Source organism: Oncorhynchus nerka, unplaced genomic scaffold (assembly GCF_034236695.1).
Source record: "Oncorhynchus nerka isolate Pitt River unplaced genomic scaffold, Oner_Uvic_2.0 unplaced_scaffold_869, whole genome shotgun sequence".
Classification (NCBI taxonomy): Eukaryota; Metazoa; Chordata; class Actinopteri; order Salmoniformes; family Salmonidae; genus Oncorhynchus; species Oncorhynchus nerka.
The window spans coordinates 160,353-232,441 of record NW_027040417.1 but is presented as its reverse complement, the minus strand read 5'-3'; the positions used below and the strand labels follow the sequence as shown (position 1 = coordinate 232,441).

At 40.8% G+C, this 72,089-nt stretch overlaps 1 protein-coding gene across 1 annotated transcript; it reads left to right on the top strand.

Moving 5' to 3' along the window:
• The first annotated feature begins 23,324 nt into the window (after positions 1 to 23,324).
• LOC135570973 (NACHT, LRR and PYD domains-containing protein 12-like) lies at positions 23,325 to 70,969 on the top strand. Its single transcript, XM_065016796.1, has 14 exons — positions 23,325 to 23,432; positions 27,941 to 28,084; positions 45,608 to 45,724; positions 47,779 to 47,895; positions 48,149 to 48,233; positions 48,363 to 48,585; positions 51,759 to 53,523; positions 53,809 to 53,982; positions 57,430 to 57,603; positions 65,918 to 66,091; positions 68,793 to 68,966; positions 69,436 to 69,609; positions 69,934 to 69,980; positions 70,383 to 70,969. The coding sequence occupies exons 2-14, from the start codon at positions 27,957 to 27,959 to the stop codon at positions 70,967 to 70,969; spliced, it is 3,939 nt and encodes a 1,312-aa protein (XP_064872868.1). The 5' UTR covers positions 23,325 to 23,432; positions 27,941 to 27,956.
• The last annotated feature ends 1,120 nt before the right edge of the window (positions 70,970 to 72,089 follow it).

The window sequence follows — 72,089 nt, the reverse complement described above, 5'->3', positions numbered from 1 at the left end:
AACTATTCTCTGGGGTAGTGGGTATCAATACCATAACTATTCTCTGGGGAAGTTGGTATTAATACCATAACTATTCTCTGGGAAGTTGGTATCAATACCATAACTATTCTCTGGGGAAGTTGGTATCAATACCATAACTATTCTCTGGGGAAGTTGGTATCAATACCATAACTATTCTCTGGGGAAGTTGGTATCAATACCATAACTATTCTCTGGGGAAGTGGGTATCAATACCATAACTATTCTCTGGGGAAGTGGGTCAATCAAACTATTCTCTGAGGAAGTAAATACCATAACTTTCTCTGGGGAAGTGGGTATCAATACCATAACTATTCTCTGGGGAAGTTGGTATCAATACCATAACTATTCTCTGGGGAAGTTGGTATCAATACCATAACTATTCTCTGGGGAAGTGGGTATCAATACCATAACTATTCTCTGGGGAAGTGGGTATCAATACCATAACTATTCTCTGGGGAAGTGGGTATAAATACCATAACTATTCTCTGGGGAAGTGGGTATCAATACCATAACTATTCTCTGGGGAAGTGGGTATCAATACCATAACTATTCTCTGGGGAAGTGGGTATCAATACCATAACTATTCTCTGGGAAGTGGGTATCAATACCATAACTATTCTCTGGGGAAGTGGGTATCAATACCATAACTATTCTCTGGGAAGTGGGTATCAATACCATAACTATTCTCTGGGGAAGTGGGTATCAATACCATAACTATTCTCTGGGGTAGTGGGTATCAATACCATAACTATTCTCTGGGGAAGTTGGTATCAATACCATAACTATTCTCTGGGGAAGTTGGTATCAATACCATAACTATTCTCTGGGGAAGTTGGTATCAATACCATAACTATTCTCTGGGGAAGTTGGTATCAATACCATAACTATTCTCTGGGGAAGTGGGTATCAATACCATAACTATTCTCTGGGGAAGTTGGTATCAATACCATAACTATTCTCTGGGGAAGTTGGTATCAATACCATAACTATTCTCTGGGGAAGTTGGTATCAATACCATAACTATTCTCTGGGGAAGTGGGTATCAATACCATAACTATTCTCTGGGGAAGTGGGTATCAATACCATAACTATTCTCTGAGGAAGTGGGTATCAATACCATAACTATTCTCTGGGGAAGTTGGTATCAATACCATAACTATTCTCTGGGGAAGTTGGTATCAATACCATAACTATTCTCTGGGGAAGTGGGTATCAATACCATAACTATTCTCTGGGGAAGTGGGTATCAATACCATAACTATTCTCTGGGGAAGTGGGTATAAATACCATAACTATTCTCTGGGGAAGTGGGTTTCAATACCATAACTATTCTCTGGGGAAGTGGGTATCAATACCATAACTATTCTCTGGGGAAGTGGGTATCAATACCATAACTATTCTCTGAGGAAGTGGGTATCAATACCATAACTATTCTCTGGGGAAGTGGGTATTAATACCATAACTATTCTCTGGGGAAGTGGGTATCAATACCATAACTATTCTCTGGGGAAGTTGGTATCAATACCATAACTATTCTCTGGGGAAGTGGGTATCAATACCATAACTATTATCTGGGGAAGTGGGTATCAATACCATAACTATTCTCTGGGGTAGTGGGTATCAATACCATAACTATTCTCTGGGGAAGTTGGTATCAATACCATAACTATTCTCTGGGGAAGTTGGTATCAATACCATAACTATTCTCTGGGGAAGTTGGTATCAATACCATAACTATTCTCTGGGGAAGTTGGTATCAATACCATAACTATTCTCTGGGGAAGTGGGTATCAATACCATAACTATTCTCTGGGGAAGTGGGTATCAATACCATAACTATTCTCTGGGGAAGTGGGTATAAATACCATAACTATTCTCTGGGGAAGTGGGTTTCAATACCATAACTATTCCCTGGGAAGTGGGTATCAATACCATAACTATTCTCTGGGGAAGTGGGTATCAATACCATAACTATTCTCTGAGGAAGTGGGTATCAATACCATAACTATTCTCTGGGGAAGTGGGTATTAATACCATAACTATTCTCTGGGAAGTTGGTATCAATACCATAACTATTCTCTGGGGAAGTTGGTATCAATACCATAACTATTCTCTGGGGAAGTTGGTATCAATACCATAACTATTATCTGGGAAGTGGGTATCAATACCATAACTATTCTCTGGGGAAGTTGGTATCAATACCATAACTATTCTCTGGGGAAGTGGGTATCAATACCATAACTATTCTCTGGGGAAGTGGGTATCAATACCATAACTATTCTCTGGGGAAGTGGGTATCAATACCATAACTATTCTCTGGGGAAGTGGGTATCAATACCATAACTATTCTCTGGGGAAGTTGGTATCAATACCATAACTATTCTCTGGGGAAGTGGGTATCAATACCATAACTATTCTCTGGGGTAGTGGGTATCAATACCATAACTATTCTCTGGGGAAGTTGATATCAATACCATAACTATTCTCTGGGGAAGTTGGTATCAATACCATAACTATTCTCTGGGGAAGTTGGTATCAATACCATAACTATTCTCTGGGGAAGTTGGTATCAATACCATAACTATTCTCTGGGGAAGTTGGTATCAATACCATAACTATTCTCTGGGGAAGTGGGTATCAATACCATAACTATTCTCTGGGGAAGTGGGTATCAATACCATAACTATTCTCTGAGGAAGTGGGTATCAATACCATAACTATTCTCTGGGGAAGTTGGTATCAATACCATAACTATTCTCTGGGAAGTTGGTATCAATACCATAACTATTCTCTGGGGAAGTGGGTATCAATACCATAACTATTCTCTGGGGAAGTGGGTATCAATACCATAACTATTCTCTGGGGAAGTGGGTATAAATACCATAACTATTCTCTGGGGAAGTGGGTTTCAATACCATAACTATTCTCTGGGGAAGTGGGTATCAATACCATAACTATTCTCTGGGGAAGTGGGTATCAATACCATAACTATTCTCTGAGGAAGTGGGTATCAATACCATAACTATTCTCTGGGGAAGTGGGTATTAATACCATAACTATTCTCTGGGGAAGTTGGTATCAATACCATAACTATTCTCTGGGGAAGTTGGTATCAATACCATAACTATTCTCTGGGGAAGTTGGTATCAATACCATAACTATTATCTGGGGAAGTGGGTATCAATACCATAACTATTCTCTGGGGAAGTTGGTATCAATACCATAACTATTCTCTGGGGAAGTGGGTATCAATACCATAACTATTCTCTGGGGAAGTGGGTATCAATACCATAACTATTCTCTGGGGAAGTGGGTATCAATACCATAACTATTCTCTGGGGAAGTGGGTATCAATACCATAACTATTCTCTGGGGAAGTGGGTATCAATACCATAACTATTCTCTGAGGAAGTGGGTATCAATACCATAACTATTCTCTGGGGAAGTGGGTATCAATACCATAACTATTCTCTGAGGAAGTGGGTATCAATACCATAACTATTCTCTGGGGAAGTGGGTATCAATACCATAACTATTCTCTGGGGAAGTGGGTATCAATACCATAAATATTCTCTGGGGAAGTGGGTATCAATACCATAACTATTCTCTGGGGAAGTGGGTATCAATACCATAACTATTCTCTGGGGAAGTTGGTATCAATACCATAACTATTCTCTGGGGAAGTGGGTATTGTTTCAGGAATTATATTCCTCTGTTTTAATACCCAATTAAAATTAAACACTCTGTCAATTTATAAGGATTTGTAAGACCCTTATTCTATAATAATGGACAGAGCCCAGTCTTAGGGTCAAACAGCAGATTTTATTCACGAGAGTACTGCTCCTTACACATTTTACCACAGGTTATAAACTTAAAATGATGTCATTAGTTTCAGTACCAATCCGTGCCATCTCTGTTCCAGTACAAAGGCTGTATGGTTCTCACATCGTCTCTCCCTATTAAGATAATATATGACCGAGCCAAGGACATGCTTGTGAAGATAAGCCTTCTAGCCAGACTGGCGATATAGTTCATTCATTTCTACCAAGGAACAGACAGTCATTGTTCTAATTCTTGATTATATTTACACACATTATATTCAGTACTAGGATTAAAAATCAAATTGATACATATACAGTAACATAATAGTATTCTGATTAGTACATATACAGTAACATAAAAGTATTCTGATTGGTCAGTCCTGATTGAAATGTATACATAATTAGTCATCATTGATAAAAATTCCCTAACATATCCACCCTTTGATGAAATATTATACATCCAATCACACATGTAGTTATATTGTAATATTAAAAAGCCTATTTCTATTTTTATTAGAAATATTTATTGTCATCGAAACATCACCTAAACATAACCCACTACTTGCCTTCGCACTGACTGTTTCTTAGGCCTACATCAGAATCATAACTCTTCATATCAGGATTTTTGTTACAATCTTCATTAAAAAAACAGTCTAATATTGAAACAAGATACAACCTAACCTCCCTAAACATCAACAATGGTCTCGTTAAATATAAATTCCTCACAAATGAAGGATCCAGATTCGTCCACTTGTTCTGTAGACATGCATTCAGCACTCCACGGGTCAGAACCTGGAATCGGCCCGTACCTCACCATCTGTTGTGTCATCGACTTCTCCATAGTCCTGGAAATAAGGCCTCTTACACGGGGAATTAGACAACAGCCACATAAAATGAATACAGTCACACAGGTGAATGAAGCCCATAACACAGTGATCATAACATTTTTCCATTTTCCAAACATACTTTTCCAAACCAATTAGTCAGAGAAGTATCCACCCCAGAGTTTTCTGCCAACTCGTGAGCTTGGGTGGTCAAACCAGCTAAGGCTTTGGTCACTGATCCATCCAGAGTTGTGTTATTTGGGATGAAAGTACAACACATGTTCCCGAAGATCACGCATACTCCTCCCTTTTCAGCCAATAAAATATCTAATGCAATTCTATTCTGCCAAGCCATCAGGCTGGTTGTTTCAGTCTGTTCTGCCAAACCTTTAATAGCATCTCTGGTATAATTGATAAAGCGCTGTTGATTATAATAAATATAATTAATCCAGTCATATGACCTGACTCCATGAATTACACAGTGATTTACACAAACACTTCCCATAGAGACCCATGGTTCTAGACTGCCAAGGAGTGAATGACCCCATTTGGTCTACATAAAATTCGACTGAGATATCCTCACCCAATTCCACTCTCACTTCCTTACTGTTTTGTTTCAGTGATCTTTTGAGATGCTTTGGTAATATCAAAGTTCCCTCGTCTAGCACATGCGTCAAGTTACCCCCTTTGGCCTTCTCCGGGGGATCATGGTGGATCAGGACTATGGCCCCTACAATTAAACAGCTCAGGACGGTCAACACACATGTGAAGCCCCACCCTCTTCCAGAGAACACATCATTAACAAGAGCCAGACACACTTTCACTTCTATGAACAAAAACAGGGATGAAATGACTGAAAGGAGATCTTCATTCGAGAGATGGCCCCCGGAATTCTGTTAATTCCAGTTCTCCTCTAAAACACTGTTATTGTTCGACAGTGTTGGTGTGTCTTACCCTCCCGCCGTGTGATATGAATCCGGGTAGTTCTTTCTGCTAGCTGTCACCAGGAGTCCTTGGTATGGTCCCCACAACAAGCCTCAGGGACTGGATTGAGTGTCTTCACCTGTAATTAATCTGTAATGCATAAAATCCTGGACATACAGGCTTGGTTAACAAACAGTTTCTCATATGTTTTATCTGATTATATCTCTAACTTCTATGCCTATTTGTTGGCTAAAATTTTTATTTTTTATTTTTTTATTATTAGTTTATTATCCAATAGGCCACTAAGTGTCCTATCCTAGACCACAAACTTCCCTATCCCCCTTTTGATACCTGGCTCTGCCCAAGTAACAACCTTATCTACCCTAAATAATGACTTAGGTAAGATTAGTAAATTATCCTTATGTTCTGACATTATCATGTATGTGCAATTCTCCCTTTGGCGTCCATTCACATTTATCCTGTACCAATTCTCTGTCAAGAGTCTTATCTACTTTTAAGAGGTATCATGTCTATGGTGTCCATTTCTAAAGTCCTTATATAGGTTAATTAAGGTTCTCGATCCTATCACTAATCCTGAATCTCCACAGATGTCATATATCCCTGTCAAACTTTAATACTACTTAAATAAAAATGTTCTAAATGTTTAATTAAAACGAATGCTAAACATATTCTCATATTCTCTCTCTCTTTACTGTGTTAATGAAATCTCTCCTTCGGGAATCCACTGTATTTTTTCTAAAAATAACAGGGTTAACCTTAAAAATCAGTCACATCAATAATTTAATATATGTTTCATAGTTTGAGATACCTTATCTACCGTAATTAACCACCCCTAAGAACTGAAACTTATTTTTCTATGTAATTTCTTGCCCTTTTGGCTTAATATATCTCCTATCCAAACCTTAATGAATCTTATCTCCCCCTATTTATTCTCAATGATGAATAGGATTTTTTTTTCTGTTGTAATAACAAATCAATAATAGCCAATTCAAAAACTTCACAGCTAATGTTGTAAAATATCCTGAAACACTTTCTCATCTGCAGTTCAAACAAAAATTCTAACCCAAAACTATAACTCCATTATAATTAATTTACCTTATAACTAGTAACCCAAATGACCACAAATTCATTATACAAATGGCTCTCCCCTGAGGCTGATCAGACCCCAAGAGAGAGCCATGATAAGGTCAAAGGTCACACCACCCCTTTACATTCGTGTTCATCACCATATAAGACATATTAAAGAACCCTTTATCTTTAACCATTTTCATTCACTTGTCTAATTAAAACTCAGAAAATAAAACTCCTAATATTCCATACCTTAATGGAACATTTTGACATTTGCTGTATGGTTAGTGAGAAAGTCCATATTGCAAATGTACGGTCCCTTACTAGACGTCCGAAAACGTTTCTAAAATTCACGGACGGCGCCGGGCCGAGCGGCAGGGCCGGACCTACCGGGAAGTCAGAACTTTCTCGGACATTCGGTTTCCGTTTTATAAAATAATCCAATTTTGGTCATTTTTCCGCTGTTCCGGAAAATCCCACAAGAGGGCATAAGCAATCATATTGCAATTGTACAAAACATCACGAATCACGACGTGGCCTTATCTCCAAAATGGAAAATATTTCAAAGCCGAAACTTGGTGAGCGTAGGTTTGGCATAATGGGCAGTTGGCCCCGAACAAGATGGCGTCTAGGCCTCAACGGTTTTTGAGTTATGGCCATTTCTCTGGGAATAAAGGTCCAAAATGAAAATAGAGAAATAGTCAAGGAGCCTCCGGTGTCAATAAAAAAAGAACCAGCCATTTATCTATCGTCATTTAAGAGAAATCGTACAATGACAAATTGGTGATGTTCAAAGATAGGTGTTTTTTTGAAACAGTTACAGATCCAGTTGCAGGGTGTTCATACGAATGTTTTTAAAGTGTGCTGCGGAGCTCTGCGAGATTTCTCTGATTTTCTATGATTTTCTGAAATAGCACACACTCACTAAACCCTCTGTAAATAACTCAGTGCTTAACGTAAAGATTTAAAACTCAGGATTCTATAAAGGCATACCCCAATCAGGATATGAGTTTATTTATAGCTTCCTGTGCCAACCGGAAGTGCCTTAAATGGTGTCATAGTGGCTGTTTCCAAGGGTGAAAAAGGTCAGATCTTTTCAAAACTTCATATGTGTGATTAGGCAACCCCCATGCACTGTAAGTCAGTCATTACTCCGAACAGATGTCAAAGAAAAGCTCTCACACACACACACAGCAAGGATGGAGTGACAAAGTGCGGTGTTTAAAGACACAGAGAGCAGGCAATGGCATTACCATAATCCCTAGGCCATGCCGAGTTCAACGAGATATCCCGCTTGACCGTAGCTCGCTCGGTCTAAGCGCAGCGACCATTAGAAAAGTAGGCCCAAAATCAAGCCTGCCCCACAATTTAATTTGCTTTTGGGTGACAGTGAGAGAACCGTTAGGGTGAGAAGCACAATTCGACCTCAGGTACTTTCCTAAGGTCCTCCCGATCCGTGTAAGCCTAACCTTGACCGTGTGGCATTAAACTCAGGATTCTGTAAAAGCATACCCCAATGAGGATATGTGTTGACTTATAGCTTCCTGTGCCAACCGGAAGTGCCATAATTGGTGTCTCAGGGGCTGTTTCGAGGGGTTAAAAAAGTCTGATCTTTCCAAAACTTCATATGTGTGATTAGGCAACCCCCATGAACTGTAAATCAGTCATTTTTCCCATAAAATTTCAAAGGAAAACTAAATAACACACACACAGCTTGGAAGGAGGGGCCCATTGGGGTGCGTAGAGACATACACTGCCTGCATTAGTTAACCTTGTTGGAACTTTTAAAGAACCGTCAGACCTAGAGTTCTGAAATTTAGAATCCTGTTCTAGACCTCAGGTCGATAGTGCGTGGTGAGTTACGTGGCTCTAGAAGGTTCTCGGACCGAGAAACAGCCTCGTACATTTGCAATGACTTCATTTCATTTTTGCATCACGAAAATGATGACATTTAGAAAAGTATCCTAGAAACAAGACTAGGTGCATTGCGACCGTCTCGGCCCATATAGACGAACCCCAACGTTTCTGTCCGATAGCTCATTCAAGGACGCCGTAGCAAGTCATGGAAAAAAGTGGATTTTCAGCACCAATTAGGGTCTTGCTCGGGCACCAAATGACCTATCGAGCCGAAACTTGGAATTCGGGGTCGCCTCGGCTAGGCCTACACATGACATCAGAAATGGACCCGCAGCTAGAACGTAACTACGTGTTTTACGTTTTTGTTATGGTTTGAACCAAAGGCGTTGTGAATTTTGGGCCAGCTCTGAAGTATGTGATAGTTGGCTACTAAACGAGTTGGAAAAAGTGGGTTTGGAGTCAGTTTGCTGTCAGAATGATCTCTAATTGACTGATGGACGGTGACTTGCTGGTGACTCTTGTCCATTTGCAATATGTTTAAACAGTGAGGTACCATCACCAAAGTGACATTCTGAAATTAACCCTAACGAGCGATTGAGATGAACCAGAATCACTGCCCAGCCATCCCGAGTTCATCGGGCCAGTCAATTTCACATTCCTGCAGGATTTTTATAGCATGACAAATTCGTGATGGTAAATGCCCATTGAACTATATTGCAAATGCACAGTGACGTTGCAAAAGTGAGAAAACATAAACAAATGGATATAATGAAATCAACACAACGAGCGATGGAGAAGACCCACTATCAATGCCCGGCCATCCTGTGTTCATCAGGCCAGTCAATTTTGCATTTTTGCAGGATTTTTGAGCATGACAAATTCGTGATGGTACATGCCCATTGAAACATATTGCAAATGTACGTGCATTTGCAATATGATTCAACAGTGAAAAAACATCACCAAATGGACATGATGAAGTCAACACAACGAGCGATGGAAAGGAGCAACTATCACTGCCAGGCCATCCTGTGTTCATCAGGAGAGTCAATTTTGCATTTCTGCAGGATTTTTGACCATGCCAAATACGTGATGGTACATGCCCATTGAAACATATTGCAAATGCTCGTGAACTTGCAATATGATTCTATAGTGAAAAAAACATCACCAAATGGACATGATGAAATCAACACAACAAGTGATGGAAAGGAACAACTATCACTGCCCGGCCATGCTGTTCATCAGGTCAGTCAATTTTGCAATTCTGCAGTATTTTTGAGCATGTCAAATTTCTTTTGGCATTTGGCCCCCAAAAAATTGACTTTGACTTTGACTTTTGACTTCCTATGAAATCCTATTGCAAATGGACAAAACATATGCCTTATGCACAAGTAAAAAAATAAAGAAAATGATAATAAAACATGACTAAAGTATGTTGATACAGTTCTTATACGTGTGTAATTGACACAAAAATCGAAAGAATTTCGAAAAACGGTCCAGAAAGCACTTTTTTAAGGGTGTGTGAAGTTTTTTATAAAATGTTGGTCTTTTTGTCTTTTGACTTTTGACTTCCTATGAAATCATATTGCAAATGTACAAAACATATTCCTTATGCGCAAGTAAAATAAAAAAATAAAAAATTATGATAATAAAATTGGACAAAAGTATATTCATACAGTTCTTACACATGTGTAATTGACCAAAAAAATCGAAAGAACGCCACATTGGGTGGTATTGGACACCGTGTATATGGTTTGTCCAGTGCCAATGACTTCCCATTCATTTTTGTCCATTTCAGTGGGGTAATTCCCTTACATATGTGAGTGTACCCCTTTAAGATATATTATCTCTGGGAACAGGGAAATCCCCTTAACCCAAACGTTTACTACAACAACAAAACCTAATAATTATGATAATGCCCTCAAACCATTCGTTTTACATTTCCTCTATGTTTCATGTAACTCATTCAGTCTATCTCCAAATTGTCGCCCCAAAATATTTGATACCCCACCATACACTCAAACCACTGTGATAAACGTGCACTGTCCCTTTAAGATAAGACATTCCTAGCCAGCCATACCCTATTGTAGACATTTCATTGTTCCCCGTAATGAAAACAGATCATGTATAGATTACGTTAACTTCTTGTTCGATTTCACTGGCGTTACCTAACCACAACTTTTTACGATTCAACTATTCTTACCTACCTATATTATAGCCAAATATAGCCCAATGGAACGCCAAGCAATTCTGTTGCTGTAGCATCTTCTCAGACTATCCTTATGATATTCAGCTCATTTTTTAAAAATGTATTTGGAACTTTTAGCCACTTTTGAAAAGTAACTCAAAGCTATAATGCATGCATTTTCCCTCTAAATGCCACAACACATTTTCTCTGTAATAATTTGAGGAACGTTGTTGTGTAGTCAATGTAAAATGACGCAGTTTTACCTTCAAGTCAGCCTGCCTCTGTAAAATATATATTCCCTATTCAGATTGAGTTCTGCTTTAAATTCTATCGACAAAGTAAAACCAACCCAACTTCTCAACTTTCTATACCCTAACATTTAAACGTACCATGTTCTGTGCTAAATTTATCGTATGTCAGTCGATTCATAAAAAAATATATCATCCTGGTTGCACAAAACTGTATTGTATCTCTCCGTTATTCCCTAAAATTAATCAGGTTTAGGTGACGTTCTCTTCCATGATACATTTATTTAAACATGACTCCCATCTCAATACATTATTCTAGCAGATCATTTTGGGCGAAATAGCGTTTAACATCGAAATTGTCTCGCCATTATTTTGAATGAATTCTTCTTTCAAGTCAACCTAAACAACATATTAAATGTTCAGTTCATATCTTATACAAACACTAGCGACCATTATTTTTCAGGCAATTCTTCAGGCAAAACATACAAATAGATGAATTACAATCTAAATTCAATTTTAGTCTATCGGTTTCAAAGCTGAGATAAGAACCTAAGTGTCCCGCTATTGAAATGATTGAGTTTCCCCGCCAATAATTAAATTATTATTATAATTGTCTGTAGTCGCAAACTCAGGCACCGGGAATTCCCAGGAAATAGTCCTAATTTAAACCCTTCCTTACTGATTTTAGTAGTATCAGCTTCTATTCAGGGTCTTTGTCCGAGTGAGATTTTGGACGCCTCCCTTCCTTTTCCTTTGTTCTCAGCTCCCTTCCTGGCCTCGGCTAACCATATCCTAGCTGTATTTAGCCACTCTGCACGTTGTTTATCTGTCTTTTCTCCACTGACCCTATTTATTTGTTTAATCATTGATTAATAACCCCTCTGGCTTCAAAACCCTGTGGGAATAGCAAAGATCCCATTATTGATGAATTAAAAAAAATTTAGAACATCAATCAAAGAACTCAAATCCCCCCAGAATCGAGAATATAGGCTACTGACCTTGCCGCCAAGGGTCCGGGTGGGCGTCTGTCCATGGTGGCGGCTCCGGCGCGGGACGTGGACCCCACTCAGTCAATGTCTTAGTCCCCTCTCCTCGCGTCCCTGGATAGTCCACCCTCGCCGCCGACCATGGCCTAGTAGTCCTCACCCAGAAACCCACTGGACTGAAGAGCAGATCGGGACTGAGGCAGCTCGGGACTGAGGGAAAGCTCGGGACTGAGAGAAAGCTCGGGAGTGAGAGAAAGCTCGGGAGTGAGAGAAAGCTCGGGAGTGAGAGAAAGCTCGGGCGTGAGAGGAAGCTCAGGCGTGAGATGAAGCTCAGGAGTGAGATGAAGCTCAGGAGTGAGAGGAAGCTCAGGCAGGTTCATGGATCTACCAGATCCTGGCTGGCTGGTGGTTCCAGCAGATCCTGGCTGACTGGCAGATCCTGGCTGACTGGCGGATCCTGGCTGACTAGCGGATCTGGCAGATCCTGGCTGACTGGCGGATCCTGGCTGACTGGTGGATCCTGGCTGACTGGCGGATCCTGGCCGACTGGAAGTTCTGGCGGATCCTGGCTGACTGGCGGATCCTGGCTGACTGGCGGATCCTGGCCGACTGGCAGATCCTGGCCGACTGGCAGATCCTGGCCAACTGGCACTTCTGGCGGATCCTGGCTGACTGGCACTTCTGGCGGATCCTGGCAGACTGGTGGATCCTGGCTGACTGGTGGATCTAACTGATCCTGACAGACTGGCGACGCTGGGCAGACTGGCGGCGCTGGGCAGACTGGCGGCGCTGGGCAGACTGGCGGCGCTGGGCAGACTGGGAGCACTGGCGGCGCTGGGCAGACTGGGGGCACTGGCGGCGCTGGGCAGACTGGCAGCTCCTTGCAGACTGGCAGCTCCTTGCAGACTGACAGATCTGGCTGCTTCATGCAGACTGACAGCTCTGACTGCTCCATGCAGACTGGCAGCTCTGGCTGCTCCATGCAGTCTGGCAGCACCTTGCAGACTGGCAGCTCCTTGCAGACTGGCAGCTCCTTGCAGACTGGCAGCTCCTTGCAGACTGACAGCTCTGGCTGCTCCATGCAGACTGACAGCTCTGGCTGCTCCATGTAGACTGACAGCTCTGGCTGCTCCATGCAGGCTGGCAGCTCTGGCTGCTCCATGCAGGCTGGCAGCTCTGGCTGCTCCATGCAGGCTGGCAGCTCTGGCTGCTCCATGCAGGCTGACAGCTCTGGCTGCGCTGAACAGACAGGAGACTCCAGCAGCGCTGTAGAGGAAGAAGGCTCTAGCTGCGCTGAACAGGCGGGAGACTCCGGTAGCGCAGGAAAGGAGAAAGGCTCTGGCTGCGCTGAACAGGCAGGAGACTCCGGCAGCGCTGGAGAGGAGGAAGGCTCTGATAGCGCTAGAGAGGCGGGAGACTACGACAGTGCTGGAGAGGCGAGGCGCACTGTAGGCCTTTTTAGATTTGCTAACTTCTTAGTAATGACTCGGGACGTCGGTTTTGATAAGAAAACTTCTTTTAGTAAGAATACTTGTTTACGTTACATTTAACAACAATGGTTTTGGTACAGAGCAATGCAGGTAAGATGCTGTCGGAAAGTCAGCCACAATCACCCCTAACACCTCCACATAATTGGCGCGTTATCACTCATTCCTTTCACAAGGCATTCTGGGACTTGTAGTCAAAAAACGTAATTCAACACAACCCAATACAATTACATATGCAAATAAATCTAAAGAAATATCTTTACAAATACAGCTCAAAGAATTAACTTAAACATGAACTCAAACACATTAAAGTTACAACATCCTCCCCCCCGATGAACAATTATGTTCATCTAGATCTCTAGGCAGTATATCAACTGAATAGGTCTCCTCAACAAAGTCCCTGAAGCAGTACGAACTGAACATGATCTAACTAAGCCATCTCGGCCTGGAAACAGTTCCTCAATCTTTCTAGTTTCCAGGTTTGTCTGGGTGTGTTATCTTCTCCAATGAGTACAACGTCACCCGCCTTCAGTGGGGTGGGCTGTGGTGTGTCACAGCGGTGTGCTGACTTTAGATCCAGCAAGTAGTCTCTTCGCCAACTGTTCCAGAAACTGGTCACAAGTCTCTGCCTGTACTTCCATCTGCGTGTCATTTCCCCCTTGTTTAACGTTGGGTGCTGAGTGTCAGCTGGAAATGGCCTTGGAGGCAAAGAGGTCAGTCTTTTACCCACCAGGAAGTGTGCTGGGGTCAGGGGTTGTGGTTCATCCACCTCATTGTGCACGAAGGTCAGAGGCCTAGAATTTAGGATAGCTTCAACCTCTGTCAGGACTGTGCACATCTCTTCAAAATTAAGTGAAGCTCTCCCAAGAACCTTTCGCAGGCATGTTTTTACTGACCTGACGAGTCTTTCCCAGAATCCGCCCCACCAGGCTGCTCGCTCTGCGATGAACCTCCAGGTGATGCCCCTTTCTGAGAAGAACGCCAAGAGTTGGGGCTCTTCGATTGCCTTCCACAGCTCTTTCAAGTCCTGATCAGCTCTCTTGAACGTTTTTGCATTATCTGAGTAGATTACCTTGCATAATCCTCTCCTTGAGATGAATCTTTTTAGAGCTAACAGGAATGTCTCTGTTGACTGATCGGAGACCAGTTCCAAATGCACAGCTCTGGTTATAGCACAAGTGAACAGTGCAATGTACGACTTCTTCACAGAACCATTTTCTTTCACATAGAGCGGTCCTGCAAAATCCACACCTGTGACTTCGAATGGTGGGGATTCAGTTATTCTGTCTTTTGGTAAAGGCGCAGTGACCTGCTGTCCGGCCCTTGCCTTGAATCTCTTGCACACTATACATCTTGCCACTGTGCTCTTGACTAGCTGCCTAGCACTCAAGATCCAGTATCGCTCTCTGATTTGAACTAGAGTGTCTCTTGCTCCAGAATGCATCACCTTCTCATGATGGTACTGTATCAGCATTTCTGAGTATCTGGACTTATTGGGCAGAACCCATGGGTGCTGCTCTCTGAATGTGAAGTTGGACTGTTGCAGTCTTCCTCCTACACTGAGTAGTTCGTGTTCGTCCAGGAAAGGTTTCAGTTCTCTGATTTTACAGTCATTGTTTAGGCTTTTTCCTGCCTTCAGTAGTTTGATCTCCTGTCCGAAAGAAACCAAGAGGGTCGAAGATACGTGCAGACGACTGCAGAACACTTCTCTTTGTGTTTTCCTTTTGCCTTAGAATGTTCAGTAGTGGCCTGAGGTCAAACACAAAGTCATCCGTTTCCGGCCTCCATACTAAACCTAAAACCTTCAGCACTAATCCTTGTGTTTGTAACGTCAACGGGTGGTCAGTTGTCGTACTCTCCTCCCATTTCGTTTTCAATTCAGGAGAATTGGTCATCCATTTGCAGAGGTCCATGCCTGCAATCGACAGCATTCGCGTTGCAGTTGTTGTCACAAGGTAAGCCTCTTCAACATTGCGTGAACTTGCAATGAAGTCATCTACATAGAGTGACTCTCTCAGTATCTCTACAACTTCTGGTTGTTCTGTTTCATATTGTTTCAGGTGCTTCCTGATTGTAGCTGCCAGCAAAAATGGACTTGGGGAAGCTCAAAATACCACTCTTTTCATCCTCAGCACACGCAGCTCCTCTTCATTTTCTCCCCTTGGTGGGCCAGTGAGCCATAGAAATCTCACGGCGTCTCTGTCTCTCTCTGCTAGGGATATCTGCAGGAAAGCTTTCTTGATGTCTGCCATGAATGCGATCTCATGTAGTCTGAACTTTATCAGAACGCTGAGCAGATCCGGATTCAGGTTCGGTCCTGTGAGTAGACAGTCATTTAGAGATGGACAGCCATCTTCATGGGACGAGGCATCAAACACCACTCTCAGTTTTGTTGTCACCTTATCTTCTCGGAGTACTGCATGGTGAGGTAAGTAGTATTTTACGTTGTCTGCACTTGATGCGTTGTCCTTGGGCACGTCCTCTGCCATATCTTGTTGTAAGAAGTCTTCTACTACTTCATTGTATCTGCTGTACAACGTCACATCCTTCTTCAGTCTTTTCTTCAGACCTTCAAACCGTTTCTTGGCGATTCTATAGTTGTTTTGGAGTTCAGGCATTTCTCGTTTCCATGGCAACTCCACATGGTATCGCCCATCTTTGAAGGTGGTTGTTTCCTCGAACCTTTGAAGAGCCTCGTTTTCCTCTGAGTTCTGTGTCTTCTCGCTTAGAATACCCAGCGACTCAAGCTCCCAGAATGCATGCAGTTGCTTGGAGACTAATGTGTCTTCATCAAGTGGGATGAACATGCAGGTTGCCTCGGCGACACTTGACATGGACACGGGTCCCTGCACCGACCATCCAAAGGTGCTCTCTAAAGCAACTAGCGTGTCTGTCAGTCGCTCCACTCTGCCTGATACTATCTGCCAGTAGTAGTCTGCTCCTATCAGGACAGAGAGTTCAGGATCATTGTCATCTCCTGGAAAGTCTGCGAGCTGCAGTCCCCTTTTACTGAGCTCATACTGAATCCGTTCACCAGGAACCTTCATCACAGCTGTGCACACTTGTGGGGTTTCAATTGCCTCTATCTCTATTCTCTGCTGTTTGTCCCAGACATTCTCCAAGATGACTTTCACTGTGTTGCGTTGGGACGTTGCTGGGGCAGAGGAGCCAAACGTGTGAAGAGTGAGTGCCTCTTGTCTGATGGTAGCTTCAAGCCCTTCACAAGGTTTTCATGTATGAAGCTTCTCTGACTGCCTCCATCTAGTAAACAACGAGCTATCTTTCTGCCCGATGGGCCTTCTACCCATGCCTTTGCCGTTTGTAGCAACACAGTGTTCTGTCCATCTGGTTTCATCTTCACTGAATGGGGAATAACTGAGGAAACGACAGCGTCTACAAAAACAGTAGGGGGTTGCACCTCACTCCTCTTACTGGTACACACCTCAATGTGATGTCTGCTTCCACATGTTGCACATGACACATCTTTGACTTTACAGAATTTTGCTATGTGTCTCTGTCCTAAACATACAAAGCATCTTCCCATGTTCTTTAGTTTCTCTTTGCGTGTAGCAATATTGTAGTCAGGGCAGTTTTCTGATTTGTGGTCTGCACTATCACAAAATAGACACGTTTGCTGTTCCTTCTGGCTGGCTGTATGCAGTGCTGCAGCAGAGGGCATGTTGGGTCTTCTTGGTTTCATTTCATTGGAGAAGCATGACTTGTTCCATGGTTTGCTCTCTTTCTGTTGGTTGTATGATCTTGTCATTTGTAGCGCTCTCTCCCTGCTCTGAACCTCTTTCTGTAGGAAGCTGATAATCTCAGACACTTACCATTCATCATCTACTCCCCTCTGACGACTATAGTCAAGAGCTATGTCCTCTGGAATCATCTGCAGTAAGATTGGGAATAGTAGGCTTCCATAGGATTCTGACACCACACCCAGTGATTCCAAGCTCCTAATCTGAATTTCACATTCATCATATAGCTGCCTCAATGCATTTAGATCAGAGGATTTCTTCACAGGTGTGAGATTCAGCAGCTTTGACATATGAGTACTAATCACAAGGTCTTTCCTTCCAAATCTGCTCTTGAGTAGAGTGATTGCATTATCATAGTTACTGTCTGTTAACATCAGTCCTGTTACTGCCTTTGCAGCTGGTCCAGTGAGATATGTTTTCAGATAGATAAACTTCTCTTTTTTACACAGTGAATCATTGTTGTGAATAGCAGTCTCATACTGGCTCCAAAACTCCTGCCACATACTGACATCTCCATAGAATTTCTCAATAATCAACTTCGGAAGCCTGACTGATTGTCTCTGTGATATGTTTGAGTTAGCGTCACTCACCCGGGCTGGTAGTGGATTGACGTCCTGTTTCTTCGTTATCACTCTTTGTGCACGACTCTTCAGCATGATAATGCGTTCTTTATAATCCTCCGTGCATGCAATCTCTGCCTCCAATCTTTCCAATGGCGTTTACTGTTCAATTCCACGATCGAGTTCAAACAAACTGTCCTCCTTAGCTGAAAACAATTCCAACAATGTACTCAAGTGATCGGTATCCGGATTTGACTGGGATATTTCCACGTCAATCTGATTCAAAATCCGCATTGTTGCTACGTTCCTCCTCAGCCATTTCAGCCACTTCTTCGTCGCAGCTCATATCCCGGGTTTTGGTACCAAATTTTAGATTAACTAACTTCTTAGTAATGACTCGGGACGTCGGTTTTGATACAAAAGCTTCTTTTAGTAAGAATACTTGTTTACGTTACATTTAACAACAATTGTTTTGGTACAGAGCAATGCAGGTAAGATGCTGTCGGAAAGTCAGCTACAATCACTCGCACCTGCACATAATTGGCGCGTTATCACTCATTCCTCTCGCAAGGCATTCTGGGACTTGCAGTCAAAAAGCATAATTCAACACAACCCAATACAATTACATATGCAAATAAATCTAAAGAAATATCTTTACAGATACAGCTCAAAGAATAAACTTAAACATTAACTCTAACACATTAAAGTTACAACATATGTCTGATATCCTACATCCTCAGGGATATAACACCTAGATGCTGTGTCATATGAAAACCTATAGACAGTATTCACTGTCTGATATCCTACATCCTCAGGGATATAGCACCTAGATGCTGTGTCATATGTAAACCTATAGACCGAGACAGTATTCACTGTCTGATATCCTACATCCTCAGGGATATAACACCTAGATGCTGTGTCATATGTAAACCTATAGACAGTATTCACTGTCTGATATCCTACATCCTCAGGGATATAGCACCTAGTTGCTGTGTCATATGTAAACCTATAGACAGTATTCACTGTCTGATATCCTACATCCTCAGGGATATAACACCTAGATGCTGTGTCATATGTAAACCTATAGACAGTATTCACTGTCTGATATCCTACATCCTCAGGGATATAACACCTAGATGCTGTGTCATATGTAAACCTATAGACAGTATTCACTGTCTGATATCCTACATCCTCAGGGATATAACACCTAGATGCTGTGTCATATGTAAACCTATAGACAATATTCACTGTCTGATATCCTACATCCTCAGGGATATAACACCTAGATGCTGTGTCATATGTAAACCTATAGACAGTATTCACAGTCTGATATCCTACATCCTCAGGGATATAGCACCTAGATGCTGTGTCATATGTAAACCTATAGATCGAGACAGTATTCACTGTCTGATATCCTACATCCTCAGGGATATAACACCTAGATGCTGTGTCATATGTAAACCTATAGACCGAGACAGTATTCACTGTCTGATATCCTACATCCTTAGGGATATAACACCTAGATGCTGTGTCATATGTAAACCTATAGACATTATTCACTGTCTGATATCCTACATCCTCAGGGATATAACACCTAGATGCTGTGTCATATGTAAACCTATAGACAGTATTCACTGTCTGATATCCTACATCCTCAGGGATATAACACCTAGATGCTGTGTCATATGTAAACCTATAGACAGTATTCACTGTCTGATATCCTACATCCTCAGGGATATAACACCTAGATGCTGTGTCATATGTAAACCTATAGACCGAGACAGTATTCACTGTCTGATATCCTACATCCTCAGGGATATAACACCTAGATGCTGTGGCATATGTAAACCTATAGACAGTATTCACTGTCTGATATCCTACATCCTCAGGGATATAGCACCTAGATGCTGTGTCATATGTAAACCTATAGACAGTATTCACTGTCTGATATCCTACATCCTCAGGGATATAACACCTAGATGCTGTGTCATATGTAAACCTATAGACAGTATTCACTGTCTGATATCCTACATCCTCAGGGATAGAACACCTAGATGCTGTGTCATATGTAAACCTATAGACAGTATTCACTGTCTGATATCCTACATCCTCAGGGATATAACACCTAGATGCTGTGTCATATGTAAACCTATAGACAGTATTCACCGTCTGATATCCTACATCCTCAGGGATATAACCCCTAGATGCTGTGTCATATGTAAACCTATAGACAGTATTCACCGTCTGATATCCTACATCCTCAGGGATATAGCACCTAGATGCTGTGTCATATGTAAACCTATAGACCGAGACAGTATTCACTGTCTGATATCCTACATCCTCAGGGATATAACACCTAGATGCTGTGTCATATGTAAACCTATAGACAGTATTCACTGTCTGATATCCTACATCCTCAGGGATATAACACCTAGATGCTGTGTCATATGTAAACCTATAGACAGTATTCACTGTCTGATATCCTACATCCTCAGGGATATAACACCTAGATGCTGTGTCATATGTAAACCTATAGACAGTATTCACTGTCTGATATCCTACATCCTCAGGGATATAACACCTAGATGCTGTGTCATATGTTAAGACACTGACGGATTCTCGGCCCTCACTAGCATGAAAACGAAATACAGGCACAGACTGTGGAAAATGAGACTCTCTCCAATACAACCCAACATTGCATAGTTATGTGCATCATTTCATGCACAGCTTTCTCATTAACCTGTGGTGAGTTATTCACAATTTTCGATGAACTAATTAGATGTTGTATGAAAGATGGTTAAATAAAGAGCAACATTATTGATTATTATGATATTATTATTTGTGCCCTGGTCCTATAAGAGCTCTTTGTCACTTCCCACAAACCGGGTTGTGACAAACTCACACTCATTGTTATGTTTAATAAATGTATCATATAGTGTGTGTATGTGTGGCAGGCTTACAATGATGGCAAAAGACAACATTTGAGAGTGTTGGTCACCCTGGTGCTAGAGGGGGTACAGGGTACGCAGCTGCAGGTTCAATGTCCCAAAAGACAACATTTGAGAGTGTTGGTCACCCTGGTGCTAGAGGGGGTACAGGGTACGCAGCTGCAGGTTCAATGTCCCAAAAGACAACATTTGAGAGTGTTGGTCACCCTGGTGCTAGAGGGGGTACAGGGTACGCAGCTGCAGGTTGAATGTCCCAAAAGACAACATTTGAGAGTGTTGGTCACCCTGGTGCTAGAGGGGGTACAGGGTACGCAGCTGCGGGTTGAATGTCCCAAAAAAGTTTGGGAACCACTGCCATAGACAAAAGGATTAATTTTGACTATTAAAACGGCAAGGATGAACCAAGCTAGCATACAGGCAAAGACTTAGAAGGGAGGATTTGTCACGCCCTGACCTTAGAGAGCCTTTTTATGTCTCTATTTGGTTTGGTCAGGGGGGGATTTGGGTTCATTCTATGTTTTGGCCGGGTTCTCAGTCAGGGACAGCTGTCTATCATTGTCTCATACTTAGGTAGCCCTTTTTCCCTCCTTTGGTTGTGGGTAGTTGACTTTTGTTAGTGGCACTTAGCCCTGTGAGCCTCACGGTCGTTTTGTATCGTTTCTTGTTGATGTTGGCGACATTTTAATAGAAAGGAATATGTACGCTCACCACGCTGCACTTTGGTCCACTTCCTTTAACGACGGCCGTGACAGGATTAAAGTTCCCTAACACGTAATTATATCAAGAAGACTTTATAACTGCCCTGATAGGCTCTTTACCTATAACTCTAATAGGACAATTATATCAAGAAGACTTTATAACTGCCCTGATTGGCTCTTTATTGACAACTCTAATAGGACAATTATATCAAGAAGACTATAACTGCCCTGATAGGCTCTTTATTGACAACTCTAATAGGACAATTATATCAAGAAGACTTTATAACTGCCCTGATAGGCTCTTTATTGACAACTCTAATAGGACAATTATATCAAGAAGACTTTATAACTGCCCTGATAGGCTCTTTACTGACAACTCTAATAGGACAATTATATCAAGAAGACTTTATAACTGTCCTGATAGGCTCTTTACTGACAACTCTAACAGGACAATTTGGGTCGACATGGAAGAAGAACTTAATGCCCCATTTGGAGCATCATATTATCTGAGTCAACACTTAAATGTGGGACTGCAGAATCCCATAATGTCCCAAACCAAGAAATATGGAGTCAGATAAATAAGAGACAGACATCTTCACCTTTCCTGACAAGCTCTGCTTCGTTATGGAACAACCATGAATACTAATTAGGAGGAAAGGTGGTTGTCTGGAGAGAGTGGGATAGGTTTTGTTTTAGCCTCAACACTAATACATTTCACTTCTGCTTTTAGTGTCAACTTGAATTAGAGTGTGGCTGTGGAAAACTGGTCCCTTGATGATGTCTGCAAGTGTCTGAGTACCAATGATCTCCATGATTCCGTCCCATCATTCCAAGGTTCACAATCTTTCTGAAGAATGCCAACTCTATTCAATTGTCCACTTTGCCACGAGCAAACTTTCTCTGTGTCCAGACTACTCACACATATTGGCCTCTACCACCAGCATGAACCACATGTTCTAACTACCTGTGGAGTTAATGGGTGTGGGAAAACAAATAGATGTTTCAGCGTCTATCGGTCACACATCTACCAAAACCACACAGAGCTTTTAAGAGCCAACTTAGATGAGAATTGCCCTCATGATGAATTTGAGACTGGGACTGATCCCATTGAAGATGACATGAGACTGTTACTGATCCCATTGAAGATGACATGAGACTGGGACTGATCCCATTGAAGATGACATGAGACTGGGACTGATCCCATTGAAGATGACATGAGACTGGGACTGATCCCATTGAAGATGACATGAGACTGGGACTGATCCCATTGAAGATGACATGAGACTGGGACTGATCCCATTGAAGATGACATGAGACTGGGACTGATCCCATTGAAGATGACATGAGCGATGTAGAGAGTCTGCCAGAGGCTGAATATGTTCAAGACACAGAGATCAACACTGAGCAGCTAATTGAACGTCTCAATATCTGTCTTGTTATTTAGTAAACCAGGAAAGAACACTGCATCCCAGCTACGGTACAGAATAACATTGTTGAGGACCTCAGAACCATGTTGATGCATTATGACCCACTACAGTCCCCTCAGGTTTCATCTGACAAATAAACTAATACATGTGGTTGAACAGGACGATCTCAGGGACAGGGGGAGCTGATCCTAGATGATAATGAATCAGATTACATGGAGAGGTGGACCTGATCCTAGATTATAATGAATCAGATTAGATGGAGAGGGGGAGCTGATCCTAGATCATAATGAATCAGATTACATGGAGAGGGGGGACCTGATCCTATATCATAATGAATCAGATTACATGGAGAGGGGGAACTGATCCTAGAGCAACGCTCCTCCTCTGGGACACTGCCTGTATGAAACAGAACACAGAGTTGTAAAGTCTAGTTACAGCAGGTGTTTACTGCCATCTAGTGGAAGATACCAATACAACACTTTATTATCAGGGTGGGGAGGCGGCTGAGCTGAAACAGAAAGTAAAGTTGTTCTTTTGTTCAGGATCCATTTTGAGACGACAGAGCAGAAAAGACTATATGGAGATTATTGAAAAATAAAGTAAGTATTTCTGAACAATAATCTATTCTAATGGACAGAGTACGTGCATGAATACCTGGAATGAGATATTACTAGTTAGTAGAACTGCTACTTGAGCTGAGTTGCTGACAGACAGCAGTTTTCAAAGTGTAAACTAATCAGTAGACCTACATGTTATCAGTAAAACGTCTGGTAAAGATGGTGGAGGAGCTTTTCAATGATATGGTTTTATGTTTATCTCAGGGTTTCTCCATCCTTTTGTTCTTACCAGCACTTACACACCTGATTCAACTAATCATCACATATTTTGTGAACCGACCTGAACATGTTTAGACTGGTCATCTATGATATATAGGCTATAGACCTTTATCTGCATATCACTAACAAACTGCTATTATACATTATAACCTAGCCTACTTTACATAATATAACATCTACATATCACAAACAACCCACTACTATACATTATAACCTAGTCTACTTTACATAATATAACATCTACATATCACTAACAACCCACTACTATACATTATAACCTAGACTATTTTACATAATATAACATCTACATATCACTAACAACCCACTACTATACATTATAACCTAGTCTACTTTACATAATATAACATCTACATATCACTAACAACCCACTACTATACATTATAACCTAGTCTACTTTACATAATATAACATCTACATATCACTAACAACCCACTACTATACATTATAACCTAGTCTACTTTACATAATATAACATCTACATATCACTAACAACCCACTACTATACATTATAAACTAGTCTACTTTACATAATATAACATATCACTAACAACCCACTACTATACATTATAAACTAGTCTACTTTACATAATATAACATCTACATATCACTAACAACCCACTACTATACATTATAACCTAGTCTACTTTACATAATATAACATCTACATATCACTAACAACCCACTACTATACATTATAACCTAGTCTACTTTACATAATATAACATATCACTAACAACCCACTACTATACATTATAACCTAGTCTACTTTACATAATATAACATCTGCATATCACTAACAACCCACTACTATACATTATAACCTAGTCTACTTTACATAATATAACATATCACTAACAACCCACTACTATACATTATAAACTAGTCTACTTTACATAATATAACATCTACATATCACTAACAACCCACTACTATACATTATAACCTAGTCTACTTTACATAATATAACATATCACTAACAACCCACTACTATACATTATAACCTAGTCTACTTTACATAATATAACATCTACATATCACTAACAACCCACTACTATACATTATAACCTAGTCTACTTTACATAATATAACATATCACTAACAACCCACTACTATACATTATAACCTAGTCTACTTTACATAATATAACATCTACATATCACTAACAACCCACTACTATACATTATAACCTAGTCTACTTTACATAATATAACATCTACATATCACTAACAACCCACTACTATACATTATAACCTAGTCTACTTTACATAATATAACATCTACATATCACTAACAACCCACTACTATACATTATAACCTAGTCTACTTTACATAATATAACATCTACATATCACTAACAACCCACTACTATACATTATAACCTAGTCTACTTTACATAATATAACATCTACATATCACTAACAACCGACTACTATACATTATAACCTAGTCTACTTTACATAATATAACATATCACTAACAACCGACTACTATACATTATAACCTAGTCTACTTTACATAATATAACATATCACTAACAACCGACTACTATACATTATAACCTCGTCTACTTTACATAATATAACATCTACATATCACTAACAACCCACTACTATACATTATAACCTCGTCTACTTTACATAATATAACATCTACATATCACTAACAACCCACTACTATACATTATAACCTAGTCTACTTTACATAATATAACATATCACTAACAACCGACTACTATACATTATAACCTAGTCTACTTTACATAATATAACATATCACTAACAACCCACTACTATACATTATAACCTAGTCTACTTTACATAATATAACATCTATATATCACTAACCACCCACTACTATACATTATAACCTAGTCTACTTTACATAATATAACATATCACTAACAACCCACTACTATACATTATAACCTAGTCTACTTTACATAATATAACATCTACATATCACTAACAACCCACTATTATACATTATTCTGTCTACATTTTCTTTAAACCTTTATTTAACTCGGCAAGTCAGTTAAGAACAAATTCTTATTTTCATTGACGGCCTAGGAACAGTGGGTTAACTGCCTGTTAAGGGGCAGAACGACAGATTTGTACCTTGTCAGCTCGGGGATTTGAACTTGCAACCTTCCGGTTACTAGTCCAACGCTCTAAACACTAGGCTACCCTGCTACTACTCCTACTCTACATTCAAAGTATGAGACATGGCCTTGTGTTGCTGTACTGTCTATAACTACCTTAACAAACAGTGACTTATTATTATTATTATTGTTGCTGTACTGTCTAGAACTACCTTAACAAACAGAGACTTATTATTATTATTATTATTGTTGTTGCTGTACTGTCTATAACTACCTTAACAAACAGTGACTTATTATTATTATTATTATTATTATTATTATTATTGTTGCTGTACTGTCTATAACTACCTTAACAAACAGTGACTTATTATTATTATTATTATTATTATTATTATTATTATTGCTGTACTGTCTATAACTACCTTAACAAACAGTGACTTATTATTATTATTATTATTATTGTTGCTGTACTGTCTATAACTACCTTAACAAACAGAGACTTATTATTATTATTATTATTATTATTATTGTTGTTGTACTGTCTATAACTACCTTAACAAACAGTGACTTATTATTATTATTGTTGCTGTACTGTCTATAACTACCTTAACAAACAGTGACTTATTATTATTATTATTGTTGCTGTACTGTCTATAACTACCTTAACAAACAGTGACTTATTATTATTATTATTATTATTATTATTATTATTATTGTTGCTGTACTGTCTATAACTACCTTAACAAACAGTGACTTATTATTATTATTATTGTTGCTGTACTGTCTATAACTACCTTAACAAACAGTGACTTATTATTATTATTATTGTTGCTGTACTGTCTATAACTACCTGTAATAACTAAACAAACAGTGACTTATTATTATTATTATTATTATTGTTGCTGTACTGTCTATAACTACCTTAACAAACAGTGACTTATTATTATTATTGTTGCTGTACTGTCTATAACTACCTTAACAAACAGTGACTTATTATTATTATTGTTGCTGTACTGTCTATAACTACCTTAACAAACAGTGACTTATTATTATTATTGTTGCTGTACTGTCTATAACTACCTTAACAAACAGTGACTTATTATTATTATTATTATTATTATTATTATTGTTGCTGTACTGTCTATAACTACCTTAACAAACAGTGACTTATTATTATTATTATTATTATTATTATTGTTATTGTTGCTGTACTGTCTATAACTACCTTAACAAACAGTGACTTATTATTATTACAGACAGTTACCATGGAGACGAAATGTCACAACTCCGTTTTCATGTGATTGCATTAAATCATCTGATTGTTTCTATGTCTGTTAATAAATGTTTTATAAGATAAAATTAATAAATGATAACAATTGACATTAAATAATTACTGTGTTAACCACAAACAACATTTTGGATCTCTGTTTAGTTGTCACTGTGTTAACCACAACCAACATGCTGGATCTCTGTTTAGTTGTCACTGTGTTAACCACAACCAACATGTTGGATCTCTGTTTAGTTGTCACTGTGTTAACCACAACCAACATGTTGGATCTCTGTTTAGTTGTCACTGTGTTAACCACAACCAACATTTTGGATCTCTGTTTAGTTGTCACTGTGTTAACCACAATCAACATGCTGGATCTCTGTTTAGTTGTCACTGTGTTAACCACAACCAACATGTTGGATCTCTGTTTAGTTGTCACTGTGTTAACCACAACCAACATGTTGGATCTCTGTTTAGTTGTCACTGTGTTAACCACAACCAACATGTTGGATCTCTGTTTAGTTGTCACTGTGTTAACCACAACCAACATGTTGGATCTCTGTTTAGTTGTCACTGTGTTAACCACAACCAACATGCTGGATCTCTGTTTAGTTGTTACTGTGTTAACCACAACCAACATGTTGGATCTCTGTTTAGTTGTCACTGTGTTAACCACAACCACCATGTTGGATCTCTGTTTAGTTGTCACTGTGTTGACCACAACCAACATGTTGGATCTCTGTTTAGTTGTCACTGTGTTAACCACAACCAACATGTTGGATCTCTGTTTAGTTGTCACTGTGTTAACCACAACCAACATGTTGGATCTCTGTTTAGTTGTCACTGTGTTAACCACAACCAACATTTTGGATCTCTGTTTAGGGGTCAGTGCTCTAAAATGAGTCTCTCTGGGGAGAGAAAGGAGGGTGGCCCTGCCTCTAAAATGAGACACTCTGAGGAGAGAGAGGAGGGGGGCCCTGCCTCTAAAATGAGTCTCTCTGGGGAACATGACACCAAAGCTAAGAGGTGAGATGACAATTTTTGATAACATAAAATGTTTCCAAAATGTTCACATTTGTTTTTTAGTCAGAAATGGTTGTTATGGGTACCTTCAATAATACTGTTCTCAGATTTTTAACTAATATAGGGTTCTCAATCCGGGGTCTGTGGAGGTACTGCAGGGAAAACATTTTCTGGTCATGGTTAACCATATTTGTTTTCAGAAAAAGAAAACTAAAACACCTAACTAAAACGCATGTCCCTGTTCTCTTTTTCAAGACGTGGCCGATTTAAACAGCCAGAAGACATTTTTGTGTTTTAAATTCAGAAACAACACTTTGTTTTGATGACTTGTTGTTTCTAAATGGCTGCTGGGTAAATTGAAACGCATCAAAATGTTCGTTCGTAGGCATCGGATTGAGTGAATGCTGCGCAGTTTCACTGAGTTAGAAAACAAATGGACAGGACAGATTTGTAGATCTGAAGCAGTTGCTACTTCAGATTATGAGCCTATCAGGTGTCGTGAATGAGTTATGTAGTACCCACAGAAGGCCACAGGGAGGAGCAAGAGACCTATAAACCCATACTGTTTTTTACCTTAAAATCCCTGAACCTAACAATCAATCAAATGCATTTTTAAACCCCTTTTTACATCAGCATCTATCCCTACGTATTACCTATTTTAGCATTAACCTTAACCCTAATTATTTTAGAAACTGTTTTAGTAATAATATTATGTTAGTAAATACCATTATAGTACTAAATAGCACTGATTATTTTGTTAATCAAAACCTGTCTCAGCATTTTGCTGTTTTTGTTTTGTTATTTTATTATATATATTATTGCAAGGCAGAACACTTGATCAACAAGTCACATGTGTTTTATTTTTCAAATGTAGTTTGAACTGGGTGACCTGGTAACCTCTATGTGAAAGTTCAGCAACTGGAATGGGATAGGTAGGGCAGGTTAGAGACTGATCTAAGGAATTCGAAAAATACACTTTATTTCTCAGCTGCCTCACCAATATCTGTATGTGAATTAATAACTTTGAATTGCTAAATATTTATTGAAAATATAGAGCCAAATGGTGGTGTATCCAGGGAGAAAACTATCGTGGTGATTTGTGTTCTTATGCTGCCATCTACTGGAATTAGACAACTAATGTCGTTTGTGGAATTATGCTGAACTTTTTAGAAACTGCAATACTACTGAAAAATGTGTAATTCCTTACTAAAGTAGTAGAATTAGTAGAAGAATTAGAATAATTAGTAGAATTGTAAAATACAAAATGTTCTGGTTCATTTGACCACTTACAACCATTAAATAACCATTTATAGTGTAACAAACATTGAAACTGACATAAACCATAAACACCATACAGTTAAATAGAGTTAAAGAGTTAAATGTATTAAAAATTATTTATTTAGATGGGTGACATTATCTGCCAAAGTAGCAGCCCTGTAGACAGAGAAGAGCTCTCCAGTAGGTACCAAAACATTCAAAGGACATTTTCTCAAAGTTTATCATCTTTCAAAACATAATTACTTTCCCATTGTTCCTCAACTGTAGTGTATGATATTTAGTTTTCTAACACTGAGTCTGTACTTTTATCCAATTAAAAACACAATTTCAAGTTTTGCCACATAAGACAACATTCAGCCGGTTGGTCACATTTGAGAGTGAGGCAGATGAATAGCATTTTGTGGGAAAAAACATTATTATTTGTCCCTCTGAAATGAAACCATCAAGTGATTTTAAACAAATGCATGTTTGTCATTGAACAATCCCATGCCTTGATTAGAGAATGAAAAAACCCACCAAGCTCTTTAACTTCTTATGGGAGGTGGGAGGCTAGTGCCAAATTGCAGAGCGCCAAATTGAAAATACAGAAATACTCAGGTTACAAGTTAATCAACGTTCAAAGCAGAATTTTTCATTTAGTTTAGACTTATAAACTTTAGAGAGGGAGACTTTTCTACTGAACAAAGGTAAGAAGAACTCATGGGTCCTGGTCAGTGAGTTAAACAACACTGTCTCTAGTCATTTCTCCTCCCATTTTCCCATTTATTGTTGTTGTTTTCATAATCCATATGCTAATCCTTTTGTCCATTTGCATAGTCCTAAAACAATATTAAACAAACACAACATTCAACCCCTGTGTGTTTGTGTGTGTGTTTGTGTGTGTGTGTGTGGATGAGGTGTGTGTGTGTGATGTAATGGATGAGGAGATGTAATCCTGATTGCCTACTCACTTTTACCCCTACCTACATGTACATATTACCTCAACTACCTCAACTACCTGGTACCCTGCTCATTGACTCAGTACTGGTACTCCTTATAGTCTCATTATTACCTCAACTACCTGGTACCCTGCACATTGACTCAGTACTGGTACTCCTTATAGTCTCATTATTACCTCAACTACCTGGTACCCTGCACATTGACTCAGTACTGGTTCTCCTTATAGTCTCATTATTACCTCAACTACCTGGTACCCTGCACATTGACTCAGTACTGGTACTCCTTATAGTCTCATTATTACCTCAACTACCTGGTACCCTGCACATTGACTCAGTACTGGTTCTCCTTATAGTCTCATTATTACCTCAACTACCTGGTACCCTGCACATTGACTCAGTACTGGTTCTCCTTATAGTCTCATTATTACCTCAACTACCTGGTACCCTGCACATTGACTCAGTACTGGTTCTCCTTATAGTCTCATTATTACCTCAACTACCTGGTACCCTGCACATTGACTCAGTACTGGTACTCCTTATAGTCTCATTATTACCTCAACTACCTGGTACCCTGCACATTGACTCAGTACTGGTTCTCCTTATAGTCTCATTATTACCTCAACTACCTGGTACCCTGCACATTGACTCAGTACTGGTACTCCTTATAGTCTCATTATTACCTCAACTACCTGGTACCCTGCACATTGACTCAGTACTGGTACTCCTTATAGTCTCATTATTACCTCAACTACCTGGTACCCTGCACATTGACTCAGTACTGATACTCCTTATAGTCTCATTATTACCTCAACTACCTGGTACCCTGCACATTGACTCAGTACTGGTACTCCTTATAGTCTCATTATTACCTCAACTACCTGGTACCCTGCACATTGACTCAGTACTGGTTCTCCTAATAGCCTCATTATTACCTCAACTACCTGGTACCCTGCACATTGACTCAGTACTGATACTCCTTATAGTCTCATTATTACCTCAACTACCTGGTACCCTGCACATTGACTCAGTACTGGTACTCCTTATAGCCTCATTATTACCTCAACTACCTGGTACCCTGCACATTGACTCAGTACTGGTACACATTTTCGTAATTTTAACTGCATTGTTGGGATAGTCTCATTATTACACACGGTGTGAGAAATACAATTTGATCTCATGCTGAAGAGATCATGTTAGGATGTTGAAGCACGGTGGCTAGAAAAACTCCCTAGAAAGTTACGAACCTAGGAAGAAACCTAGAGAGGAACCAGGCTCTGAGGGGTGACCAGTCCTCTTCTGTCTGTACTGGGGAGAGAGGAACCAGGCTCTGAGGGGTGACCAGTCCTCTTCTGTCTGTACTGGGGAGAGATTATAAGAGAACATGGCCATTAAGTTCAAATCATTCTTCAAGATGTTCAAATGTTCATACACTACTAGCAGGGTCAAACAATACTCACAGTGGTTATAGAGGGTGCAATTGGTCAGTACCTCAGGAGTAAACCTGCCTCACCCAATGTGATACGGAATCGCTATTATTTTTAATTTTAGAACACATTCAAGAAGCACCAGAAGCTAACCAGCTAATTAGCTACAAGCTATTTAGTCATTGGTAGCCACTGCTAGCGGCATTTACCTTCTGCACAGATACCAGCCCTGTTTTTAGCCTGGATAATACTCGCCAGTCTACCAGTATCGGACTGTCTCTCCACTACAACACCGGATTTGTAATCCCAGGACCACTTCTTCTGATCTTCACAGCTAGCTTGTGCCCACCTTGGAACCCAGTATCGAAGCTATCCCTGAGGCCCACCTCCCGGCCTACTCAGCTGTTCACCCGAACCTCAGAATTCTAGCTTAGGAAGGACAAAAAAAATTCAGAGATTTCCATACCCAACTATAGCATTTTCCGTCAAGATAGAACTGCCAAAGGGGAGGAGTTGCATTCTACTGCAGAGATAGCCTGCAAAGTAATGTCATACTTTCCAGGTCCATATCCAGACAGTTCGAACTTCTAATTTTAAAAATTAATCTCTCCAGAAATAAGTCTCTCACTGTTGCCGCCCGTTACCGACCCCCCTCAGCTCCCAGCTGTGCCCTGGACACCATTTGTGAATTGATCGCCCCCATCTAGTTTCTGTTAGGTGACCTAAACTGGGATATGCTTAACACACCGGCAGTCCTACAATCTAAGCTAGATGTCCTCAATCTCAGACAAATCATCAAGGAACCCACGAGCTACAACCCTAAATCTGTAAACATGGGCACCCTCATAGACATTATTCTGACCAACTGGCTCTCCAAATACACCTCCGCTGTCTTCAATCAGGATCTCAATGATCACTTCCTCATTGCCTGTATCCGCTACGGGTCCGCGGTCAAACAACCACCCTCATCACTGTCAAACGCTCCCTAAAACACTTCTGCGAGCAGGCCTTTCTTATCGACCTGGCCCGGGTATCCTGGAAGGATATTGACCTCATCCTGTCAGTTGAGGATGCCGGGTCATTCTTTAAAAGTAACTTCCTCACCATCTTAGATAAGCATGCTCCGTTCAAAAATGCAGAACTAAGAACAGATATAGCCCTTGGTTCACTCCAGACCTGACTGCCCTCGACCAGCACAAAAACATCCTGTGGCGGACTACAATAGCATCGAATAGTCCCCGCGATATGCAACTGTTCAGGGAAGTCAGGAACCAATACACGCAGTCAGTCAGGAAAGCAAAGGCCAGCTTTTTCAAGCAGAAATTTGCATCCTGTAGCTCTAACTTCAAAATGTTCTGGGACACTATGAAGTCCATGGAGAACAAGAGCACCTCCTCCCAGCTGCCCACTGCACTGAGGCTAGGTAACACGGTCACCACCGATAAATCCATGATAATCGAAAACTTCAATAAGCATTTCTCAACGGCTGGCCATGCCTTCCTCCTGGCTACTCCAACCCCGGCCAACAGCTCCGCCACCCTCGCAGCTACTCGCCCAAGCCTCCCCAGCTTCTCCTTTACCCAAATCCAGATAGCAGATGTTCTGAAAGAGCTGCCAAACCTGGACCCGTACAAATCAGCTGGGCTTGACAATCTGGACCCTCTATTTCTGAAACTATCCACCGCCATTGTCGCAACCCCTATTACCAGCCTTTTCAACCTCTCTTTCGTATCGTCTGAGATCCCGAAGGATTGGAAAGCTGCCGTGGTCATCCCCTCTTCAAAGGGGAGACACCTGGACCCAAACTGTTACAGACCTATATCCATCCTGCCCTGCCTATCTAAGGTCTTCGAAAGCCAAGTTAACAAACAGGTCACTGACCATCTCGAATCCCACCATACCTTCTCCGTGTGCAATCCGGTTTCCGAGCCGGTCACGGGTGCACCTCAACCACGCTCAAGGTACTAAACGATATCATAACCGCCATCGATTAAAGACAGTACTGTGCAGCCGTCTTGGCCAAGGCTTTCGACTCTATCAATCACCATATTCTTATCGGCAGACTCAGTAGCCTCGGTTTTTCTAATGACTGCCTTGCCTGGTTCACCAATTACTTTGCAGAGTTCAATGTGTCAAATCGGAGGGCATGCTGTCCGGTCCTCTGGCAGTCTCTATGGGGGTGCCACAGGGTTAAATTCTCGGGCCAACTCTTTTCTCTGTATATATCAATGATGTTGCTCTTGCTGCGGGCGATTCCCTGATCCACCTCTACGCAGACGACACCATTCTGTATACTTCTAGCCCTTCCTTGGAAACTGTGCTATCTAACCTCCAAACGAGCTTCAATGCCATACAACACTCCTTCCGTAGCCTCCAACTGCTCTCAAACGCTAGTAAAACCAAATGCAATTACATGCAAATGCCAATTACATGCAACAAGGGAGACATTTCTTCATCACAGAGTAAATACTCCTGGTATATACCAGGTATCGAGGCACAGAGTAAATACCCCTGGTATAAACCGGGTATCTAAACACAGAGTAAATGCTCCTGGTATATACCAGGTATCTAATCACAGAGTAAATACTCCTGGTATATACCAGGTATCGAGGCACAGAGTAAATACCCCTGGTATATACCAGGTATCTAACCACAGAGTAAATACTCCTGGTATATACCAGGTATCTAATCACAGAGTAAATACTCCTGGTATATACCAGGTATCTAATCACAGATTAAATACTCCTGGTATATACCAGGTATCTAGTCACAGAGTATATACTCCTGGTCTATACCAGGTATCTATAGTATATACCAGGTATCTAATCACAGAGTAAATACTCCTGGTATATACCATGTATCTAATCACAGAGTAAATACTCCTGGTATATACCAGGTATCTAAACATAGAGTAAATACTCCTGGTATATACTAGGTTTCTAATCACAGAGTAAATACTCCTGGTATATACCAGGTATCTAAACACAGAGTAAATACTCCTGGTATATACCAGGTATCTAATCACAGAGTAAATACTCCTGGTATATACCAGGTATCGAGGCACAGAGTAAATACTCCTGGTATATACCAGGTATCTAGTCACAGAGTATATACTCCTGGTCTATACCAGGTATCTATAGTATATACCAGGTATCTAAACACAGAGTAAATACTCCTGGTATATACCAGGTTTCTAATCACAGAGTAAATACTTCTGGTATATACCAGGTATCTAAACACAGAGTAAATACTCCTGGTATATACCAGGTATCTAATCACAGAGTAAATACTCCTGGTATATACCAGGTATCGAGGCACAGAGTAAATACCCCTGGTATATACCAGGTATCTAACCACAGAGTAAATACTCCTGGTATATACCAGGTATCTAATCACAGATTAAATACTCCTGGTATATACCAGGTATCGAGTCACAGAGTAAATACTCCTGGTATATACCAGGTATCTAGTCACAGAGTATATACTCCTGGTCTATACCAGGTATCTATAGTATATACCAGGTATCTAATCACAGAGTAAATACTCCTGGTATATACCATGTATCTAATCACAGAGTAAATACTCCTGGTATATACCAGGTTTCTAATCACAGAGTAAATACTCCTGATATTGATACAAATAGCGTGTTTGTGTTCAAAATGTTAAACACAGGTTCTACAAATCCCAGAGCACAAAACAGACAAGGTTGTAAAAATCGTACTTTTAAAAGGTTGTATTCTGTTAACTCAAACCCAAGTAAAACTGAATGCTCTTCAACTGATCGCTGCCTGCACCCGCCCACCTGACTAGCATCACTACTCTGGACGGTTCTGACTTAGAATACGTGGACAACTACAGATACCCACCCGACTAGCATCACTACTCTGGACGGTTCTGACTTAGAATACGTGGACAACTACAGATACCCCCCGACTAGCATCACTACTCTGGACGGTTCTGATTTAGAATACGTGGACAACTACAGATACCCCCCCCCCGACTAGCATCACTACTCTGGACGGTTCTGACTTAGAATACGTGGACAATTACAGATACCCACCCGACTAGCATCACTACTCTGGACGGTTCTGACTTAGAATACGTGGACAACTACAAATACCTGGGTGTCTGGTTAGACTGTAAACTCTCCTTCCAGACTCACATTAAGCATCTCCAATCCAAAATTAAATCTAGAATCAGCTTCCTATTTCGCAACAAAGCCTCCTTCACTCATGCTGCCAAACATACCCTCGTAAAACTGACTAGCCTACCGACTGTCATTTACAAAATAGCCTCCAACCCTCTACTCAGCAAACTGGATGCAGTCGATCACAGTGCCATCCGTTTTGTCACCAAAGCCCCATACACTACTCACCACTGAGACCTGTATGCTGTTGTTGGCTGGCCCTCGCTACATATTCGCCGCCAAACCCACTGGCTCCCGGTCATCTGTAAATCTATGCTAGGTAAAGCCACGCCTTATTTTAGCTCACTGGTCACCATAGCAACACCCACCTGTAGCATGCGCTCCAGCAGGTATATTTCACTGGTCATCCCCAAAGCCAACACCACTATGGCACTATGGCCTATCTATTGCCTTAATTCCCTAATCGTAGCCAACACCACTATGGCACTATGGCCTCTATATTGCCTTAATTCCCTAATCGTAGCCAACACCACTATGGCACTATGGCCTATCTATTGCCTTAATTCCCTAATCGTAGCCAACACCACTATGGCACTATGGCCTCTCTATTGCCTTAATTCCCTAATCGTAGCCAACACCACTATGGCACTAAGGCCTCTCTATTGCCTTAATTCCCTAATCGTAGCCAACACCACTATGGCACTATGGCCTCTCTGTTGCCTTAATTCCCCAATCGTAGCCAACACCACTATGGCACTATGGCCTCTCTATTGCCTTAATTCCCTAATCGTAGCCAACACCACTATGGCACTATGGCCTATCTATTGCCTTAATTCCCTAATCGTAGCCAACACCACTATGGCACTATGGCCTATCTATTGCCTTAATTCCCTAATCGTAGCCAACACCACTATGGCACTATGGCCTATCTATTGCCTTAATTCCCTAATCGTAGCCAACACCACTATGGCACTATGGCCTCTCTATTGCCTTAATTCCCTAATCGTAGCCAACACCACTATGGCACTAAGGCCTCTCTATTGCCTTAATTCCCTAATCGTAGCCAACACCACTATGGCACTATGGCCTCTCTATTGCCTTAATTCCCTAATCGTAGCCAACACCACTATGGCACTATGGCCTATCTATTGCCTTAATTCCCTAATCGTAGCCAACACCACTATGGCACTATGGCCTCTCTATTGCCTTAATTCCCTAATCGTAGCCAACACCACTATGGCACTAAGGCCTCTCTATTGCCTTAATTCCTAATCGTAGCCAACACCACTATGGCACTATGGCCTCTCTATTGCCTTAATTCCCCAATCGTAGCCAACACCACTATGGCACTATGGCCTCTCTATTGCCTTAATTCCCTAATCGTAGCCAACACCACTATGGCACTATGGCCTATCTATTGCCTTAATTCCCTAATCGTAGCCAACACCACTATGGCACTATGGCCTATCTATTGCCTTAATTCCCTAATCGTAGCCAACACCACTATGGCACTATGGCCTCTCTATTGCCTTAATTCCCTAATCGTACTACATCTGCACACACTGAACATAGATTGTTCTATTGTGTTACTGTCCGTTGCTAATCCCTTTCTATTGTGTTACCGACTGTCCGTTTGCTAATCCCTTTCTATTGTGTTACCCACTGTCCGTTTGCTAATCCCTTTCTATTGTGTTACCGACTGTCCGTTTGCTAATCCCTTTCTATTGTTACCGACTGTCCGTATGCTAATCCCTTTCTATTGTGTTACCGACTGTCCGTTTGCTAATCCCTTTCTATTGTGTTACCGACTGTCCGTTTGCTAATCCCTTTCTATTGTGTTACCGACTGTCCGTTTGCTAATCCCTTTCTATTATGTTACTGACTGTCCGTTTGCTAATCCCTTTCTATTGTTACCGACTGTCCGTTTGCTAATCCCTTTCTATTATGTTACTGACTGTCCGTTTGCTAATCCCTTTCTATTGTTACCGACTGTCCGTTTGCTAATCCCTTTCTATTGTTACCGACTGTCCGTTTGCTAATCCCTTTCTATTGTTACCGACTGTCCGTTTGCTAATCCCTTTCTATTGTGTTACCGACTGTCCGTTTGCTAATCCCTTTCTATTGTGTTACCGACTGTCCGTTTTCTAATCCCTTTCTATTGTGTTACCGACTGTCCGTTTGCTAATCCCTTTCTATTGTGTTACTGACTGTCCGTTTGCTAATCCCTTTCTATTGTGTTACCGACTGTCCGTTTGCTAATCCCTTTCTATTGTGTTACCGACTGTCCGTTTGATAATCCCTTTCTATTGTGTTACCGACTGTCCGTTTGCTAATCCCTTTCTATTGTGTTACCGACTGTCCGTTTGCTAATCCCTTTCTATTGTGTTACAGTCCGTTTGCTAATCCCTTTCTATTGTGTTACCGACTGTCCGTTTGCTAATCCCTTTCTATTGTGTTACTGACTGTCCGTTTGCTAATCCCTTTCTATTGTGTTACTGACTGTCCGTTTGCTAATCCCTTTCTATTGTGTTACCGACTGTCCGTTTGCTAATCCCTTTCTATTGTTACTGACTGTCCGTTTGCTAATCCCTTTCTATTGTGTTACCGACTGTCCGTTTGCTAATCCCTTTCTATTGTGTTACCGACTGTCCGTTTGCTAATCCCTTTCTATTATGTTACTGACTGTCCGTTTGCTAATCCCTTTCTATTGTTACCATTTACATTTACATTTAAGTCATTTAGCAGACGCTCTTATCCAGAGCGACTTACAAATTGGTGCATTCACCTTATGACCTCCAGTGGAACAGTAATCTAAATCTTTTCAGGGGCGGGGGTGAGAGGGATTACTTTATCCTATCCTAGGTATTCCTTAAAGAGGTGGGGTTTCAGGTGTCTCCGGAAGGTGGTGATTGACTCCGCTGTCCTGGCGTTGAGGGAGTTTGTTCCACCATTGGGGGCCAGAGCAGCGAACAGTTTTGACTGGGCTGAGCGGGAACTGTACTTCCTCAGTGGTAGGGAGGCGAGCAGGCCAGAGGTGGATGAACGCAGTGCCCTTGTTTGGGTGTAGGGCCTGATCAGAGCCTGGAGGTACTGAGGTGCCGTTCCCCTCACAGCTCCGTAGGCAAGCACCATGGTCTTGTAGCGGATGCGAGCTTCAACTGGAAGCCAGTGGAGGGAGCGGAGGAGCGGGGTGACGTGCTAAGGTTGAACACCAGACGGGCTGCGGCGTTCTGGATGAGTTGTCTTTAATGGCACAGGCAGGGTGTTAACAGCGAGTTGCAGTAATCCAGACGGGAGATGACAAGTGCCTGGATTAGGACCTTGCTTCCTGTCCAGGGTCTTTCTCTGCGGATGTTGTAGAGCATGAACCTACAGGAACGGGCCACCGCCTTGATGTTAGTCCGGGTGTTGTCTCACGCCAAGGTTCTTAGCGCTCTGGGAGGAGGACACAATGGAGTTGTTGATGGCGAGATCATGGACTCCTTCCCCGGGAGGAAGAGCAGCTCCGTCTTGCGGTTCAGCTTGAGGTGGTGATCCGTCATCCACACGGATATGTCTGCCAGACATGCAGAGATGCGATTGGTCATCAGAAGGGGAAAGGAGAAGATTAATTGTCGTCTGCATAGCAATGATAGGAGAGACCATGTGAGGTTATGACAGAGCCAAGTGACTTGGTGTATAGCGAGAATAGGAGAGGGCCTAGAACAGAGCCCTAACACCAGTGGTGAGAGCACGTGGTGTGGAGATTGCCACGCCACCTGGTAGGAGCGACCTGTCAGGTAGGACGCAATTGCGTGGGCCGCCCTGCCCAACTCGGAGAGGGTGGAGAGGAGGATCTGATGGTTCACAGTATCGAAGGCAGCCGATAGGTCTAGAAGGATGAGAGCAGAGGAGAGAGAGTTAGCTTTAGCAGTGCGGAGCGCCTCCGTGATACAGAGAAGAGCAGTCTCAGTTGAATGACTAGTCTTGAAACCTGACTGATTTGGATCAAGAAGGTCATTCTGACTGGCCACTTCAAGAGTTTTGGAGAGAAAGAAAGAAGGGATACTGGTCTGTAGTTGTTGACATCGGAGGGATCCAGAAGGGTGCAACTTTCTAAGACGGAAGGGACGTAGCCAGCGGTCAGGGATGAGTTGATGAGCGAGGTGAGGTAAGGGAGGAGGTCTCCGGAAATGGTCTGGAGAAGAGAGGAGGGGATAGGGTCAAGCGGGCAGGTTACCGACTGTCCGTTTGCTAATCCCTTTCTATTATGTTACTGACTGTCCGTTTGCTAATCCCTTTCTATAGTTACCGACTGTCCGTTTGCTAATCCCTTTCTATTGTTACCGACTGTCCGTTTGCTAATCCCTTTCTATTGTTACCGACTGTCCGTTTGCTAATCCCTTTCTATTGTGTTACCGACTGTCCGTTTGCTAATCCCTTTCTATTGTGTTACCGACTGTCCGTTTTCTAATCCCTTTCTATTGTGTTACCGACTGTCCGTTTGCTAATCCCTTTCTATTGTGTTACTGACTGTCCGTTTGCTAATCCCTTTCTATTGTGTTACTGACTGTCCGTTTGCTAATCCCTTTCTATTGTGTTACTGACTGTCCGTTTGCTAATCCCTTTCTATTGTGTTACCGACTGTCCGTTTGCTAATCCCTTTCTATTGTGTTACAGTCCGTTTGCTAATCCCTTTCTATTGTGTTACCGACTGTCCGTTTGCTAATCCCTTTCTATTGTGTTACTGACTGTCCGTTTGCTAATCCCTTTCTATTGTGTTACTGACTGTCCGTTTGCTAATCCCTTTCTATTGTGTTACCGACTGTCCGTTTGCTAATCCCTTTCTATTGTTACTGACTGTCCGTTTGCTAATCCCTTTCTATTGTGTTACCGACTGTCCGTTTGCTAATCCCTTTCTATTGTGTTACCGACTGTCCGTTTGCTAATCCCTTTCTATTATGTTACTGACTGTCCGTTTGCTAATCCCTTTCTATTGTTACCGACTGTCCGTTTGCTAATCCCTTTCTATTATGTTACTGACTGTCCGTTTGCTAATCCCTTTCTATAGTTACCGACTGTCCGTTTGCTAATCCCTTTCTATTGTTACCGACTGTCCGTTTGCTAATCCCTTTCTATTGTTACCGACTGTCCGTTTGCTAATCCCTTTCTATTGTGTTACCGACTGTCCGTTTGCTAATCCCTTTCTATTGTGTTACCGACTGTCCGTTTTCTAATCCCTTTCTATTGTGTTATCCCGTTTGCTAATCCCTTTCTATTGTGTTACTGACTGTCCGTTTGCTAATCCCTTTCTATTGTGTTACTGACTGTCCGTTTGCTAATCCCTTTCTATTGTGTTACTGACTGTCCGTTTGCTAATCCCTTTCTATTGTGTTACCGACTGTCCGTTTGCTAATCCCTTTCTATTGTGTTACAGTCCGTTTGCTAATCCCTTTCTATTGTGTTACCGACTGTCCGTTTGCTAATCCCTTTCTATTGTGTTACCGACTGTCCGTTTTCTAATCCCTTTCTATTGTGTTACCGACTGTCCGTTTGCTAATCCCTTTCTATTGTGTTACCGACTGTCCGTTTGCTAATCCCTTTCTATTGTGTTACCGACTGTCCGTTTGCTAATCCCTTTCTATTGTGTTACTGACTGTCCGTTTGCTAATCCCTTTCTATTGTGTTACCGACTGTCCGTTTGCTAATCCCTTTCTATTGTTACTGACTGTCCGTTTGCTAATCCCTTTCTATTGTGTTACCGACTGTCCGTTTGCTAATCCCTTTCTATTGTGTTACCGACTGTCCGTTTGCTAATCCCTTTCTATTGTGTTACCGACTGTCCGTTTGCTAATCCCTTTCTATTGTTACCGACTGTCCGTTTGCTAATCCCTTTCTATTGTGTTACTGACTGTCCGTTTGCTAATCCCTTTCTATTGTGTTACCGACTGTCCGTTTGCTAATCCCTTTCTATTGTGTTACTGGCTGTCCGTTTGCTAATCCCTTTCTATTGTGTTACCGACTGTCCGTTTGCTAATCCCTTTCTATTGTGTTACCGACTGTCCGTTTGCTAATCCCTTTCTATTGTGTTACCGACTGTCCGTTTGCTAATCCCTTTCTATTGTGTTACCGACTGTCCGTTTGCTAATCCCTTTCTATTGTGTTACAGACTGTCCGTTTGCTAATCCCTTTCTATTGTTACCGACTGTCCGTTTGCTAATCCCTTTCTATTGTGTTACCGACTGTCCGTTTGCTAATCCCTTTCTATTGTGTTACTGACTGTCCGTTTGCTAATCCCTTTCTATTGTTTTACCGACTGTCCGTTTGCTAATCCCTTTCTATTGTGTTACCGACTGTCCGTTTGCTAATCCCTTTCTATTGTGTTACTGACTGTCCGTTTGCTAATCCCTTTCTATTGTGTTACTGACTGTCCGTTTGCTAATCCCTTTCTATTGTGTTACCGACTGTCCGTTTGCTAATCCCTTTCTATTGTGTTACCGACTGTCCGTTTGCTAATCCCTTTCTATTGTTACCGACTGTCCGTTTGCTAATCCCTTTCTATTGTGTTACCGACTGTCCGTTTGCTAATCCCTTTCTATTGTGTTACCGACTGTCCGTTTGCTAATCCCATGTGTAACTCTAAATTGTTGTTTTTGTGGCACAGCTTTGCTTTATCTTGGCCAGGTCGCAGTTGTAAATTTAAACTTGTCCTTAATAGGCCAACCTGGTTAAATAAAGGTGAAATAAAATGATAAATTAATAACTTAATTACCAATTATTAGAAGGAAAACTATTTCACTCATATTTTAATACATTTTAGGTCAGATTTCATATAAACCTGTAAACACTGGACAGATACTTTAAGGGTTTTTAGCTCAATCATCTGAGCTGGAGTTTACAAACACAACACATAAAGCCAACACATAAACAAATGTAGTCCCAGATATAAATCAAATTGGTGACATACAAGGGGTTAGCAGATGTTATTGGTCACATACACATGGTTAGCAGATGATATTGGTGACATACACATGATTAGCAGATGTTATTGGTCACATACACAGGGTTAGCAGATGTTATTGGTTACATACACAGGGTTAGCAGATGTTATTGGTTTCATACACAGGGTTAGCAGATGTTATTGGTCACATACACAGGGTTAGCAGATGTTATTGGTCACATACACAGGGTTAGCAGATGTTATTGGTCACTTACACATGATTAGCAGATGTTATTGGTCACATACACAGGGTTAGCAGATGTTATTGGTTACATACACAGGGTTAGCATATGTTATTGGTCACATACACATGGTTAACAGATGTTATATGTCACATACACGTGGTTAGCAGATGTTATTGGTCACATACACATGGTTAGCAGATGTTATTGGTTACATACACAGGGTTAGCAGATGTTTTTGGTTACATACACATGGTTAGCAGATGTTATTGGTCACATACACATGGTTAGCAGATGTTATTGGTCACATACACAGGGTTAGCAGATGTTATTGGTCACATACACAGGGTTAGCAGATGTTATTGGTCACATACACAGGGTTAGCAGATGTTATTGGTCACATACACATGGTTAGCAGATGTTATTGGTCACATACACAGGGTTAGCAGATGTTATTGGTCACATACACATGGATAGCAGATGTTATTGGTCACATACACATGGTTAGCAGATGTTATTGGTCACATACACATGATTAGCAGATGTTAATGGTCACATACACAGGGTTAGCAGATGTTATTGGTCACATACACATGGTTAGCAGATGTTATTGGTCACATACACAGGGTTAGCAGATGTTATTGGTCCCATACACAGGGTTAGCAGATGTTATTGGTCACATACACATGATTAGCAGATGTTATTGGTCACATACACATGATTAGCAGATGTTATTGGTCCCATACACAGGGTTAGCAGATGTTATTGGTCACATACACATGGTTAGCAGATGTTATTGGTCACATACACATGATTAGCAGATGTTATTGGTCCCATACACAGGGTTAGCAGATGTTATTGGTCACATACACATGGTTAGCAGATGTTATTGGTCCCATACACAGGGTTAGCAGATGTTATTGGTCATATACACAGGGTTAGCAGATGTTATTGGTCACATACACATGGTTAGCAGATGTTATTTACAATGTCTGCCTAGGAACAGTGGTTAACTGCCTTGTTCAGGGGCAGATTTTTACCTTGTCAGCTCAGGGATTCAATCTAGCAACCTTTCGGTTACTGGCCCAACACTCTAACCACGAGGCTACCTGCCACCTCTACACTCTAACCACTAGGCTACCTGCCATCTCTACACTCTAACCACGAGGCTACCTGCCATCTCTACACTCTAACCACAAGGCGACCTGCCACCTCTACACTCTAACCACAAGGCTACCTGCCGCCACAGACATACATGGTATCACTTGTTATACATAATTATTATACATAAATCATTGCCAAAAGCACAAGACATACTGTTGCATGTTGGTCTATATTATTAATGGATTGATCATATAGAAATATAAAACATTCTTTTAACTACTACAAAGCAATTACATGTGGCGCAGGAACCACTGACTCACTGCATTATTCTATAGTATTATCAAGACACCTGCTGTTAACTCTTAACTACTTAGGACAGCTCACCAGGTGTCCTAAATATTGCGTACAGAACTGTCCGCGTCCCCGTACAGAACTGTCCGCGTCCACGTTCGGTGTGGCGCCAAGCCGGTTACGCGCAGAGTGGACTGAGGTGATCTCGGGGAATAACGATGGAGTTTGTTACAGTGTTGAGACACCGAAGTTTATTGTTCAATTTGCTTTTTTCTTTACGGTCGGGGACAGTATGTGTGTAGACAGATCCTTTTCACTCTCTATCCTTGTTTCAATTTGTGTTTCACCGGATTCATCATCGAGAGGAGGGACAGACGAACGACCTGCTAACTAACCAAGCTAGTCGGTACAGCTCGGTAAGCTAGCTAGCTACTCTACCAGCAGCATCCTAGTTATCATAGCCAGTCGGTACAGCTCGGTACCAGCAGCATCTACCAGCAGCATCCTAGTTATCATAGCCAGTCGGTACAGCTCGGTAAGCTAGCTAGCTACTCTACCAGCAGCATCCTAGTTACCATAGCTACCACTACATCATCACCGGCTCCCCGGTTGTTTCTTCCACCTGTTAAATCCCGGTGAGGCTTCTCCCTCTCTCGTTGACGGATGCTGGCTACCTCTGTCCGGTTCTCCTCTCTTCACTAGATGGACGGTAACTTTAGTGTTTAAACCCTCTGTGTCCAAGGACCGAACTTTTGAATATTATTTTCAGGGCGCCTCAATAGCAGGTATTGAACCCCGGGTAAATAATCACTAGTCAGAACCTCAACCTCAGTATACATTCATTATAAAAATCATCTTAATATCTGATATTGTGAGTAAACAACCTCGAGAGTGCGTCTTCCAGCCCTCCAATAAATTACATCATTCAACCCCCCCGGTTAGTAAATTTACCTCAACATGCCCCCGGAGAAGGCAGAGTAACGACACCAGCCTTTTAGCGGGGCTGACAGACTGACTACAACGCTCGCGTCGATAAATTAATCTCGTTATTAAAAATGACACACTGCTCGCGCGCTGCAACGAGCGTCTAGAAGTCAGTTCTATTTGTGAAACTCTTCTTATGTTTCCCCATCTGAGCTCAGAGTAGATGACAGATGTAATGTTTGTCTCTGTTGTGTTGAAGCCCAATCAAGCAGGAGAGACCAGCCTCCCCTGTTCCCAGCTGTGTGTCCATGAAGAGTGACTGGTCTATGGATCGTCCTATAGTGTTTAGAGAGGGAGACTTTTCTACTGAACAAAGGTAAGAAGAGCTCATGGGGTCAGTGAGTTAAACAACACTGTCTCTAGTCATTTCTCCTCTCCCATTTTCCCATTTATTGTTGTTGTTTTCATAATCCATAGGCTCATCCTTTTGTCCATTCTCATAGTCCTAAAACAATATTAAACAAACACAACATTCCCTCCCTGTGTGTGTGTGTGTGTCTGAACTCCCTGGATGAGGAGATGTAATCTCTATTCTGGTTGCCTAGTCACTTATATCCCTACCTACATGTGGATATTACCTCAATTACCTCAACTACCTGGTACCCTGCACATTGACTCAGTACTGGTACTCCTTATAGTCTCATTATTACCTCAACTACCTGGTACCCTGCACATTGACTCAGTACTGGTTCTCCTTATAGTCTCATTATTACCTCAACTACCTGGTACCCTGCACATTGACTCAGTACTGGTTCTCCTTATAGTCTCATTATTACCTCAACTACCTAGTACCCTGCACATTGACTCAGTACTGGTTCTCCTTATAGTCTCATTATTCGCGTCAACGAGCGTCTGGAAGTCAGTTCTATTTGTGACGCAGTTCGCGCTGCATCTCCTCATTGGTTTATAGAAGCAGGTACCCACGTGCCATCTCCTCATTGGTTTATAGAAGCAGGTACCCACGTGTCATCTCATTGGTTTATAGAAGCAGGTACCCACGTGTCATCTCCTCATTGGTCTCCTCATTGGTTTATAGAAGCAGGTACCCACGTGCCATCTCCTCATTGGTCTCCTCATTGGTTTATAGAAGCAGGTACCCACGTGCCATCTCCTCATTGGTCTCCTCATTGCTTTATAGAAGCAGGTACCCACGTGCCATCTCCTCATTGGTCTCCTCATTGGTTTATAGAAGCAGGTACCCACGTGTCATCTCCTCATTGGTTTATAGAAGCAGGTCCCCACGTGCCATCTCCTCATTGGTTTATAGAAGCAGGTACCCACGTGCCATCTCCTCATTGGTTTATAGAAGCAGGTACCCACGTGTCATCTCATTGGTTTATAGAAGCAGGTACCCACGTGTCATCTCCTCATTGGTCTCCTCATTGGTTTATAGAAGCAGGTACCCACGTGCCATCTCCTCATTGGTCTCCTCATTGGTTTATAGAAGCAGGTACCCACGTGCCATCTCCTCATTGGTCTCCTCATTGCTTTATAGAAGCAGGTACCCACGTGCCATCTCCTCATTGGTCTCCTCATTGGTTTATAGAAGCAGGTACCCACGTGTCATCTCCTCATTGGTTTATAGAAGCAGGTCCCCACGTGCCATCTCATTGGTTTATAGAAGCAGGTACCCACGTGCCATCTCCTCATTGGTTTATAGAAGCAGGTACCCACGTGCCATCTCCTCATTGGTTTATAGAAGCAGGTACCCACGTGCCATCTCCTCATTGGTTTATAGAAGCAGGTACCCACGTGCCATCTCCTCATTGGTTTATAGAAGCAGGTACCCACGTGCCATCTCCTCATTGGTTTATAGAAGCAGGTACCCATGTGCCATCTCCTCATTGGTTTATAGAAGCAGGTACCCACGTGCCATCTCCTCATTGGTTTATAGAAGCAGGTACCCACGTGCCATCTCCTCATTGGTTTATAGAAGCAGGTACCCACGTGCCATCTCCTCATTGGTTTATAGAAGCAGGTACCAACGTGCCATCTCCTCTTTGGTTTATAGAAGCAGGTCCCCACGTGCCATCTCCTCATTGGTTTATAGAAGCATGTACCCACGTGCCATCTCCTCATTGGTTTATAGAAGCAGGTACCCACGTGCCATCTCCTCATTGGTTTATAGAAGCAGGTACCCACGTGCCATCTCCTCATTGGTTTATAGAAGCAGGTACCCACGTGCCATCTCCTCATTTCGCAAAAAAAACATAACTTAACGTAAACTGAACTTCTTTAAACAATAAAAGCTCATTTACGAACATTTCTGAAAATGGATAAATAGCTTTTTGGAATGAAACTCTTCTTATTTTTCCCCATCTGAGCTCAGAGTAGATGAGAGATGTAATGTTTGTCTCTGTTGTGTTGAAGACCAATCAAGCAGGAGAGACCAGCCTCCCCTGTTCCCAGCTGTGTGTCCATGAAGAGTGACTGGTCTATGGATCGTCCTATATACTTTAGAGAGGGAGACTTTTCTACTGAACAAAGGTAAGAAGAACTCATGGGTCCTGGTCAGTGAGTTAAACAACACTGTCTCTAGTCATTTCTCCTCTCCCATTTTCCCATTTATTGTTGTTGTTTTCATAATCCATAGGCTAATCATTTTGTCTATTTTCATAGTCCTAAAACAAAATTAAACAAACACAACATTCCCTCCCTGTGTGTGTGTGTGTGAGTGAGTGTGTGTGTGTGTGTGTGCACTCCCTGGATGAGGAGATGTAATCTCATGTTTTGTCCACAGAAACCAACAGGAGAGATCAGAGTCAGAGATTCTCAGTGGTCAGTCTTCCCAGAGTCATCAAACAGACCTGGCCTCCATATTCAGTGTATGTGGTCCTGTTATGTACATTTGTTTTTGTTTACCTCAAGTAAAGTTGATCTGTCAATCATTCTTTAATGTGTTAATGAGAAAGCATTTGTCTCTTACTTAAACTCATTTACTTAATTTATTCCAGATGCTTGAAGAGAAAATTATGACATTTGTGAAGAACGAGCTGAAGATGTTCAAGAGGATTCTTAGTCCAGAACTCCCAGAAGGCTTTGAGAGTCTGAAGCAGGAAGTGGTGGACCCTGAAGATGAGCAGCAGGAGAGCAGTGCCAGAGAGGGGGCTCTGAAGATCACACTGCACATCCTGAGGAAAATGAACCAGAAGGAGCTTGCTGACACACTGGAGAAATGTAAGATCTGTCTGCCTCATGTTGAATGATGTTTTATAACATTTAAAAGCTGTAGCTAAAGTACAGCTAAAGTAGCTGTGTAACTCAATGATATTGTAGCAGCCTTAACACAACACCTAGTGACCTCATCAAGTAGCAGCAGGGATGTGTTGTGGTGATTCATTTAGAGAGAGAACATTAATAATACCATCAATAATAAAACAATAATATACCAATAATAATATAATCAGTCACACCAGTCTGTAATGCATTATCAAAACATTTATACATTTAAAACACATTTATACAGTGTGTTATTAATTTAGAGAATAATAATTAATCATAATTAAAATACAGTCAGTTACAGGAATAAATTATCAATAAAATGTTTTAATATGTTTTAATACCCAATTAAATTAAACACTGTCCACTCCTAAGAATTTGTAAGACTCTTATTTGCATAAAATGGACAGAGACCAGTCTCAAAACCAATCAGCAGCGTTTATTCTCGAGAGAACTGAATATGATACAGTTTACCACAGATTATAAACTGAAAATGAAAAATGAATGAAATGATGAAATCCCACTGTTCCTAGACCAGTTAACCCACTGTTCCTAGACCAGTTAACCCACTGTTCCTAGACCAGTTAACCCACTGTTCCTAGACCAGTTAACCAGTTAACCCCCACTGTTCCTAGGCCAGTTAACCCACCTTTCCTAGACCAGTTAACCCACTGTTCCTAGGCCAGTTAACCCACTGTTGCTAGACCAGTTAACCCACTGTTCCTAGACCAGTTAACCCACTGTTCCTAGACCAGTTAACCCACTGTTCCTAGACCAGTTAACCCACTGTTCCTAGACCAGTTAACCCACTGTTCCTAGACCAGTTAACCACTGTTCCTAGACCAGTTAACCCACTGTTCCTAGACCAGTTAACCCACTGTTCCTAGACCAGTTAACCCACTGTTCCTAGACCAGTTAACCCACTGTTCCTAGACCAGTTAACCCACTGTTCCTAGACCAGTTAACCCACTGTTCCTAGACCAGTTAACCCACTGTTCCTAGACCAGTTAACCACTGTTCCTAGACCAGTTAACCACTGTTCCTAGACCAGTTAACCCACTGTTCCTAGACCAGTTAACCACTGTTCCTAGACCAGTTAACCCACTGTTCCTAGACCAGTTAACCCACTGTTCCTAGACCAGTTAACCCACTGTTCCTAGACCAGTTAACCCACTGTTCCTAGACCAGTTAACCCACTGTTCCTAGACCAGTTAACCCACTGTTCCACTGTTCCTAGGCCAGTTAACCACTGTTCCTATGCCAGTTAACCACTGTTCCTAGACCAATTAACCACTGTTCCTAGACCAGTTAACCCACTGTTCCTAGACCAGTTAGTTAAATAAAGGTGTACAAAAATAAACGGTAAAATCGGTGTCCAAAAATTCCGATTTCCGATTGTTATGAAAACTTGAAATCGTCCCGACCTCTAGCCTTAACACAACACCTAGTGACCTCATCAAGTAGCAGCAGGGATGTGTTGTGGTGATTCATTTAGAGAGAGAACATTAATAATACCATCAATAATACCAATAATAATATAATCAGTCACACCAGTCTGTAATGCATTATGACAACATTTACACATTTATACCGTCAGTTAAGAGAATAAATTATCATAATTAAAATCTGTTACGGGAATTAATATGTTTTAATACCCAATTAAATTAAACACTCTGTCCACTCCTAAGAATTTGTAAGACTCTTATTTGCATAAAATGGACAGAGACCAGTCTCAAAACCAATCAGTAGTGTTTATTCTCGAGAGAACTGAACATGAAACTATTTACAACAGGTTATAAACTGAAAATGACGTCATTAGTTTTCGAACTGTCCCGTCTCTTCTCCACCCGGTACAATGGCAGTATAGTTATAGTACAGTATAGTACAATGGCAGTATAGTTATAGTACAGTATAGTTATAGTACAGTATAGTACAATGGCTGTATGGTTATAGTACAGTATAGTTATAGTACAGTATAGTACAATGGCAGTATAGTTATAGTACAGTATAGTTATAGTACAGTATAGTACAATGGCAGTATGGTTATAGTACAGTATAGTTATAGTACAGTATAGTACAATGGCAGTATAGTTATAGTACAGTATAGTTATAGTACAGTATAGTACAATGGCAGTATGGTTATAGTACAGTATAGTTATAGTACAGTATAGTACAATGGCAGTATAGTTATAGTACAGTATAGTTATAGTACAGTATAGTACAATGGCAGTATGGTTATAGTACAGTATAGTTATAGTACAGTATAGTACAATGGCAGTATAGTTATAGTACAGTATAGTTATAGTATAGTTATAGTACAGTATAGTACAATGGCAGTATAGTTATAGTACAGTATAGTTATAGTACAGTATAGTTATAGTACAGTATAGTTATAGTACAGTATAGTACAATGGCAGTATAGTTATAGTACAGTATAGTACAATGGCAGTATAGTTATAGTACAGTATAGTTATAGTACAGTATAGTTATAGTACAGTATAGTTATAGTACAGTATAGTACAATGGCAGTATAGTTATAGTACAGTATAGTTCTCCCACCACTTTAGATAATTTATGACCGAGCCAAGGTCTTCCTGTGTAGATCAGCATTCTACCCAGTCTGACGATAAGTTCATTCGTTTTTATCAAGGAACAGACAGTCATTGTTCTAATTCTTGATTATATTTACACACATTATATTCAGTACTAGGGTTAAAAAGAAAATTCATACATCTATACATTAACATAATAGTATTCTGATTAGTACATATACAGTAACATAATAGTATTCTGATTAGTACATATACAGTAACATAATAGTATTCTGTTTAGTACATATACAGTAACATAATAGTATTCTGATTAGTACATATACAGTAACATAATAGTATTCTGATTAGTACATATACAGTAACATAATAGTATTCTGATTAGTACATATACAGTAACGTAATAGTATTCTGATTAGTACATATACAGTAACATAATAGTATTCTGATTAGTCAGTCCTGATTGAAATGTATACATAATTAGTCATTATTGATTAAAAAAAACTTTATAAGAGTCCTACAATACTGTAGACATTAAAACAGACGTAATATTAATATCCTCTGTGTTATTTCTTCATTCAGATGAGCTTGCTGTGATTTGCCAACGTGAACTCAAATCTAATCTAAAGAAGAAGTTTCAATGTGTATTTGAGGGGATCGCTAAACAAGGAAACCCAACACTTCTCAATAAGATCTACACAGAGCTCTACATCACAGAGGGTGGAACAGGAGAGGTCAATAATGAACATGAGCTGAGACAGATTGAGACAACAACCAGGAAACAAGCAAGACCAGAGACTGCAATCAAATGTAACGACATCTTCACACCCTTAACTGGACAAGATAAACCTATCAGAACTGTGCTGACAAAGGGAGTCGCTGGCATTGGAAAAACAGTCTCTGTGCAGAAGTTCATTCTGGACTGGGCTGAAGGAAATGCAAATCAGGATGTCCAATTTGTGTTTTCATTCCCTTTCCGGGAGCTGAATTTGATGAAAGGGGACAAACACACTTTCATTAAACTTCTCAATCACTTCTCAATGGAAACCAAACAATCAAGAATCTCCAACTACGACAAGTACAAAGTTCTGTTAATCTTTGATGGTCTGGATGAGTGCCGACTGCCCCTAGACTTCCAGAAGAACAAGATCTGTTGGGACGTCACAGAGTCAACCTCAGTGGATGTTCTGCTGACAAATCTCATCAAGGGAAATCTGCTTCCCTCTGCTCTCCTCTGGATAACTACCCGACCTGCAGCAGCCAATAAGATCCCTTCATGGTGTGTTGACCAGGTAACAGAAGTACGAGGGTTCAATGACCCACAGAAGGAGGAGTACTTCAGGAAGAGATTCAGTGATGAGGACCTGGCCAGCAGAATCATCTCACACATAAAGACATCAAGGAGCCTCCACATCATGTGCCACATTCCAGTCTTCTGTTGGATTTCTGCAACAGTCCTTGAACACATGCTGGAACATAAGAGAGAAGAGATGCCCAAGACTCTGACTGAGATGTACACACACCTTGTGGTGTTTCATACCAAACAGAAGAATGAAAAGTATCTTGGGAAAGAAGAGACAGGTCCACACTGGAATAAAGAGAGCATTCTGTCACTGGGAAAACTGGCTTTTCAACAGCTTGTGAATGGCAATCTGATTTTCTATGAAGAAGACCTGAAAGGGGCTGGCATTGATGTCAATGAAGCCTCAGTGTACTCAGGATTGTGCACACAGCTCTTTAAAGAGGAATGTGGGCTGTACCAGGACAAGGTGTACTGCTTTGTTCATCTGAGCATTCAGGAGTTTCTGGCTGCTGTACATGTGTTCCTCTCATTCATCAACAACAATGAGAATCTAATGGATGAACTGCAAACAAAAGACGAGCCTGAAGTTACTTTCTACAAGAGTGCTGTGGATAAAGCCTTACAAAGTGAGACGGGAAACCTGGACCTTTTCCTCCGCTTCCTTCTGGGCCTCTCACTGGAGTCCAATCAGAAGCACTTACGAGGTCTACCGACAAAGACAAGAAGCAGCTCACAGAGCCATGAAGAAACAGTCAAGTACATCAAGAAGAAGATCAGGGAGAATCCCTCTCCAGAGAGGAGCATCAATCTGTTCCACTGTCTGAATGAACTGAATGACCATTCTCTAGTGGAGGAGATCCAAAGCTACCTGAGATCAGGAAGTCTCTCAGAAGAAGAACTGTCACCTGCACAGTGGTCAGCTCTGGTCTTTGTGTTGCTGACTTCAGAAAAGGAGCTGGATGTGTTTGACCTGAAGAAATACTCCAGATCAGAGGAAGGTCTTCTGAGGCTGCTGCCAGTGGTCAAAGCCTCCAGAGCTGTTCTGTGAGTAAATAAAATGACATATCAGAACTAATCATCAGGAAGAAATATTCAGTTTAGAGAAAATATATATTATAATATGTGTATAATACTATATTGAAAAACGTATTGAATAAATGCATTGATTTTCACATTAGTATAACAATATGACCATACAATTCTGGGAGACGGAAGATGAATCTATATGTTGTTTGAGAGAATAAACCAAATGCATCTGCCATTGTCCTTCTACACTACTGGTGTTAAATTAACAGTGTGTTTGTGAAGTCATGATGATCTCTTTGTCAGGCTGTCAGGCTGTGGAGTCACAGAGGAAGGCTGTGCTTCTCTGGTCTCAGCTCTGAGGTCAAACCCCTCACACCTGAGAGAGCTGGATCTGAGTAACAATGACCTGAAGGATTCAGGAGTGAAGCTGCTCTCTGATGGACTGGGGAATCCCCACTGTAAACTGGAGACTCTGAGGTCAGTATTCCTGTAGTTGGTCAATAAGTGATAACTGTTCACCAGATCCACATGTGTTTACCAGACACACATAGTCCACACCATATGTGTTTGGACAGTGAGGTTTACAGTTTTAAATTTGGTTGTGTTTTAGATTATATTTTTCCTAATTGAAACTGAATGGTGAATAATGTCCTGTCATTTTGGAGTCACTTCACTTGTATTGTCAGTAAGAATAGAAGATGTTTCTGAACACTTCTACATTCATGTGGATGCTACTATGATTACGAATAATCATGAATGGATAGAGAATGATGATGAATGAGAAAGTTACAGAGGCACAAAGATCAGAATAAATGCTAACCCCCTCTGTTATTGGTAATGGTTAGAGGTTAGCATGTTTTGTTGTAGTCTCTGTTATTGGTAATGGTGAGAGGTTAGCATGTTTTGTTGTAGCCTCTGTTATTGGTAATGGTGAGAGGTTAGTATGTTTTGTTGTAGCCTCTGTTATTGGTAATGACGAGAGGTTAGTATGTTTTGTTGTAGCCTCTGTTATTGGTAATGGTGAGAGGTTAGCATGTTTTGTTGTAGCCTCTGTTATTGGTAATGGTGAGAGGTTAGCATGTGTTGTTGTAGCCTCTGTTATTGGTAATGGTGAGAGGTTAGCATGTTTTGTTGTAGTCTCTGTTATTGGTAATGGTGAGAGGTTAGTATGTTTTGTTGTAGCCTCTGTTATTGGTAATGGTGAGAGGTTAGCATGTTTTGTTGTAGCCTCTGTTATTGGTAATGGTGAGAGGTTAGCATGTTTTGTTGTAGCCTCTGTTATTGGTAATGGTGAGAGGTTAGCATGTTTTGTTGTAGCCTCTGTTATTGGTAATGGTTAGAGGTTAGTATGTTTTGTTGTAGCCTCTGTTATTGGTAATGGTGAGAGGTTAGCATGTTTTGTTGTAGCCTCTGTTATTGGTAATGGTGAGAGGTTAGTATGTTTTGTTGTAGTCTCTGTTATTGGTAATGGTGAGAGGTTAGCATGTTTTGTTGTAGTCTCTGTTATTGGTAAGGGTGAGAGGTTAGCATGTTTTGTTGTAGCCTCTGTTATTGGTAATGGTGAGAGGTTAGCATGTTTTTTTGTAGCCTCTGTTATTGGTAATGGTGAGAGGTTAGCATGTTTTGTTGTATCCTTTGTTATTGGTAATGGTGAGAGATTATCATGTTTTGTTGTAGCCTCTGTTATTGGTAATGGTGAGAGGTTAGCATGTTTTGTTGTAGCTCTGTTATTGGTAATGGTGAGAGTTTAGCATGTTTTGTTGTAGCCTCTGTTATTGGTAATGGTTAGAGGTTAGCATGTTTTGTTGTAGCTCTGTTATTGGTAATGGTGAGAGGTTAGCATGTTTTGTTGTAGTCTCTGTTATTGGTAATGGTGATAGGTTAGCATGTTTTGTTGTAGCCTCTGTTATTGGTAATGGTGAGAGGTTAGCATGTTTTGTTGTAGCCTCTGTTACTGGTAATGGTGAGTGGTTAGTATGTTTTGTTGTAGCCTCTGTTATTGGTAATGGTGAGTGGTTAGTATGTTTTGTTGTAGCCTCTGTTATTGGTAATGGTGAGAGGTTAGCATGTTTTGTTGTAGTCTCTGTTATTGGTAATGGTGAGAGGTTAGCATGTTTTGTTGTAGCCTCTGTTATTGGTTATGGTGAGTGGTTAGTATGTTTTGTTGTAGCCTCTGTTATTGGTAATGGTGAGAGGTTAGCATGTTTTGTTGTAGCCTCTGTTATTGGTAATGGTGAGAGGTTAGCATGTTTTGTTGTAGCCTCTGTTATTGGTTATGGTGAGAGGTTAACATGCTTTGTTGTAGCCTCTGTTATTGGTTATGGTGAGAGGTTAACATGCTTTGTTGTAGCCTCTGTTATTGGTAATGGTGAGAGGTTAGCATGTTTTGTTGTAGCCTCTGTTATTGGTTATGGTGAGAGGTTAACATGCTTTGTTGTAGCCTCTGTTATTGGTAATGGTGAGAGGTTAGCATGTTTTGTTGTAGCCTCTGTTATTGGTTATGGTGAGAGGTTAACATGCTTTGTTGTAGCCTCTGTTATTGGTAATGGTGAGAGGTTAGCATGTTTTGTTGTAGCCTCTGTTATTGGTTATGGTGAGAGGTTAACATGCTTTGTTGTAGCCTCTGTTATTGGTAATGGTGAGAGGTTAGCATGTTTTGTTGTATCCTCTGTTATTGGTAATGGTGAGAGGTTAGCATGTTTTGTTGTAGTCTCTGTTATTGGTAATGGTGAGAGGTTAGCATGTTTTGTTGTAGTCTCTGTTATTGGTAATGGTGAGAGGTTAGCATGTTTTGTTGTATCCTCTGTTATTGGTAATGGTGAGAGGTTAGCATGTTTTGTTGTAGTCTCTGTTATTGGTAATGGTGAGAGGTTAGCATGTTTTGTTGTATCCTCTGTTATTGGTAATGGTGAGAGGTTAGCATGTTTTGTTGTAGCCTCTGTTATTGGTAATGGTGAGAGGTTAGCATGTTTTGTTGTAGCCTCTGTTATTGGTAATGGTGAGAGGTTAGCATGTTTTGTTGTAGCCTCTGTTATTGGTAATGGTGAGAGGTTAGTATGTTTTGTTGTAGCCTCTGTTATTGGTAATGGTGAGAGGTTAGCATGTTTTGTTGTAGCCTCTGTAACTTTCTCACTCATTATTATTCATGATTCTTTCATGATTTTTCTTAATCATGACATCATCAGGATTAATTTATTATTGTTTAGAAACATGTTATCTACTCTCTTAGACAGAAAAGTTACTCCACTCATCATCCACCATTTTATTATTGGGCAAAACACAACCAAAAACACAACCAAAACAAACTGCAAATGCAACCAACGAGTTTACGACCAAATACTAAACTTTTGACTACTTTAATACACTATAAGTAAATTGGTCAGATTACTTATGTCTTCTTCAAATGGGGAGACTGGAAACATAAAGTGTTTTCATTTTTAATAGTGAAACAGATTTGTATTAAAATCCCCTCAAATTAAAGGTGACATTATAAACTGTCACCTCATATGAAATATTTGACCTCAAATCCAAAATGTTGGAGAATAGAGCCACATTTAAAATGTTAGCTTCACTGTCTAAATAGATATGGTGTGGACTGTATACTCAATACAATCTAAATCTGATACCTCACTGTCTAAATAGATATATTGTGGACTGTATACTCAATACAATCTAAATCTGATACCTCACTGTCTGTCTTCTGACTGATACTGCTTTTTAAACTGGTCTGGTCAGTCTACTATAATATGTGTACTTTACATGTTTCTATCCTCAGGTAATGATTTGATCATTTGTCATTTTTAATGATGATACATTAATTTACGAATAGATATGGAAGGTTCCATATGTTGAAAAAATATACTGCCACTATTTTCACCACCAAAGAATATCAGTGTGGTTTTAATATGATTTGACTCTTTGCAGGCTGTCAGGCTGTCTAGTCACAGAGGAAGGCTGTGCTTCTCTGGTCTCAGCTCTGGAGTCAAACCCCTCACACCTGAGAGAGCTGGATCTGAGTAACAATGACCTGAAGGATTCAGGAGTTGAGCTGCTCTCTGATGGACTGGGGAATCCCCACTGTAAACTGGAGACTCTGAGGTCAGTATTCCTGTAGTTGGTCAACAAGTGATATAACTGTTAACCAGATCCACATGTGTTTGGACAGTGAAGCTTACAGTTTAACATTTGTGTTTGTTGTGTTTGCAACCTTCCGGTTACTAGTCCAACGCTCTAACCACCCTGCCGCCCATTTGTCACTATGCTCCAGCATGTTGGATTTGAGAATGTTTCATATTAGGTGACAGTAGAATGTCACCTTCTATTTAAAGGTACTCATACATATATATATTTTACTATTTAGAAATGAAACACTTTATGTATCTAGTTCTCCCATTTGAAAAAGTCTTAGTTATTTTGGATAAATTATTTTAGTCATAAGTTTAGTGTTTGGTCCCATATTCCAAGCCTGCAGTGATTACATCAAGCTTGTGATTCTACTAACTTGTTGAATTAATTTGCAGTTTGTCTTGGTTGTGTTTTAGATGTTTTTCTAATAGAAACTGAATGGTGAATAATGTCCTGTCATTTTGGAGTCACTTCACTTGTATTGTCAGTAAGAATATAAGATGTTTCTGAACACTTCTACATTCATGTGGATGCTACTATGATGATGAATAATCAGGAATGATGATGAATGAGAAAGTTACAGAGGTACAAAGATCAGACCCCCTCTGTTATTGGTAATGGTGAGAGGTTAGTATGTTTTGTTGTAGCCTCTGTTATTGGTAATGGTGAGAGGTTAGTATGTTTTGTTGTAGCCTCTGTTATTGGTAATGGTGAGAGGTTAGTATGTTTTGTTGTAGCCTCTGTTATTGGTAATGGTGAGAGGTTAGCATGTTTTGTTGTAGCCTCTGTTATTGGTAATGGTGAGAGGTTAGCATGTTTTGTTGTAGCCTCTGTTATTGGTAATGGTGAGAGGTTAGCATGTTTTGTTGTAGCCTCTGTTATTGGTAATGGTGAGAGGTTAGCATGTTTTGTTGTAGCCTCTGTTATTGGTAATGGTGAGAGGTTAGCATGTTTTGTTGTAGCCTCTGTTATTGGTAATGGTGAGAGGTTAGCATGTTTTGTTGTAGCCTCTGTTATTGGTAATGGTGAGAGGTTAGCATGTTTTGTTGTAGCCTCTGTTATTGGTAATGGTGAGAGGTTAACATGTTTTGTTGTAGCCTCTGTTATTGGTAATGGTGAGAGGTTAGTATGTTTTGTTGTAGCCTCTGTTATTGGTAATGGTGAGAGGTTAACATGTTTTGTTGTAGCCTCTGTTATTGGTAATGGTGAGAGGTTAGCATGTTTTGTTGTAGCCTCTGTTATTGGTAATGGTGAGAGGTTAACATGTTTTGTTGTAGCCTCTGTTATTGGTAATGGTGAGAGGTTAGCATGTTTTGTTGTAGTCTCTGTTATTGGTAATGGTGAGAGGTTAGCATGTTTTGTTGTAGCCTCTGTTATTGTTCATGTAGGCTGTTGACTACTTTAATACTTTGAGTGAATTGGTCAGAATACTTATGACTTCTTCAAATAGGGGGACTAGATACATAAAGTGCTTTCATTTCTAAAGGTTGAATCAGATATGTATTCAATTATCCTCAAATAAAAGGTGACATTATATACTGTCAGGGTTTTCCTCTGGTGAAGTAGAGGAGGACCAATACGCAGCGTGGTTATATTGACTCATGTTTAATAAAAACAGATAAACATGAACACTACAAAACAATAAACGTGGAAAACCAAAAACAGCCCTATCTGGTGCAAAACACAGAGACAGGAACAATCACCCACAAACACACAGTGAAATCCAGGCTACCTAAGTATGATTCTCAATCAGAGACAACTAATGACACCTGCCTCTGATTGAGAACCATACTAGGCCGAAACATAGAAATACCCTAAACATAGAAAAACAAACATAGACTGCCCACCCACCTCACGCCCTGACCATACTAAATAAATACAAAGCAAAGGATATAAAGGTCAGAACGTGACATATACTGTCACCTCACATGAAACATTTAATCTGAAATCCAAAATGTTGGAGAATAGAGCCACATTTAAAATGTTAACTTCACTGTCTAAATAGATATGGTGTGGACTGTATACTCAATACAATCTAAATCTGATACCTCACTGTCTAAATAGATATGGTGTGGACTGTATACTCAATACAATCTAAATCTGATACCTCACTGTCTAAATAGATATGGTGTGGACTGTATACTCAATACAATCTAAATCTGATACCTCACTGTCTAAATAGATATGGTGTGGACTGTATACTCAATACAATCTAAATCTGATACCTCACTGTCTAAATAGATATGGTGTGGACTGTATACTCAATACAATCTAAATCTGATACCTCACTGTCTGTATTTTGACTGATACTGCTTTTTAAACTGGTCTGGTCAGTCTACCGAAATATTTGTACTATACATGTTTCTATCTACAACCAATACTTGGATAATTTGTCATTTCTAATAATGATACATTAATATATGAATATGTATGGCAGGTTTCAGGACACTGATATATCTGAATATGTTAAAACATTTACTGCCACTCTGTTCCCCACCAAAGAATATCAGTGTTTTTAAAATGATTTGACTCTTTGCAGGCTATCAGGCTGTCTAGTCACAGAGGAAGGCTGTGCTTCTCTGGTCTCAGCTCTGAGGTCAAACCCCTCACACCTGAGAGAGCTGGACCTGAGTAACAATAACCTGAAGGATTCAGGAGTGAAGCTGCTCTCTGCTGGACTGGGGAATCCCCACTGTAAACTGGAGACTCTGAGGTCAGTATTACCAGACACACATAGTCCACACCATATGTGTTTGGACAGTGAAGCCTACAGTTTTAAATGTGGTGCTTTGCTTCAGCATTTTGGATTTGAGATACAATGTTTCATATTAGGAGACAGTACAGAATGTCACCTTTTATTTGAGGGAATTCATACATATACAGTTGTGGCCAAAAGTTTTGAGAATGACAAATAGTAATTTCAAAAAAGTTTGCTGCTTCTGTGTCTTTACATATTTTTGTCAGATGTTACTATGGAATACTGAAGTATAATTACAAGCAATTCATAAGTGTCAAAGGCTTTTATTGACAATTACATGAAGTTGAAGCAAAGAGTCAATATTTGCAGTGTTGACCCTTCTTATTCAAGACCTCTGCACTCTGCCCTGGCATGCTGTCAATTACCTTCTGGGCCACATCCTGACTGATGACAGCCCATTCTTGCATAATCAATGCATGGAGTTTGTCAGAATTTGTGGGTTTTTGTTTGTCCACCCGCCTCTTGAGGATTGACCACAAGTTCTCAATGGGATTAAGGTCTGGGGAGTTTCCTGGCCATGGACCCAAAATATTGATGTTTTGTTCCCTGAGCCACTTAGTTTTCACTTTTGCCTTATGACAACTTGCTCCATCATGCTGGAAATGGTATTGTTCGTCACCAAACTGTTCCTGGATGGTTGGAAGAAGTTGCTCTTGGAGGATGTGTTGGTACCATTCTTTATTCATGGCTGTGTTCTTAGGCAAAATTGTGAGTGATCCCACTCCTTGGCTGAGAAGCAACCCCACACATGAATGGTCTCAGGATGCTTTACTGATGGCATGACACAGACTGATGGTAGCGCTCAACTTGTCTTCTCCGGACAAGCCTTTTTCCGGATGCCCCAAACAATCGGAAAGGGGATTCATCAGAGAAAATGACTTTACCCCAGTCCTCAGCAGTCCAATCCCTGTACCTTTTGGAGAATATCAGTCTGTCCCTGATGTTGTTCCTGGAGAGAAGTGTCCTCTTTGCTGCCCTTCTTGACACCAGGCCATCCTCCAAAAGTCTTCACCTCACTGTGCATGCAGATGCACTCACACCCGCCTGCTGCCATTCCTGAGCAAGCTCTGTACTGGTGGTGCCCCGATCCCGCAGCTGAATCAACTTTAGGAGACGGTCCTGGTGTTTGCTGGACTTTCTTGGGCACCCTGAAGCCTTCTTCACAACAATTGAACCGCTCTCCTTGAAGTTCTTGATGATCCGGTAAATGGTTGATTTAGGTGCAATCTTACTGGCAGCAATATCCTTGCCTGTGAAGGCCTTTTTGTGCAAAGCAATGATGACGACACAAGTTTCCTTGCAGGTAACCATGTTTGACAGAGGAAGAACAATGATTCCAAGCACCACCCTCCTTTTGAAGCTTCCAGTCTATAATTCGAACCTAATCAGCATGACAGAGTGATCTCCAGCCTTGTCCTTGTCAACACTCACACCTGTGTTAGCAAGAGAATCACTGACATGATGTCAGCTGGTCCTTTTGTGGCAGGGATGAAATGCAGTGGAAATGTTTTTGGGGGGATTCAATTCATTAGCATGGCAAAGAGGGACTTTGTAATTAATTGCAGTTCATCTGATCACTCTTCATAACATTCTAGAGTATACGCAAATTGCCATCATACAAACTGAAGCATCAGACTTTGTGGATATTAATATTTGTGTCATTCTCAAAACGTTTTGCCACGACTGTATATTTTACAGTTTAGATATGAAAGCACTTTATGTATCTAAAGTCATCAAAAAAAGAAACATCCCTTTTTTCAGGACCCTGTCTTTAAAAGATAATTTGTAAAAATGCAAATAACTTCACAGATCTTTATTGTAAAGGGTTTAAGCACTGTTTCCCGTGCTTGTTCAATGAACCATAAACAATTAATGAACATGCACCTGTGGGGCGGTCGTTTAGACACTAACAGCTTACAGACAGTAGGCAATTAAGGTCACAGTTATAAACACTTAGGACACTAAAGAGGTCTTTCTACTGACTCTGAAAAACACCAAAAGAAAGATGCCCAGGGTCCCTGCTCAGTTGCATGAACGTGCCTTAGGCATGCAGCAAGGAGGCATGAGGATTGCAGATGTGGCAATGGAAATAAATTGTGATGTCTGTACTGTGAGACACCTAAGACAGCGCTAAAGGGAGACAGGATGGACAGCTGATCGTCCTCGCAGTGGCAGAACACGTGTAACAACACCTGCGCAGGATCGGTACATCCGAACATGACACCTGCGGGACAGGTGCAGGATGGCAACAACAACTGCCCAAGTTACACCGAACACACAATCCCTCCATCAGTGCTCAGATTGTCCGTAATAGGCTGAGAAAGGCTGGACTGAGGGCTAGTACACCTGTTGTGAAGCAGGTCCTCCCCAGACATCACTGGCAACAACGTCGCCTATGGGCACAAACCCACTGTCACTGGACCAGACAGGACTGGCAAAAAGTGCTCTTCACTGACGAGTCGTGGTTTTGTCTCACCAGGGGTGATGGTCGTATTTGCGTTTATCGTCGAAGGAATGAGCGTTACACAGAGGCCTGTACTCTGGAGCGGGATCGATTTGGAGGTGGAGGGTCCGTCATGGTCTGGGGCGGTGTGTCAGTATCATCGGACTGAGCTTGTTGTCATTGCAGGCGATCTCAACGCTGTGCGTTACAGGAAGACATCTTCCTCCCTCATGTGGTACCCTTCCTGCAGGCTCATCCTGACATGACCCTCCTTCATGACAATGCCACCAGCCATACTGCTTGTCCTGTGCGTGATTTCCTGCAAGACAGGAATGGCAGTGTTCTGCCATGGCCAGCGAAGAGCCAGGTTATCAATCCCATTGAGCAGATCTGGGACCTGTTGGATCGGAGGGTGAGGGCCATTCCCCCCAAAACATGTCCGGGAACTTGCAGGTGCCTTGGTGGAAGAGTGGGGTAACATCTCACAGCAAGAACTGGCAAATCTGGTCCAGTCCATGAGGAGGAGATGCATGGCAGTACATAATGCAGCTGGTGGCCACACCAGATACTGAATTACTTTTGATTTTGACCCCCCCTTTTTTCAGGGACACATTATTCCATTTCTGCTAGTCACATGTCTGCGGAACTTGTTCAGTTTATGTGTCAGTTGTTGAATGTTATGTTCATACAAATATTTACACATGAAGTTTTATTAAGTTTGCAGAAAATAAACGCAAATGACAGTGAGAGGACGTTTCATTTTTTGCTGAGTTTAGTGTTGGGTCACATATTCCATGCCTGCAGTGATTACATCAAGCTTGTGATTCTACAAACTTGTTGAAAGCATTTGCAGTTTGTCTTGGTTGTGTGTTGGGTGTTTTCCTAATAGAAACGGAATGGTGAATAATGTCCTGTCATTTTGGAGTCACTTCACTTGTATTGTCAGTAAGAATAGAAGATGTTTCTGAACACTTCTACATTCATGTGGATGCTACTAAAATTATGAATAAACATGAATGAATCGAGAATAATGATGAATGAGAAAGTTACTGAGCCACAAAGATCAGAATAAATGCTGACCCCCCCTGTTATTGGTAATGTTGAGAGGTTAGCATGTTTTGTTGTAGCCTCTGTTATTGGTAATGGTGAGAGGTTAACATGTTTTGTTGTAGCCTCTGTTATTGGTAATGGTGAGAGGTTAGCATGTTATGTTGTAGCCTCTGTTATTGGTAATGGTGAGAGGTTAGTATGTTTTGTTGTAGCCTCTGTTATTGGTAATGGTGAGAGGTTAGCATGTTTTGTTGTAGCCTCTGTTATTGGTAATGGTGAGAGGTTAGCATGTTTTGTTGTAGTCTCTGTTATTGTTAATGGTGAGAGGTTAGCATGTTTTGTTGTAGTCTCTGTTATTGGTAATGGTGAGAGGTTAGCATGTTTTGTTGTAGCCTCTGTTATTGGTAATGGTGAGAGGTTAGCATGTTTTGTTGTAGTCTCTGTTATTGGTAATGGTGAGAGGTTAGCATGTTTTGTTGTAGTCTCTGTTATTGGTAATGGTGAGAGGTTAGCATGTTTTGTTGTAGTCTCTGTTATTGGTAATGGTGAGAGGTTAGTATGTTTTGTTGTAGTCTCTGTTATTGGTAATGGTGAGAGGTTAGCATGTTTTGTTGTAGTCTCTGTTATTGGTAGTGGTGAGAGGTTAGCATGTTTTGTTGTAGTCTCTGTTACTGGTAATGGTGAGAGGTTAGCATGTTTTGTTGTATCCTCTGTTATTGGTAATGGTGAGAGGTTAGCATGTTTTGTTGTAGCCTCTGTTATTGGTAATGGTGAGAGGTTAGCATGTTTTGTTGTAGCCTCTGTTATTGGTAATGGTGAGAGGTTAGCATGTTTTGTTGTAGCCTCTGTTGTTGGTAATGGTGAGAGGTTAGCATGTTTTGTTGTAGTCTCTGTTATTGGTAATGGTGAGAGGTTAGCATGTTTTGTTGTAGCCTCTGTTATTGGTAATGGTGAGAGGTTAGCATGTTTTGTTGTAGTCTCTGTTATTGGTAATGGTGAGAGGTTAGCATGTTTTGTTGTAGCCTCTGTTATTGGTAATGGTGAGAGGTTAACATGTTTTGTTGTAGCCTCTGTAACTTTCTCACTCACTTGTTTAGAAACATGTTATCTACTCTCTTAGACAGAAAAGTTACTCCACTCATCATCCACCATTTTATTATTGGGCAAAACACAACCAAAAACACAACCAAAACAAACTGCAAATGCAACCAACGAGTTTACGACCAAATACTAAACTTTTGACTACTTTAATACACTATAAGTAAATTGGTCAGATTACTTATGTCTTCTTCTAATGGGGAGACTGGAAACATAAAGTGTTTTCATTTTTAATCGTGAAACACATATGTATTAAAATTTCCTCAAATAAATATATTCCTCATATGAAACATTTGATCTGAAATCCAACATGTTTGAGTGTTTTGTCACATTTAAAATGTCAGTTTCACTGTCTAAATAGATATGGTGTGGACTGTATACTCAATACAATCTAAATCTGATACCTCACTGTCTAAATAGATATGGTGTGGACTGTATACTCAATACAATCTAAATCTGATACCTCACTGTCTAAATAGATATGGTGTGGACTGTATACTCAATACAATCTAAATCTGATACCTTACTGTCTAAATAGATATGGTGTGGACTGTATACTCAATACAATCTAAATCTGATACCTCACTGTCTAAATAGATATGGTGTGGACTGTTTACTCAATACAATCTAAATCTGATACCTTACTGTCTAAATAGATATGATGTGGACTGTTTACTCAATACAGTCTAAATATGATACCTCACTGTCTGTCTTTTGACTGATACTCCATTTTAAACTGGTCTGGTCAGTCTACTATAATATGTGTACTTTACATGTTTCTATCCTCAGGTAATGATTTGATCATTTGTCATTTTTAATGATGATACATTAATTTACGAATAGATATGGAAGGTTCCATATGTTGAAAAAATATACTGCCACTATTTTCACCACCAAAGAATAGCAGTGTGATTTGAAAATTATTTGACTCTTTGCAGGCTGTCAGGCTGTCTAGTCACAGAGGAAGGCTGTGCTTCTCTGGTCTCAGCTCTGGAGTCAAACCCCTCACACCTGAGAGAGCTGGATCTCAGGAACAATGACCTGAAGGATTCAGGAGTGAAGCTGCTCTCTGCTGGACTGGGGAATCCCCACTGTAAACTGGAGACTCTGAGGTCAGTATTCCTGTAGTTGGTCAACAAGTGATAACTGTTCACCAGATCCACATGTGTTTACCAGACACACATAGTCATCACCATATGTGTTTGGACAGTGAAGCTTACAGTTTTAAATGTGGTGCTTTGCTCCAGCATTTTGGATTTGAGGTAGAATGTTTCATATTAGGTGACAGTACAGAATGTCACCTTTTATTTAAAGGTATTTTCATACAAATATATTTTACAGTTTGTAAATTAAAACACTTTATGTATCTACTTCTCCCATTTGAAAAAGTCATAATATTTTGTATAAATTATTTTAGTCATACGTTTAGTATTTGGTCCCATATTCCATGTCTGCAGTGATTACATCACGCTTGTTATTCTACTAACTTGAATGAATTTGCAGTTTGTCTTGGTTGTGTTTTGGATGATGTATTTCCTGATAGAAACTGAATGGTGAATAATGTCCTGTCATTTTGGAGTCAATTCACTTGTATTGTCAGTAAGAATAGAAGATGTTTCTGGACACTTCTACATTCATGTGGATGTTACTATGATGATGAATGAGAAAGTTACAGAGGCACAAAGATCATACCCCCTCTGTTATTGGTAATGGTGAGAGGATAGTATGTTTTGTTGTAGCCTCTGTTATTGGTAATGGTGAGAGGTTAGCATGTTTTGTTGTAGCCTCTGTTATTGGTAATGGTGAGAGGTTAGCATGTTTTGTTGTAGTCTCTGTTATTGGTAATGGTGAGAGGTTAGCATGTTTTGTTGTAGCCTCTGTTATTGGTAATGGTGAGAGGTTAGCATGTTTTGTTGTAGTCTCTGTTATTGGTAATGGTGAGAGATTAGCATGTTTTGTTGTAGCCTCTGTTATTGGTAATGGTGAGAGGTTAGCATGTTTTGTTGTATCCTCTGTTATTGGTAATGGTGAGAGGTTAGCATGTTTTGTTGTAGCCTCTGTTATTGGTAATGGTGAGAGGTTAGCATGTTTTGTTGTATCCTCTGTTATTGGTAATGGTGAGAGGTTAGCATGTGTTGTTGTAGCCTCTGTTATTGGTAATGGTGAGAGGTTAGCATGTTTTGTTGTAGTCTCTGTTATTGGTAATGGTGAGAGGTTAGTATGTTTTGTTGTAGCCTCTGTTATTGGTAATGGTGAGAGGTTAGCATGTTTTGTTGTAGCCTCTGTAACTTACACACTCATTATTATTCATGATTCAGTCATGATTTGTGTTAATCATAGCATCATTAGGATTAGTTTAGTAGTGCTTAGAAACATGTTATCTACTCAGACAGAAAATTACTCCAGTCATCAATCACAATTGTTTTAATGAACAAAAATAACCCAAAACAACCAAAACAAACTGTAGATGTAACAAACGAGTTTGTCACGACTTCCGACGAGGTCGGTCCCTCTCCTTGTTCGGTGGTCGACGTCACCGGCCTTCTAGCCATCGCCGATCCACTTTTCATTTTCCATTTGTTTTGTCTTTGTTTTACACAGCTGGTTTCATTTCCGCAATTACATGTTCATTATTTAACCCTCTTTTCCCCCTTTGTTTTTGTGCGTGATTGTTTTCTGTCTGTTCGGTCTGTTATTGTGGGCTCGGTATTACGACATGTTATTGGAATATTTGAGTAAAGTTACTTGTGTTACTCATCTCTGCTGTCCTGCGCCTGACTCCTCTGCACCAGCCTCACACAGACCATTACAGAGTTTGAGTCACAAGCTTGATGAAGTCATTGCGTTCAAGGAATATCAGACCAAATACTCAACTTTTGACTATTTTAATACACTGAAAGTTAATTGGTCAGAATACTTATGACTTCTTCAAATGGGGAGACTGGAAACATAAAGTGTTTTCATTTTTAATAGTGAAACATATATGTATTAAAATACCCTCAAATTAAAGGTGACATTATAAACTGTCACGTCATATGAAACATTTGACCTCAAATCCAAAATGTTGGAGTATAGAGACACATTTGAAATGTTAGCTTCACTGTCTAAATAGATATGGTGTGGACTGTATACTCAATACAATCTAAATCTGATACCTCACTGTCTAAATAGATATGGTGTGGACTGTATACTCAATACAATCTACATCTGATACCTCACTGTCTAAATAGATATGGTGTGGACTGTATACTCAATGCAATCTAAATCTGATTCCTCACTGTCTAAATAGATATGGTGTGGACTGTATACTCAATACAATCTAAATCTGATACCTCACTGTCTAAATAGATATGGTGTGGACTGTATACTCAATACAATCTAAATCTGATACCTCACTGTCTGTCTTTTGACTGATACTGATTTTTAAACTGGTCTGGTCAGTCTACTATAATATTTGTTAATATGCATCTTTCTATCTACAAGCAATACTTGGAAAATGTGTCATTTATAATAATGATACATTCATAAATGAATAGATATGGCAGGTTTCAGGACACTAATATATCTGAACATTAAAAAAATATATACTGTCCCTATTTTCACCTTCAAAGAATAGCAGTGTGGTTTTAATATGATTTGACTCTTTGCAGGCTGTCAGGCTGTGGAGTCACAGAGGAAGGCTGTGCTTCTCTGGTCTCAGCTCTGGAGTCAAACCCAACACATTATTTGTGCACATGTTACAGTGTAACCAGGGAAAGCTAAGTGTAACATTTTAATACAACCTGTCTGTCATTGTATTTCTCTGTGTTTCAGACTCGCTGGCTGTAAACTCACAGACACATCCTGTAAAGTGTTGGCCTCAGTTCTCAGTTCAAACCCCTCACACCTGAGAGAGCTGGACCTGAGTAACAATGACCTGAAGGATTCAGGAGTGAAGCTGCTCTCTGCTGGACTGGGGAATCCCCACTGTAAACTGGAGACTCTGAGGTCAGTATTATCAGATATGAAAGCACTTTATGTATGTAGTTCTCCCATTTGAAAAGTCGTAATTATTCGGTTATATTCACTTATAGTGTATTAAAGTAGTCATACGTTTAGTATTTGGTCCCATATTTCATACCTGCAGTGATTACATCAAGCTTGTGATTCTACTAACTTGTTGAATTAATTTGCAGTTTGTCTTGGTTGTGTTTTAGATGTTTTTCCTAATAGAAACTGAATGGTGAATAATGTCCTGTCATTTTGGAGTCACTTCACTTGTATTGTCAGTAAGAATAGAAGATGTTTCTGAACACTTCTACATTCATGTTGATGCTACTATGATGATGAATAATCAGGAATGAATCGAGAATAAGGATGAATGAGAAAGTTAGTTATATGTTGAAAACATTTACTGCCACTATTTTCCCCACCAAAGAATATCAGTGTGGTTTTAATATGATTTGACTCTTTGCAGGCTGTCAGGCTGTCTAGTCACAGAGGAAGGCTGTGCTTCTCTGGACTCAGCTCTGAGGTCAAACCCCTCACACCTGAGAGAGCTGGACCTGAGCTACAATCACCCAGGAGACTCAGGAGTCAGACTGCTCTCTGCTGGACTGGAGGATCCACACTGCAGACTGGAGAAACTCAAGTATGTAGAGGGTTTATGTCAATGTTCATATCAGACATGTTTGACTTATCAGGCTAGTTAAGACAGACATTCTTACCAACACTTGACAAAGTTAGATACTGACACACTGGACTCACACACAAAGGAAACACAAACTAGACACAAACACACACACAATGAACACACACATACTCACAGGACATTCTTACCAATGATTGACCCTGTGTGTGTGTCCAGTGTGCATGTGTGTGTGTGTCCAGTGTGTGTGTGTGTGTGTGTGTGTGGGTGTGTATATGTTCAGGTGTATCCCTCAATGACTGTCTGTTCTTCTGCTTACCGCTACAGTGTGGAACATGGTGGAGAGAACAGAATGAAACCTGGACTTAGAAAATGTGAGTGTTGACTGCTGTGAAGAATATGACTAAGAATAAATCTTAATTCAAGTTAAGTCAAAGTCAAAGACCAACATCATTACTGACTTGGTCATATTAAATATCAGCTGTAGTTCTACAGAAGCAGAAATCAGGGACACCAACGTTTACAAAGAGTTGCTTTGATAATGTGTGTGTGTGTGTGTGTGGGTGTGTTCAGGGTGTGTGTGTAATTAATGTGAATAAGTGTGTTTTATATTACCATACAGTATAACATATGACCATTCAACAAGTCTCAAGTTACCTTAACTTCTCCTTTTGATACCTAGAAACATCTACATTAAATGAATTAGTGAAAAGTGAGTTAACATTCTAATGTGAATGATGATGATTTCTAATATTGTGTCTGGTTTCATCCATCAGATGTCTGTGATCTCACACTGGACCCAAACACAGTAAACAGACACCTCTCTCTGTCTGAGGAGAACAGAAAGGTGACATGGAGGACAGAGAAGCAGCCGTATCCTGATCACCCAGAGAGATTTGAGGGCTGTAGACAGGTGCTGTGTAGAGAGGGTCTGACTGGGCGCTGTTACTGGGAGGTAGAGTGGAGTGGGATAATGGGGGCTGGTATAGGAGTGACATATAAAGGAATCAACAGGAGAGGAGGAGGAAGGGTTGGTATAGGAGTGACATATAAAGGAATCAGCAGGAGAGGAGGGGTTAAGGACTGTTGTCTTGGAGACAATAACAAGTCCTGGAGTCTGTACTGCTCTGACAACAGTTACGCTGCCTGTCACAATAATAATCCCACTACCATAGACGTCCCCTCCTCCAGCCCCCACAGAGTAGGAGTGTATCTGGACTGGCCAGCCGGCACTCTGTCCTTCTATAGAGCCTCCTCTGACACACTGACCCACCTGATCACATTCAGCTCCACATTCACTGAGCCCCTCTATCCAGGGTTTAGGGTTTGTTCTGACTCCAACTCAGTGTCTCTCTGTCAGTGATACACACACACACACACAGGGTTTTGGATTTATGGTGACTCCTCGGTGTCCCTGAAATAACACTGGACAGGATTTAGGTTTGGGGTTTGGTGACTCAGTGTCAATAATAACCTGACACACAAAAACACACACATACGACACACACACACTCTGGACACACACACAATGGTCACACACAGGACACACACACACTCTGGACACACACACAATGGTCACACACAGGACACACACACACACTGGACACACACACTGGACACACACACTGGACACACACACTGGACACACACACACACACTGGACACACACACACACTGGACACACACACACACTGGACACACACACACACACACTGGACACACACACACACTGGACACACACACACACAGTGGACACACACACACACAGTGGACACACACACACACACAGTGGACACACACACACACACACACATTGGACGCACACACACACACACTGGACACACACACACTGGACAAATACACACGCACACACACACTCTGGACGCACACACACACACTGGACACATATACTCTGGACACACACACTCTGGACACACACACACACAATGGTCACACACTGGACACACACACTGGACACACACTGGACACACACACACACACTGGACACACACTCTGGACACACACACACTCTGGACACACACACACACTCTGGACACACACACACACTCTGGACACACACACACACTCTGGACACACACACACACTCTGGACACACACACACACACTCTGGACACACACACACAGACAGGACACACACACAGACAGGACACACACACACAGACAGGACACACACACACACTGGACACACACATACTCTGGACACACACACACACACTGGACAAATACACACACACACACACACACACAGGACACACACACACACTGGACACACACACACACTGGGGACACACACACACACTCTGGACACACACACACACACTGGTCACACACACACTGGACAAACACACACACTCACACACACTGGACAAATACACACACACACACACAAACACACACACAGGACACACACACTGGACACACACACACTGGACAAACACACACTGGACAAATACACTCTGGAC

Bases quoted from the DNA above. Each gene is read 5' to 3' on its own strand.
- LOC135570973 (XM_065016796.1), top strand. From the start codon at position 27,957: ATGAGTCTCTCTGGGGAGAGAAAGGAGGGTGGCCCTGCCTCTAAAATG. The intron at 66,092-68,792 runs GTCAGTATTCCT...TCTGTGTTTCAG, and splicing joins TGTAAACTGGAGACTCTGAG to ACTCGCTGGCTGTAAACTCA. The intron at 69,981-70,382 runs GTGAGTGTTGAC...TTCATCCATCAG, and splicing joins GAAACCTGGACTTAGAAAAT to ATGTCTGTGATCTCACACTG.